General features: G+C 37.5%; 1 protein-coding gene and 1 pseudogene across 2 annotated transcripts; one reads left to right on the forward strand and one right to left on the reverse strand.

Annotated features, from left to right (window-relative positions):
• Positions 1–9,749: 9,749 nt before the first annotated feature.
• On the reverse strand, positions 9,750–12,496 carry LOC126592162 (uncharacterized; annotated as a pseudogene).
• Positions 12,497–15,156: 2,660 nt separating this feature from the next.
• On the forward strand, positions 15,157–22,231 carry LOC126592098 (transcription factor TGA2.3-like). 2 transcript variants are annotated; one of them, XM_050257854.1, is made up of 13 exons: positions 15,157–15,513; positions 15,745–15,920; positions 17,393–17,496; positions 18,043–18,119; positions 18,278–18,421; positions 18,624–18,701; positions 18,789–18,848; positions 18,984–19,061; positions 19,173–19,224; positions 19,811–19,903; positions 20,012–20,082; positions 20,712–20,960; positions 21,639–22,231. In XM_050257854.1, exons 2-13 carry the CDS (start codon positions 15,823–15,825, stop codon positions 21,783–21,785), a joined length of 1,251 nt encoding a protein of 416 aa, XP_050113811.1. In that variant the 5' UTR covers positions 15,157–15,513; positions 15,745–15,822; the 3' UTR covers positions 21,786–22,231. The 2 variants fall into 2 exon arrangements, with proteins under 2 accessions (XP_050113811.1, XP_050113810.1); XM_050257853.1 differs by having other exon boundaries at positions 15,158–15,513; positions 19,811–20,082.
• Positions 22,232–72,089: the final 49,858 nt, after the last annotated feature.

Consider the following 72,089-nt stretch of genomic DNA (forward strand, 5'->3'; position numbering starts at 1 on the left):
TGCAATGGCATATGATCTCTTCTTAGCCAACACCTTTTTTAAGAAGAGAGAAGAACATGTGATCACCTACAAGAGTGGATCGGCAAAAACACAAATAAATTTTCTTCTAATGAGGAAAGGGGATCGTATAACTTGTAAGAATTGCAAAGTTATACCAGGAGAGAGCTTGGCTAATCAACATCGCTTGTTGGTGATGGATGTACATATCAAAAGAGAGAAAAAAGAACAAGACCTAGAAGTGCCCAAGGACTAGATGGTGTAATCTAAAAGGAGAAAAACAAGCCATTTTCAAAGAGAAAGTAATCATCTAATGCGTGTGGGATAGAGAGAGGGAAGCTAGCCAAATGTGGGATTCCATGGCTAGTTGTATCTGAAAAGTAGCAAAAGAGGTATTAGGAGAGTCCAAGGGCTTTGCTCCACACCAAAAGGAATCTTGGTGGTGGAATGAGGAGGTACAAATAAAGGTGAAGGCTAAGAAGAAATGTTGTAAAGCCCTATACAAGGATAAGACCGAAGAAAATGGTGAAAGGTATAGAATAACGAAGCAGAAGGCGAAGAAAGTTGTAAGAGAAGCTAAGCTAGCAACTTATGACGATATGTATAAGCGACTAGATACCAAAGAATGAGAGTTGGATATCTATAAACTAGCTAGAGCAAGGGAAAAGAAGAGAATGGACCTAAACCAAGTGAGGTGCATCAAGGATGAGGATGGAAAAGTTCTTGCTACAGAGAACGTGGTCAAAGAAAGACAGATGGAGAGGTTATTTTCAACATGAAATGAGTACTTCTATGGGGGAGTTGAGTAAATCAGAAGAGTGTAGAAACTACACCTTTAACCGCCGAATTAGGAAGGAAGAAGTGGTTGTAGCTTTGAAAAAGATGAAGCATAGAAAAGCAGTGGGCCTAGATGATATACCAATTGAAGTGTGGAAAGTCTTGGAAGAGATGGGTATAGCATGGATAAATACCTTTTCAATAGGATTTTGAAAATGAAGAAGATGCCAAATGAGTGGCGAAAAAGCACTTTGGTGCCTATCTACAAGAATAAGGGCGATGTACAAAAGTGCATGAACTATAGGGGTATTAAGCTAATGAGTCATACAATGAAGCTTTGGGAAAGAGTCATTGAGCATAAATTGAGGCAAGAGACATGGATTTCGGACAACCAATTCGGGTCCATACCAGGGCGCTCAACCATGGAGGCAATCTATCTCTTACGAAGATTGATGGAAAGATATAGAGATAGAAAAAAGGATTTACACATGGTCTTTATAGATTTGGAAAAAACATATGATAAGGTCCCAAGAGACATTCTTTGGAGGATTTTAGAGAAGAAAGTAGTACAAGTAGCATATATCTAAGCTATAAAGGATATGTATGATGGAGCAAAAACTGTCTTAAGAACTCATGAAGGACAAACCAAAAGCTTCCCCATAACTGTTGGGTTACATCAAGGCTCATCCTTAAGTCCTTGTCTTTTTGCATTGGTAATGGATAAGTTAATGGGACATATTCAAGATGATATTCCTTGATGTATGCTTTTCGCAGACGATATAGTGTTGATAGATGAAACTCAGGAAAGGGTAAATGCGAAGCTTAACCTTTGGAGAGAAGTGTTGGAATATAAAGGTCTTCGCCTAAGCCGATCAAAGACAGAATATATGAAGTGCAAATTCAGTGCAAATGGAGGCTAAAATGAGTTAGGGGTGAGGATCAGAGATCAGGAAGTACCAAAAAGCAATCGATTTCGCTATCTAGGATCTATCTTGCAAAAGAATAGAGAATTAGATGGAGACCTCAACCATAGAATACAAGATGGATGAAGTGGAAGAGTGCATTTGGCATGTTGTGTGACCGTCATATGGCACTGAAGCTCAATGAAATTTTTTATGGGATAACAATAAGGCCGGCGATGTTGTATGGCACGAAATGTTGGGCGGTGAAGCATCAACACGTACATAAAATGGGTGTAGCGGAGATGAGGATGCTTTGTTGGATGTGTAGGCACACAAGAAAGGATAAGATTAGGAATAAGGATATCCAAGGTAAAGTAGGAGTGGTCGATATTGAAGAAAATATGAGAGAAAATCGGTTACGGTGGTTTGGACATGTTCAAAGAAGGCCTGCTGACACTCTGGTTAGAAGATGCGACTACAGGACAGAGGTTTAGGGTCGAAGGGGTAGAGGAAGACCTAGAAAAACTTTGGAAGAGACTCTAATAAAAGAGTTAAAGTGAAGGATAATTTTGTGAAAACATGTTCATTTAAGCAACATCTATAGCATGCAATTAACAATTAAAAGGCGGAATCATGCTTGTATGCACTTAAAACAAAAAATTAACCATGAAATTCAAAGCCTAGTAGATTGGTGAACCAAGACTCAACTCAAAACAAAGTGAGTTGAGATTTATACCTTTGTAGATTCCTCTTTGCATAAGCAAAGGCTAATCACCCAAAGAGAGGGCCTTCATTCCTTGCTTCTTAGATCTATGGATTTGGATGGAAGAATATGTTTCTCCAAGTTCTCAAAATAGAGAACCTCTAAGTCTCCACACCAAGGTTAGATTTAAGTAGAAATGAGTGACCTAGAGGAAGTTGGATTGCTAGCTAATCTTCTCTAGGGTGGCCGGCCTCTTTAGAGAGAAATGAGAGCTTTGTGTTCTCATCCTTTCCCAAAAAGAAACCCTAAATGAATTTTGGCTATAAAGTCATATTTATACCTTAATTCATTGGAGTGGCAAACTTGTAAATAAGTCCAAAACCCACTCCATCTCTAAATGGCTGGCCATAGGGATTCATTGGACTATTTGGGCCTTTGTGAATCATTATTCATTAAGTTGTCATACAACTTAAGTCAATGGACTTGACGTTCGAAGCCCATTGGGCCTTAAGGTCCAAAACTATCCCGAGGTCTTTAACGAACTTATTCGTTTGATTAATTAACATTTTAATTAATCTTTGCCATAAATAATTAAACCATTTAATTATTCTTGCTCATCTCTGTTGTTTCTTCAATCTGTACCTTACACGGTGTACGATCCATTAGGTTCCTTTTTAGCGAGGCAGTGGGCGATTAAAACTCTTTCAAATCGATTGTGAATTGAAACTTACTTTCAATTCTCCCTTTAGTGTTTATACACGTTTAGGGCTTCCACAAACCAAGAGTGACACCTAGCAGCATATCATGGTTACCCAAGCTAATCAGAAGAGGTGGAGAACCTATTCAGTTTAGGATTACAAATGCAATACGGTCTTTCTCTAATACAATACTCTTGACCACATTGTTTGGTTTGATAGTTTATTCATGTCTACTATCCAATGTGATTCGTGTGCTTATATGATTACCTTGAATGTGATTTGGAACGACTTCCTAAATCTCATTCATACTTTGGCCAAAGATTCTTAATCATATCATAGAGTATTCTCCTTCAAACGGTTTGAAGGTTAGAGATCCCTTGTTGCGCATTCACTTGCCTCCATGGCTAAGTGGCTTAACCCCAACGATGCCGTGGACACCCTCGAATGGAGTGACTTTGACACAATCAAAGATCAAGGACTTAACCACAAGACAACTATGATGCCTCAGGTCAAATGACTACTTTGCATTATCTCAACCATGAGTTCTCATGTGACATGAGTATGAGAACTCTTCGTTGATCGTGTTCAGTGGACTCATTCGCTATTGAGCACCTACATGCTTGTCTTGATGTCACACACACCAATGACTCGAGACTAGTCACTCTCCCTGAGAGAAGACATAGCACGTACTGATCTTAACGGACTGTCAATGCCCAATTAGCAATCCTATGATCAGGAACGTTTAGGATATGTATACGAAAGAGAATGGTCTCATTAATCTAACTTGTTTAAATCATATTCTCCTAATTACATATTCCTTGGACTTATCTTTTAAGCATATAACATTTATATGAGACGGCTTAAACAATAATCTTTGCCCTTGATATTAAACTAGATTAGTTTAACATGTGAAATGTCCGTAAAGTATCATCATATGATTGGTTTTAGGGCACATTTCCAACAATCTCCCAATTGCACTAGAGCCAATCAGCTTGGTTATCAGTGATGATACCTCTTATGTAGTCATTTCAAAAATGGCTGAGTAGTAGGCCTAGGCAATGGATATCTATATGTTATCCATATAAGCAACCTTGAGAATAACGACGTCACCATTATACATGATTCTCAATCATGTGGTTCAGTCTCTCATATGAGTTCAGATCTTGATGAGACCTTGATTCCCTGGCTTGAGCTATCGCCCCATTAGTGTCGTAGTATCAGTACACTAGATACACTTTCTGGTTGGAACCGAATAGAGAGTTCATAAATGAACTTTCCCATCCAAACAACATTGTTGTAAGCTTCTATATGGCAATATATTTTGCATTCATAATGGAACACACTAAAGTCATTACTTTTAATGTTTCCATCCAAATATCTCTTTAGTCATAATAAAGAGATATCTGATTATTTCTTTGGGAGTCAAAAGGGTACGTTCCCTTTGAGAAGGGCAACTTGCTAGTCTCACTAGAGTCGTCCTTCTAATTGAAGTTTATTATCGTATGAGAAACTTCCTAGCATTTATTGTCTATTATTAGGGATTGATAAAATCAAATTATATCTTGAAATATATCATTATAGATTTCTATCCCCATGTATTTAGACTATATCTCCCATATACATTCTATCGTTATAGAATGTTTAAAGTCATAACTTTAACGAAGAAGTATTCTTTTCATTTCCAAAATTAATATATCATATATATATTCAAATTTAGGAATTTGATTAACTCCCACTAATCTTTTGTAAACCTAGTAAACAAAAGATTCATTCACATCTTTATGAGAAATCAAACGATTTGATCTTTCTCTCATAAGACGCTTATAGCTCCCACTAGCTTGCTAAGATCCATGATGGATGGATCTCTACAACTTACATGTCTTGTGATTCATAGTTTTAGACATATATATTATCAAGACTATCTTAATAATGGTTTCGAAAACCCATATAATGTCCAAACATTGAATCACCATTTAGTTGTAGCTAGCAATCTTCGAATTAATTGAAACTAAGACTACGTCAAAGATGGTTTCTTCAAAGTCAACCATTCTCTTTTATTGTAGTCACCTTAAGCTACCAATTAGCTTATGAAGGTTTCATTATTTCGGGTCAAATGGTACTTTACCATTTCCTTGAGTATATATCATATATACACTCAATGTAGTCATAAGGATTTTCATTCTTATTTCTTTCGAATTAAGAGGTGCAACTCTATGACATAGTCATAAAGTTCAAACCATTCAACTGAGACGGTTTATAAATCATTCTCGACTACCTTGGAGCTTTTGGTATAGGAACTAGGTTGTTATATTTGTTGATTATTATCTTGTCTCTCAAAGAACCCATTCTTTGAGTTCTATCTCTTGTTCATTGCTCTATCTTAGGCAAATCCTTGTGTAGGATTACAATGAACTACCCAACAAACAACATTTGTTAGTTGGTTTATAGAAGTGATATCCAAATGTTAATTTAAGGATACCCACAAGATAATTCTCAAACAAATATGATGCCTCAGGTCAAAGGACTTAACCACAAGACAACTATGATGCCTCAGGTCAAAGGACTACTTTGCATTATCCCAACCATGAGTTCTCATGTGACATGAGTATGAGAACTCTTCGTTGATCGTGTTTAGTGGACTCATTCGCTATTGAGCACCTACATGCTTGTCTTGATGTCACACACACCAATGACTCGAGACTAGTCACTCTCCCTGAGAGAAGACACAACACGTACTGATCTTAACGGACTGTCAATGCCCAATTAGCAATCCTATGATCAGGAACGTTTAGGATATGTATACGAAAGAGAATGGTCTCATTAATCTAACTTGTTTAAATCATATTCTCCTAATTACATATTCCTTGGACTTATCGTTTAAGCATATAACATTTATATGAGATGGCTTAAACAATAATCTTTGCCCTTGATATTAAACTAGATTAGTTTAACATGTGAAATGTCCGTAAAGTATCATCATATGATTGGTTTTAGGGCACATTTCCAACATAAAGTACTTGGATCTAACGGAGGACATGACACAGAACTGAGTGTAATGGCATTCTAGGATTCATATAGCTGACCTCACTTAATGGGAAAATGTTTTGTTGTTGTTGTTGTTGTTGTTGTAGAGTTAAAGAGTTTGTTGCCCAAAATTTTTTAAGGGAAAAACTCTAAAACTACTATAGACTGTGCAATAATGTTGAAATTAAAAGGTTAACTAAGATTAGGTAGAATAGATCAAGAGATAAACGGGGTCAAATTTAACCATACCTAATTAAGTGTCATTTCAATAATCTCAAGACATCATCACTGCCACACCACCACCAACGCCACCCTGCAAAGGCCACCCCGACCCCAACTGCCATGGTCACCACCAATACCATCACTACCCCAACCATGGCCTTACTACTAGCACCACCAACACCATCTAACAAAAACGAAAAGACATTATGTCTCATGTTATCAAAACACATTGTTTGTAATAACCCTTGCTTTCATCAGTAAACTGTATAGTCTATCATACTAGCGAGGAAAAGCTGTCTAAGCTTATTTAAAAGGCTCAATGATCTAAATTTCAACTAATTGAAATAAGGATTTAGGGTATGCATTTGGGAACTTACATAACAAGAATGCATAAAATCAGATACAAAACATATATATTATATATAATGAGAAAAATCATAACCAACTTAAAAAAATAAAGGATAACCCATGTGCAACCCTTCCATTTTTTGGGAACAAAAGCGATGGACCACTTAATAGTAGATTCCTACATAAAATCTAAGCCCCTGTCATAGAAAAAAACAAAAGGAAAATAAATCACAAGTGTGTGATAGGAGCATATTTATGCGACTTTGTTATATTATTTCTTTGTATTTATTTAGTTAATTTCTATTTATTGTAGTAATTTAAGTTATTTTCGTATTATTGTAGGTCCAGTTGATAAAGATGACAATAAATGGCAAAATGGAGCAATTTGGAGCAGTTTTGGACTTGGATTGGATAACATGTGTGGATAGCATATTGGTTGGACGTTTTTGGTGTTTAAAAAGTGTCAGACATGTGCTAAAATCTGGAGAAATTAAAATTGAAGCTTGGAAGGCAAGGAATTACACAAGAAAGAAGAATTCTAGTGGAACATTATTTTATCTAACCTTATCTTATCTTATCCTATCTTATCTCGGGCTGCAAGGAGGAATCCTAATCATATTCCAACACTTTCTACCTGATTTTTAGAGTCCTAAAATAACTCAAAAATGCCAAAACCCTTTCCTCCTTGGATTCAGCCATTTTCCCCTGTATATATGAAATTCCTCCAGAGATTTAGGGTGCCGTGCCTACCATTCATCCATTAAAGTTGCTGGAATTTCCAGAGTTCTTTCTATCTTTGTTTTAAGTTTTAATGGTTATTTTAGATTGCTTTTTAGTTATGATGAACATGTGTAGCTAAGTTTCTTTTTAGCTAGATGTGAATTCAAAGCCATGATCATATGTTTTATATAAATTGATTACATCTAGTTATTGTTTCATAAAATATGAATGCGATTTACTTATTTGCTTTATAGAAAAGTTATTCTTGTATGTTTATTAAGAGTGCACACTTAGTTTGCATGCAGGGATTTGAGGCTAGAATATAAGAGAATTTTACTTAATTGTTATGAACTTATATTTGCAAGTAGTAAAAGTCACTAGTCATGATTGAGTTAAGTAAATTCCTGGCAGGAGTATCATGCTTTTCATAGTTACGAATGTTTTGTCAATGCTTATGATTTTCACATAACTTAATGATCTTTGAGATGTATCTCTATCATGTTTTTCATAGTTAAGGAACTTGAGAAGAATAATTTAATTGCGTCGCTGAGTCCAATTCAATGAACTTAGGAAAATCTAAGAATTAATTAGTGATGTTCACAGTTAATTTGGGGCATTGTCATTCATGGTTTATAGGAAGAATAATTAGAAATCAATTTGTATGCACATGTTTCATGTGTGGAAAAGAATCCTTTAGCTATCATTTCATCCATATTTCATTCACAACTTAATTTACTTGTTGCCCGTTACTTTTGTTTTAATCAAATTCGTCCAAAATTCCCCCAATCATTGTTTTGTAGTTAGTTTAACTTAGTTTTCAGTTTTACAAGTTTAATTTGTGTTGATTAGCATCCCTTCTAATCCCCGGAATAGAATGATCCCTACTTACTCGTACTACGATTGCATAATTTATAGGGTTTAATTTGTGTGTTAGTTTTCTCCCACATCAGTGCGGAATCAGGTAAAGTAGAATTTTAGTAATACTTAACGTATGTGGGAAAAAGGGAATATGAAGAAGGGTGATGGAGAGAGGAAGAAATAAGAAGAATGAATGAACACAAATTCTTGAAAGTGAAACCAACTTAAAATATGTTTTGGTTTTTAGTTTTTCATTTTTTTGGTTTTTAGTTTTTAAGCATCAACACATACAAAAAAAAATGAATGTAGTGAGATGAGACGAGAAATAACAAGATTAAGAACGAGAATCTCTGAGCTAAAGTAGGAGCGGTAACAAGTAAATCGGTTAAGGTGGTTTGGACATGTGAAACGAAGACTTGTAGGAAATACGATTATGAGACAAAGGCTCAAGGCAAAAGGAGTAGAGGAAAACCTAGGAAGACTTGGAAATAGATTTTATGAAAATACATGGAGTACTTGAAGCTAACGGAAGACTTGGCACAAAATCAAGCACGGTGGCGTTCTAGAATTTATTCAGCCGACCCCACTTAGTGGGATAAGGATTTGTTGTTTTGTTGTAGTTTTCATTTTGTGTTCCTTTCCTTGAACATTTCTTCTACATCGATCCCACCATCTTTCATCCACTCTTCTTCATCCCTCATTTCCCCTATGTATTTTCCCTTTATCACTAACACAAAAATTAACAGCCAAAAAATAAAAACGAAATGATTATCAAACAGAAAAAACAATTAAACTGAAAGCAGTGCAGGCGCATGCACACAGAGATATATTTATGAACTGAAAGCAGACAATGAAACAAACCTGCAAGTAATGCAGGTACTTAAATTAATTGCACTGAAACATTGTGCTTACTACAATTTTTTTGCCATCATTTTCCCTTAAATGGAAAGCCAAGATCCTGAAGACTTAATTTCCCTCGAAAGACATCCAAAAGTTGAGGCGCACTTTCTTGATATCTAGTCACAAACTTAGTTATAAAGTAACTATCAAGGCTAATCAACAATGATGATATGGGAAACTTTTTATTCAGCAAGCCCTTCACAAATAGGACTTTAACGAACACCTTGGAATGATCCTCTGCTCTAGATTAAGAGTTAGAACCTCAGGAAATCTGGCTAGATATGTAGGCCGCCAACCCATCTTGTTTACAAGGAAATCCATTTTAGTTGTTATATTCTTTTCTGACAAATACAAAAAAGTGGGTCTCTTTCTAAAAGCCGACAAGATCTCTTCTTCAGTCCAGCCACACCTCTTATAAACCTCTAGTTTGTGTGCCCATGTCGATTTGGCCATTTTTGCAATCACGTGGAGTCTATTGACAAATGATAATGTCTTAGGCTTGAATCCCATGCTGACAATCTTCTCAACATCTTTGTTAAAGTCATCAGGTTTTTGGCACACAACTCCGGGGTGACAGCTCAGTAATACAGAGATATAGGGTTATGGCACTTCAAGTGCTCTCAGGACTGAGAGATTTTGAGCAATATTACTTTGAACCCTAACATCCAAAACTCCCCACGCGCGTGCTTATAAGGTTTACAACTTTTTCATCATTGAGGAGTTCTGTTTTGAAGAGATTAAAACCAGGGAGTAGAGCATTCTCCAAGCTGGCAGTCAAGAAAATAGGGTTCCTACAGATGGTGCAAGCGATCCTTGTGCCTGATAGGCCTAGAGAACGCAGAAACTCAAGTTTCGGCAAAACTATCTTCTCAGAGTCGGCTAAAAACAGCCTTGGGTCTTTATTAACAAGTTTGGAAATATCAGAATTAGTGAATCCATGGTCTCTAAGAAGAAGGACAGAATCCGGTCTGTGGTTTCAAAGTTTACTTTCTTAGACAATGTGAGAGCATTTTCCGAGGAAAATCCACATGAATTAAGGAGATACGACACGGTCAAAGAGCCTTTGTGTTCTTGAGCTTTATCTAATCCAGAGTCTAACGACGGTTTTGATGATAAAGATGTGCTAAAATGTGTTGCACTATGAGGAAAAACAACAAAAACACGAATGGGTAATTGAGAATTCACACATCTCTGCAATTTAAGATGAGGAATTCAGGATTTTACAGTAGAAATCAATCAATCATAACCGCAGGAAGCAATGAAAAGCAAAAGTTGTGGTGGGAATTGAAGCTTATTGGAGAGCAACATTAGACAAAATTTGATGGTTCTAAAGATTTAGCTGTAACTTTATTCATTCTTCAATACTCCTATTACTACAACTTCATTAGGGTTTTTGCTCCGGAAAGAGCCGGACAGGAAGATGGAGGAGCGCAAGTGACATTACCCAACAAAAAAAGAAAAAAATCGGTTTAACTGTTAATCTACGTGTCAATTAAAGGGAAGATCGTCAATTAATGTGTTCACATTTGCCACATTATCACTTAACCGCTAATTTGATGGATTGATTATCGAAGTCTAGCATTGCAACAATTTCATAAGTTGAAGTATGATATTGCAATGTTCTAAAGATGATGTATGAGTTTGTTATGTAATTTAAAGTTAAGATGATAAAATGTGATTTGCTCTAAATATTAATGTAAATGTGATTTATTCAAAATGTTTAAATCAACAACAACAGTAAAAAAAAATAGCCGTAATGTATTCTAATAGAGAAGCCAAATCTGATGTAACATGACATGAAATGACATATTTTCCTTTGCTGCCAAATTACAATAGCTTCAATTTTTTTACTTAACTATTAAATATTTATTTATTTATTTAAGCATTGTCTTTTTATTTCTTTTCATTGCCAATGCAATGTTTAAATGTTTTTATAATTTTTAATTCATCTTTTTATTACTAATGCAAAGAAAATAATTATGAATTTTTATTTTATGTTAAAATTTAACATATTAGATGGAGAGTAAAACTTTAACAAATATCTAAGGGTCACATAAACTGTCAAATTTAAGTTAAACTTACTTTTTAAACCCATATTAGTTTTAATCAAACTATTAATATCTCTTTAAACCCAAATTTACTACCTAAACTACCATCACAAATCCAATTCAACATGAAAATTGTATTTGCACCTATTTGAAAATTAACAAATCAAAATCAAAGCATTCTCTCCTTGTACGTTCTCTCATTTTCCAACAGTTGCTTTTGATTCCTTTATAGTGTTACTCTCGGTAAATTTCAGGTTGCTTTGTGCCAATTATATAGATTCACACTATTTCCATTACGAAATAACTACAAACAATCAAATAATTCATTTATGGGGAAACGTATATTTGACATCTGATGGTACGGAGTAATCTGCAGTACCATGAAACAAAATAATAGAAGCTAAGAGAGAAGCATCATTTCAAACATTCTAGTATTGCCTGTAGTTTATATTGTGAAAGGGAATTTTTTTTTTTTTGAACGAAAGTGCAATTTTGAAAATTATAAGATTAGGGCCAACAGATGCAAATCTGACTAAAACTATAAAGAGTAAAATACAATTATGACTAAAACTATGAAATTATAAGATATTATGTAGGGCCAGCATTTTAGGAGACCAAGAAGTCTATACCCTAGAAAGATTTAATGATATATACCTTGGCGGTGGAATTGGTCTCTGCTTAAAATCAGAAAACTCAGAAGTCAACTAAATACATGAAAAGCAATTCGAAGGAAGATAGAAAATCTAGTTAAGAGCAACTCTATTTGGTGAGAAAACTTCTTGTTCATTTGCATTGGATAGTCATTTTTTGTGTAAGAATCATGAACATAAACATGAAAACTATAATGCTAATCAAATTTTTAGTAACATTATTTGTATTGGGGTGCTGCCATTTTTTGTTAGGGTTTTGATTAATGGGTGTGAGTTTATTGATAAATCTTATTTTTATTGTTAATTGTATCTTGTACTTGATGATAATTATGCAATAGGATAATATTGATATTTCATATTTAAAATTTAAATTGGGTATAGAAAGATGTTATATGGGTTTAAATAAAATTTGTTTTAAAATTTTAATATCCCCTTTGAAGATGATTTAAAAGATACAAATTTTGACTTTTGCTCCCAAACCCAAAAGGGTACAGAGGTCATTGCACACTGTCAAGCAAGGTTCTCAGATCTTCTAAACGGGCGGCGTGGGAATTCAAGGCCGCTACACATGTTACTTGACATTTTTTTAATAATAGTCAGATGTACCCCTGAAGTTACCCAAAACTACAAAAAGACCATCCCCTGCCATTTGTAGCATATTTCTCTGCATCTCGAATAATGGCAGTCTCGTAATATAATGGACACAGAGGACCGCGCTCTACTTGGCACAGAGCTGAATATCTGGATGATTGGATCTCTATTGTAATGCTGTACAGGAAAATTAAGGAAAATAATTTTTTTTCTAAATCTCAGTAGTTCCAAGTATTTTATCCATATTAGTGCTTTAGTCCCTAGACGGCTATTCCTCTTGGCCCTCACTGTCTTTATTTAATCTTGCAGAGAACAAAAGAAAGACGTTGTAGTTGACTTGCTTGTGGTTAGTGGTCATCCATTCACATTTACAATTTCATCCTCCTTACACTAAAACTATAAATTCTATAAAGATTAAATTATAGCAATGGTCTTTCAACTTTAACCTAATTAGAGCAATATTCCTTTAACTAAAAATCTATTACCATTGGTCCCTCAACTTATCAAAACGTGGAACTTTGGTCCCTTTCATTAACTCCATTAGAACTACGGGTGGGCATTTGGAACCAAAAATTGAAACCAAAACACGAATCGAATCGGACCGCACCGAACGGTTTGGTTTTACGGTTTTGAAATGGTTGCGGTTTCGAAACCGAACCGTAACAAAGAAAACGGTTTGGTTTCGGTTTTGGGTTTTCAAAACCGCACTGCATCGAAATCAAAATCGGTTTGGTTTTAGTTTTAACTTTTAATTAGTTCAACTTCAACTACACTATTCAAGTCACCATATTCATCTATCTTTCTTTGTCTCTCAAAACTCATCTTCATCTTTCTCTCAAAACTCATCTTCATCTCTTAAAGTGTCAATTTAAGTTCTAAATTATTAATTTCTTTAGGCAATGCCTTGTGTGCTTGCCTAAATGTAACAAAAACCACGAATGTATCATGATAATTGGAGTTCAACAAATTTGGTATTTATTAGAAGAAAAGCCTCTGATCATTGATGAAGCCAAATAACTGTATAAAAAAAACTTGCAACAAAATTCCAGAGTCACGATAGAGGTACTCTCATAGGATTTTTGTTCATTAGAAGCATGGCTTGAGTTATGTAATTGAATTAGCAAAGTCACAGATAGAGACCACTTCTCAGGAATTAGCAGAGTCACAGATAGAGACCAGGAATTAGCAATTTTTCTGCAGTTTTTTTTCCGCAGTTTATGGCTGCAGTTTTGCTGCAATGTTGTTGCTGTTTTTGCTACATTCTTGTTACTGCTTTTGCTGCATGTTCATTAATTAATATATGAGGAAAATAAAACTGTATTATGCGTAAATATGTGTATATTTTAAATTGTACATTTTTTTCTCAAAAACCAAACCGAAACCGTTTGAAATCACACCGCACCGAACCAAATGGTTTGGTTTCATTTCAGTTTTGCCTTCAAAACCGCATTGAACCGCATCGCAAAAGGTTTTGGTTTCGGTTGCGGTTTCACTCGAAACCGCACCGAACCGCATTGTACCCACCCTTAATTAGAACTTCTTTCAAAATGAGTTACGTGTCATGCACGTGAGGCTACATCAAGGGAAAAAAATATGAAAAATTGTATCAACAGTCCCTCAACTTTAATTCAATTGGAGAAATGGTCCCTTAACTTTAACCCAATTGGAGCAATTGTCTTTCAACTTTAGCTCAATTGTTGCAATGGTTCTTCCAACATAACTCATTTTAACAGAATTGTGATGGAGTTGATGAAAATGGTCATAGCTACACGTTTTGATGAGTTGAATGACCAATGATAATGAACTTTTAGTTGAGGGACCATTGCTCTAATTTGATTAAAATTGAAGGACCATTGTTTTAATTTACTCTTCTATAAAATTTAGTGAGTAATTGATCTTAGAGTGCCAGCAATTCCTATATATATAAGGATATGTAGAAACTCAATTAGTTAAGAACATTCGTTCTTGAATATAACTATACATATTTGAATTTAAGATATCTACCCTTTACCTATAAGTGAGACTTGTTTAGTTCAATTAGCATCATGACAATACCAAATTATTGTTGACTTATTGTGATATAGCCCAACCTCATCCCAGTATCATTAGTAAAAAAGAAAAAGTAATGCTAAGGAGATCAAAATTTTAACCAAATTTACAAACCAAATGATGTGTTGTCAATAAGAATTAAGCATGTTAATCAATGCTTAAGTAATAATCAAATAATTAACAGCCTAATCATTTGATTTATAAAATTAATTTAAAAATTTTAATCTCACTAACATTATCAAAAAAGAAAATAAGTTTTACTCCCTTTCCATTCGAAAAAAGGAAAACTAATGAAAATGGCTTAAAAACTTTGAGTTTTAATGATAAGGACAAAATAAAGGGTAAAGTGAATAGTACCAGGATTGACTTTTTAGTATAAAAATGTGATTTTTCATTAAAATGAACAGTACCGGGTGCTTTTCGTTAAAGTTCCTTTCGAAAAAAACAAAAGTGTATTTTATGGTTAAGAATGTGAAATTAAAGGAAATGGGGGCAGTATTATATTCATTAAAACAAAAAAGGAAAATTCTCATATTAACTTAAAATAAGGGGAAATTCTTATAAATTAACATAAAATTGGGGGAAAAAAGAGCCTCCCAAAGCAGTAAAATAAAGACAAATAAAGGAAAGAAGGAAACTCATAAAATAAAAATGGAGGTGAGCTCTGGAGAGAAGATTGGTATGATCAGGACGTCATCCTTCTTATTCTCTCTCTCTCTCAACCTCTTGAAGAAAATAAACAAAGTTAAAAATTCAAGGTGGGCCTCTTGGTTGAAGTTTCCAGCCTTTTGATGGCCTATATAAATAAAGAATAATAATATTATTATTAGGATCAAAAGGTCAAGGGGACTTGGTATTTATCCTCACAAAGCTTGACAGGGTTAGGGTTTTGTTTTCTGCTTCCAATTTCAGCTTCTGGGTTTTGCTTAATTTCTGGAAATTCACTGCCTTTGAGCTCTGATTCTTCATCTTCTTTGCTGGACTTCAAACTTTAGGGTTTGTTTGTTTATACAGTTTTTACTATTGGTAAGTAAGCTATCTTATGCTACTGCTTCTGGTTTTTGTGAACTTTCATTTCTTCAGTCGGTAGGTGGCTTTTGATTGGATTTTGGTTTCTATTTTGTGTATATGTATTTAGAGCGAAACTCTTTCTGGTAAATTGCGTAGCTAGGACTTTGAATTTTGAATTTTGGTTTGAAAAGTTTGTGTGTTTTGAATTTTAGGAGTTTCTGAATATTGGGTTTTTGGTTATTTCAGTGGAGGGGTTGTTGAAGCTGGGTTTCTTTGGTTTTGGGATTGGTGGCGCCGCGGCGGCAGTGATGATGATGTTGATCCATGGGCAGTAGAAGAGTGAAAGTTGGTGCAAATGATGGTAGTAAAGTTGTGACCGATATGCCGAGCTTTGTTCCTCCAGTACCCACTCCCAATCCCACGTCAGTATTCGCTTACAGTTCTAATTTTTTACATTTTTATTGTATTATATTGTTCTTATCTTTTAAGTTTAATTGGCAGTAGTATAGCTCTTTGATTTTTTAATATGATTCCTTGGGCGTTCAGTTAGTTTAGAAGCTGTGGTCCGGCAGCGGCCTCTGTGCTGCTAGAACATGAATATAATTTTTACGTGGTCGAATTGTTGGTGCCATATGCTGCTGATATTAAAATCTCATGCTTTGTCCGGTGGATGGACAGTATCCGCAAAAGGAACATAAATTAGAACTTAAAATCCCACAGTCTAACAGGTGGAATGGAATAACCACCACTTAAAATGACTAGGTCCTTGTCTACTACTCTTTTATATTGTAACCCAAACAGCATATAAATGTTAGGGGTGGTTTGGGAGTGAGATGCTTAAAAAAAAAGCACCAATGAAAAAAAGCTGTGAGAGTTTTAGGTGTTTGGTAAAATGAATAAAAAAAGGCTTATTTTGGAAGCTGCTGTGAAAATAAGCTGAAATCAAAGGAAAAAGCTGAAGCTGCTATTTGCAGCTTTGGAAAACTGGTTTTTTTTCAAAGCACACGGAGCTACAGTGCTCCTTTAATGAAAAGGCCCACTATCAGACTGTTTGTTTTTTCCAAAAGCACTTTTACAAAAAAGTTTACCAAACACTCTGCTGATTTATTTCACAGCCGCTTATTCTCACAGCACAGCCGGTTATTCTCACAACAGTTTTTTTTCAAAGCACATCAATACCAAACCAGCCCTTAGTATCTGAAGTTTATTCTTACCATATGCTTAAAGTTAAATAGAGTGCTAAGTTACAAGTAACCATTGGAAATTTATCAGATTAATGCATCAACAGCTCAAGTTTGTGTAAACAGTATTGGGATTTAATATGGCATAACGTCTTTCCACGGTATAAACAATGTTTGCCAATGATTTGAGGAAAGGGAGTTATAGCTGTTGTTTTTTCAGTTTTTGTATGACTGAAATGATAACAAAAAATAGAGCCAACGAACAGGACAGAAGAAAATTGCAACTGGACACTATTGTTCTGTTATGGAGGAATTGTTATGCGACTGTTCATTGAAACAAACAGAGTAGCTGTATTATTGTTGTATCTAGTATTAATTATTAAAGTCTGTTCCATTTAGCTTATTTTCATACAAGAATATGATAATAGTGATCCTAAAATTAAGAAACAGGACATATGCTACTTGAGATGTTTCCATGACCTTTAATTTGGTAACCATTTCTTCATCTGTTTACATCATGATTGAAGAAGCTTCTTAACATGTTTACGTTTGACTCTTTTTTTCCCCGGGGGGGGGGGGTGTAATTGAATTATGATTTCTGATGGTACCTTTTTGGCCTTATCATTCTGGCCAATGTATATGGATTTAGTTCCTTTTTTGTTGATTGCATTTGTCATTTTGGTAGTCATGATTCTGATGATTTGTGCTCTCAGTGGCACAGAGGGGAGCTCCATTCGTTCATCTCAAATTTCAGACTTTGGAACTCTTGAGCAAACTCTTGGATTTCGCATAGAGGATGCCGTTGACATCGGGAGAAGTATGTAACAAATATCTTGGTGTTTATCAGAAGCAAAATTCAATACTAGCAATTTGCCTATTCTTGTTTCTTTAGGTTGTTATTATGCCAGTTCTTTGAATTTTAACGTGGTTGAACATATAAATTGTCTTCTGATTTTCATACTCGGTAAATGAGCTTATGAATAAGGTTTTCTTAGTGTTCTAGTCAGCTTCCATGTTTAGTTTCCTAGTGCCTGGTTGTAGGTGTTTACTTGAATGACCTGTCAGCTGAGATATACTCCTACGTTCTTGGAAGCTACTGTTCTAGTCCTGTTGTTCAATTCTTACCTTAAAACAGATCCTATTCATCATTGGCTTTCTGAAGTGTGACTTCAGAAGCACAAGTAATTTTTGGCAGTTTTGGAGTATGATGAAGACAAAGTGATTCTGATTCTGTTTTTTAAGTAAAAGGGGGCATATGTAATATGTATATACGCACGTACTATCAGATAATATTTACTTTTGTTGTTTTATGGTATCTCTTTGATTTTGACTTGTAATCACTTGATTATTGTTGATTTTTTAGGTCCAATGTTTAGTCAAAACAAGTTAAATCGCCAGGCAGTGGGAAGTAGTGTTGCCCAATTTGGTGCTTTAAACAAGGTAATTTTGTATCTTCTCCTTCCCCCTCATAAAAGAACAAGAAAAATGAAAAATGAAAATGAAAACAGGATAAAAAAGATTGAACTTACAAGCATTCTGGAATTCAGTAGCTTGCATCTTTGGAAATAAACCTTTTTGTTTCTTTTGTGGGATCTCAGCTTATGCCACTGCAAAAAGAGCCACAGCCAAATTTGCTCTCTGTATCACGTAGCAATCACGAGAACTGGGGGGAGTCCAATATGGCAGATGGAAGCCCCAGGACTGATACTTCAACAGATGACACAGAAGATAAAAATCAGAAGGTAACATCTCCTGCTTCCACTTTTGCTACTTATTTTTTCATTCCTGTATCCAAGATTCAAAGTGATATATCCTTCATTTTGCCATACAAAATTATTTTGCAGCTGAGAATATTCGTTCTTCATTTGATTTTGGCTGCTTTTTTGTATTTTTGTATTTTTGTATTTTTTTTATGGTGGAATTAAATTCAGTGTTCTTGTGCAGATTGAAAGGAATCAAATGACTGCTCTTCTAGCTTCTGATTCCAGTGACAGATCAAAAGAAAAATCTGGGGATCAAAAGGTTTGGTAGCTTCAACTAAATATACTATTAAATTATCATCTTCCATGATTATTGGATTACCTTTTACCATGCAACCATTCTCTACAGACATTACGAAGACTAGCTCAAAATCGTGAAGCTGCCAGGAAAAGCAGATTACGGAAAAAAGTAGGTCACTATTCAAGTATTTGTTAGGAGTTTATTATTTTCCCCTTTATTCGTTGTTAGTGTTCCCTATCTAGTAAGAGTCATGCTTACTGTTCTGTGTGGGGAAGTAATAATATGTTGTGTTTCTTCTCTCAGGCATATGTACAACAACTTGAGAGTAGTCGGCTGAAATTAACTCAGCTCGAGCAAGAGCTTCAGCGTGCCCGTCAGCAGGTTGGGTTTTGTTGTCTGTATATACTTGCATCTAATATATCATATATTTTTCATTCCTGAAATGGAAGGGCATGGGTGTCCTGTATCATATTAATGGCTTTATTTTTACAGGGAATATTCATTTCAAGCTCTGGAGATCAATCGCATTCAATGAGTGGAAATGGTATTTGAACCTCTTAATCTCATGTTTTCACTGGTTAATTTTTCCTGGACTTGAAATTTTGAAATTGATCACAGAGGTGTATTTCAGCGTGCCTTAATATGCATATGTATGTTAAAGAAATTTAGTAAAGATGGGGTTAGGTCTTCTCTGCATTAACATTGTGATGTAGTAAGTCGAATATTTTGGGTGGATACTTCTACAGCTTCTTTGCTTTTGATTGTTCTATAATTTTGGTATCCAGTATTTTGCAATTGGTTCTGAGCATGTCGTGAACATTTAAATTATGGGTCTGTTTTTCATGTTAATAACGGTGTAGTTGCTAGCACGTTGGATGATGTTGCTTATGTTGTGTGATCATAAGGCAATATTCTATTCCTAGACAGTTTGGAAACATAAGATTTTCATGCTGTTAGATTATGATCTGGACCACACATTTAGGCAAGAATCACCTTTATCAGTGTTCCAGGTTGACAATCTGGCAAGATGGCATTACGTTGCTGAACTGTCTGGCATGAGAACATATGTTTTCCCACTCAACTGATATTTGATGGTAAAATGTTGTTTTATTTGTATTTGTATTTCATAGGTGCTTTGGCATTTGATGTGGAATATGCAAGGTGGCTAGAAGAGCACAACAGGCAAATAAATGAGTTGAGGGCTGCCGTTAATTCACATGCGGGTGACACTGAACTTCGTACTGTTATTGACAACGTCATTGCGCACTACAATGACATTTTTAGACTAAAGGGAACTGCAGCAAAAGCTGATGTTTTCCACATCTTATCAGGAATGTGGAAGACACCAGCTGAAAGGTGTTTCATGTGGATTGGCGGCTTCCGCTCATCTGAGCTCCTTAAGGTGAAAATTTGTGCTCACTACTCTGTTGATATTTGATATGGTGATAATCCCCCTATCAACATTTATCTTCCGAAGCTTACAAAATCTATATATAAAAAAAAAAAATTAGACCATTTTAGTTTCTGCACAATTCCATCTCCTAGTGTATAATAAGTTATTTTTAACATTTTGTTCCCTTGTTTTCTCCCAATGTGTTAACCTATTGACATGAAACTATTGTTTATGACATTTTGAGTTGGGGCTATCAGCTTGACATCATGTTTTGATATGACGGAAATGAGGCAATGTTGGATCTATGGCTTCAATTCTACATCTACTAGTTTATGAATCACCCACACCAAACATAGCCGTGTCATATATGCTCACAAAATCATGTACATGGAAACAAGTATTTCTATGGCACAATTGCTATTAATGGAAATTCTTAGTGCCCAACTTTGAAATTAATGAGTCAGCACAATTGATGTTTCTTTTTTCTGTTAAGAAAGTAATTAATGAGCTGTCAAAATTCATTTCATATATACATGGACATAATACATACACGTAGACATAATACATTTATTCTGTCCTATCTTCTCTAATTGATTTAGATCTCTGCGTCCCGTTAATCTGTTTTGACATTGGTGCAGCTTCTGGTGAGTCAATTGGAACCCTTAACGGAGCAGCAATTGGTAGGTATTTATAACCTGCAGCAATCATCCCAGCAGGCTGAAGATGCTCTGTCACAAGGGATGGAGGCATTGCAGCAATCCCTGTCTGAGACCTTGGCAAGTGGCTCACCTGCGCCATCAGGATCATCTGGGAATGTAGCAAACTATATGGGTCAAATGGCCATGGCCATGGGAAAGCTAGGAACTCTTGATGGGTTCCTCCGCCAGGTGAATTTCCTTAATAGTTAATTCCACTAGCTTGCTTTTCCAGTGTGAGGACAATTAATTGCTTCAATTACAAATAGTTAAAAATAAAAACTGAATCACGAATAGGCTGGTATTGCTGAGTGACATATCTGGAGAAATGATATCGCATTGGTGTTGGAACCTGTACGTTGAATGGAACCACATTGCTTTTTGTATTATACTAAAAAGATAAGCTGGTATTCTACATGTCTATTCTTCATTTTGTTTTGTTGGTCCTAAATTTCACCCATACAATATATAGTCCTTATTGATTGTTTTCAAATACGAAATGAACTGTTGTCCCTTGAGACGAAAAAAACTCGGTTCTCCTTTTAAATGCAATTATACCATCTTTGTCTTACAAGAAGTTTGTTGCACGGAAGGCATGTTTAACGAGATTTGTTCACAAACTTGGTGATTTGGCCTAAGATAGGTTGCGATGTCTGTCTCAAAGGACTTCTTTTTAGTCTTGCGTAAAACATCTGAAACGTTACTCGTTATTTTTGTTTCTTTATGTACATGCATCTAGGGGTCACCCGGGCTATATGCTAAAATAACCTTGTCCTTCTATGAATGTAATTAATACCTTATTTTTGTAGTTTGTCAGTGGTCAGTATTTCTGCGCCTTATTTTTTTCGTTCTCGTTTTGCCAATTACCAGGCTGATAATCTTCGGCAACAAACATTGCAACAAATGCATCGTATACTGACAACTCGTCAATCAGCTCGTGCACTCCTTGCAATAAATGATTATTTTTCACGTCTTCGAGCCCTCAGTTCTCTATGGCTTGCCAGGCCTAGGGAGTGATAGGCATTAGACTCCTTTATCTGAAGTTCATCAGTAAGGTTGGCTAGTCTCGGAACTCAAATTAGCACCATGAACGGAGGGCCATATGATTAGATGATAGATGGACTTCAGCCATCTGGGCATCGATATCCTTTACAAACCTGGTTAAGGTGCGTGGAAGTTAAATTATTGTTCATAGTGTCCATCAAAGTTATCGGTGGTTGTCACATATGTTTGTGTAGATGTAGTATTCTGTCCAAAACTGTAGTATGAATAATCTGGAAATGGTAGTTATGTAATAGAAGTGAGGGAATAGAATAGTGCTATTGTTGTAGGTTACCGATTGTCAATTTGTATACCAAAAATCAGTGACGTCAGAGTGAAAAGGATTTGCATTTTCTTTAGCTTTGACATGTACATATGTTGTCTCTCAATATTATTGGCTATATTATTTCCCTGGTCTGCCATTCTGGGTTTTATGTGTAACATTCACTGCGCGTGTGAATTTGTCCAAATTTACTAAATTATGTCCTTGGCAGTTGGCGATTTGTGATGTTTTGCGCCTTAGGTAGTTCGTGTGTTTGTAGGATGGAGCCGGAATCGTTGAATGAATTAGCTGCTGTGTTGTGAAACTTGTTGGATTATGATGCCCTATGAATGGCAAGAATCGAGTTTTGAATTACAAGAGTGATTTTTGCATACCCTTTTTTACTTTTGCACTCACCTTAATTTAGCTGTAAAAAGAAGAGTATATGTCAATTGGAGAATGCTTTTGGCCCTTTAGGGCATAGCTGCCTATCGTATACTTATGACACGGCAAAAGCAGCGATGGATGGTGGAAATGTTTGCTTTGTTATAGGTTCCGACGACTGTGCGCTCAGAAGCAGCGATGTGGAGTGGCTTTTGAAGATGTATTTTTTCTTTCTTGTAATAACATTTCCCTATTCCTTTTCGAGGAGGCCAGGAGGTTCTATCTCCTTCGACATCCAAAGTCGTACCAAGAGCGCCAAACTGCGAGAGCCATCCATGATCCATATTCTACGCTGCAGCTTGTTACAAAACAAAACCAAACCAAAAAACTGTCAACTGTAAGAATGAAGAAGAAATGAGAGGGAAAAAGTTCAACGGAGAGAGAGACAGAGAGAGAGAGAATCTTGGGAGGGAAAACTTTTCATTTCACAACTTGATTAATACAAGGCTTTTTCTTAGAGTATAAATACTCACAGTGTTACTACCTTACGATATAATACAACCAATCTCCTAATGACACCTATCACTCAATACAAGGTTAACAGTATACTTCAACTATGTTTTCCTAACATTCCCGCTCAAGCTTATGTTGGGAATTCCCTTACATAAGATTGGAACAATGATCACTAAACAAAGAAGAACATAGCCCTTTCGTGAAGATATTTGCATACTAATGCTCAGAAACAACAAATTGCAAAGTAATTGTGCCTTGTTGAACTCGTTCTCGCACAAAATGACAATCGATCTCAATGTGTTTGGCTTTAGAGTGTAAAACTAGATTTGTTGCAACAACCATTGCTAAGATGTTATCATAGTGAAGGATAGGTGCAAGAGAACAAGAAATATGGAGGTCCTTGAGTAGTTGTAGCCAAACCACTTCTGTGGTTGTGGTAGCCATTGCCCTATATTCATCTTCAGTAGAAGATTGACTGATAGTGTGTTGTTTTTTAGAACTCCATGAAATTGGATTGTGTCCAAGAAAGATGACAAAACCAGTTGTAGACCTCTTATCATTGGGGTCTCCAGCCCAATTGACATCTGTATAGGCTCTCAGATCCAAAGAACCAGGTCTAAAATAGAGACCCCAACCTATAGTGCACTTGAGATACCTGAGAATCCACTTGATTGCTCCAAAATGTGATTCCAAAGGAGCTTGCATAAACTGGCAAACTTGATTAACAGAGTAGGCAATATCAGGCCGAGTGAAAGTTAAGTATTGTAAGGCACCAACAATACTTCTATAGGTTTTTGGGTCCACATAAGGAGGACTACTATGATTCAGCAATTTGTGATTGTGGTGACAAGGGGTGACACAAGGATTACATTTGAGCATGGATGTTTTGTGCAGTAAGTCTTTCACATGCTTTGATTGATGAACAAAAAGACCCTGGGATTGGTACTCAATTTCCAAACCAAGGAAATAACATAGAAGCTCCAAGTCTTTCATATCAAATTCTGTAGTTAACTGTTGAATCTAGTCCGAAAATCGAAAAAAGGGGGCCGAAAACCTAACCGAGACTGAAAAAAAACAGAATCGAACCGAATCTAGTTGGTTCAGTTTCGGTTTTTAAGATTCAGAAATCGAACATGACCAAACCAAACCGATATAGGAAAATCATATATAAATTATCAACTTGGTGGCTTGAGGATTCGAACTCCTCCTCTCCAGGTTGGGGATAGCTGCTTTAAGCTAACTTGACCGTAGACTTTGTGTTGCTATAATTGTACAAGTATATTATTTATAGGTGTTCTAATCTTTAATGCTTTATAAACCCTCTAAAGCTTACAAACCCTAACCATCCCATTTCACCTTTTTAGTTTTCTTATACCCTCTTTCTCTCATTTTCTCTGTGTTCTTCCTCTCTGGTCTCTGCTTCCTCAGTCTCTCTCTCATTCCTCTCTTCCTCCAAATCACTCTTTCTCCACTATCCAGTCTTTTCCTATCCTCCTCGTGGATTCCTTCTTTCAAACCATGATTTTCCCTTGCCCTTTTCGAATCGGCACGCTTCCAAATTGGAAGATTCTAATCCGGATTTTCCGATCTCTCACAGGTAATTTTTGAATCAAAACGGATATGATTTATATTGTGATTTTGCTGAATTAAAATGAATTTTTCTTTTAATTATTTTGTTGGGGTTTGGCATATTGTTCATATTTTGGGGTTTTCCATATTGACATCTGATTGGTTTATGCTGCACCTGTTTTGCTTTTCTTGATTGTGCATGCCTCCTTATCTAAATGGTAGATCTTGAAGCTGCAGGGTCCATTAGAATCTGAAAATTTATGTATCCAAAATTGCAATGATGCAGATTAGAGCAATGCAAGAATGTTCAGAGAAAAGAAGAATCTAAAAATGCAGAGAAATCCCATCTTTTTATCTTGATGTAAATTCCAAGGTTCCCAAATCAGAAATCCCAAACTTTTATAAAATCCAAACCAATGATGTATATGACAATGACCTCTGTAAACGGTGTCGTCGTCTGCATCGAAGTCCTCGGCTTTGCTCTTGATGTTGAACCATTTTTTTACCAATGTCTTGGGCCATGAAAGCTTCAAAAATTAGCTCAAAAAGTCAGCAATCTCATAACACATGGTAAGGTATTATATGAGTTATGCTACAGAATTTCAGACTTTGACTTATTTGAATTTTGAAGGGGTTTATCTGAAATTCGTATTCCCTAGGGAAAGACTTGGTTTATCATAATTTTTGCTATTGAAGAGGAGAGGGAAAAAAAAAAAAAACCAAACCGAAAAAAAATTGAACCGAACTGAACCGAAATTTCAGTTTGGTTTCAATTTTGGCAAAAAACCGAACCATTAAACTAAACCCAACCCTAGTTGAATCACAAATTGAACACCAATATCACTATCACCAATAAGGATGATATCATCCACATAGAGTAACAACACAACAATAGATTTCCCATCATGTGTAATGAACAAGGAGGAATCTGCATAAGAAGCCTTGAACCCCAAAGTGAATAAGAACTTAGTAAACCTGTCATTCCAAGCCCTAGGGGCTTGTTTCAAACCATAAAGAGACTTTTGAAGTTTACACACAAACTCTGGATGAGCTTTATCAATGAATCCTTATGGTTGACTCATGTACACTTCTTCGTCCAAAAAACCATGCAAAAATGCATTTTTAACATCCAGTTGTTTAAACTTGCAACCATGAGTAGCAGCCAAGCACAATATCAATCAAACTATAATAGGTTTGACAACTGGACTAAAGATTTCATAGTAATCCAAACCTGCATCTTGAGAGAACCCTTTTGCTACAAGTTTGGCCTTATACTTGGCTACAGAACCATCAGGATGTCTTTAGACCTTAACCCACTAGATTTTTATTTGGTGGAAGGGGAATAAGAGTCCAAGTTTGTTGTTGAATAAGGGTTGCCATTTCTTCGTTCATAGCCTGTTGCCATTCACTAGATTTAGAAGCAACACTAAAAGATTAAGGTTCTGTGATACTATCACTCTTAACTTGAGCTTTAAAAGCTGTCTTCTTCTTAAAAATCCCAGACTTGGAACATGTTTGCATAAGATGTGAATTATGAGATGCAATAGGCATAAGTTGTAGATCATTAGCTTGAGAAATGACAGTAGATTGATGTAGTTCAATATCTATTGGAGACACAAAAGCTGGTCTTGAAGAAGTAGTTGTACTTGTGGAAGAAGGGACAAGGTCACCATTGAGCAAGGACTGAGATTGAATAATTAGAGAGGCTACAGTGGAATTATGCTCAAAGACTTGAGGAAGAGGGATAGTTAAAACTAGAAGAGTGAAAGTGTTGTGATGAACTATAGGATAAGCAATATGTGACTGAGAGACTTGATGGTTATTGTGAGGTTTGACACCAGGAAAACTGTCTTTATCAAATAAGACATGTCTGGATACTATTAACTTGTGACTATGAAGAGAATAACAAATGTAACCTTTGTACTGAGATGTATGCCCCAAGATAATGCATTCAATTGTTTTTGGTTCAAGTTTGTTAGACCTATAAGGTTTCATAGATGGGTAGCAGGCACACCCAAACACCTTCAAGTGGTCTAACTTTGGTGAAGAGTTATATAAAGCCTCAAATGGTGATTGCATGCCTAAGACAGAAGCGGGCATCCTATTGATTAAGTAGGTAGCAGTGGCACAACTGTGATACCAAAAAATAAAAGGCAAAGAGGCTTGTTGAAGGAGGGTGAGAGCAGGTTCAACTACATGTCTGTTTTTCCTTTCAGCTAGGCCATTTTGAGCTAGTGTATCTTTGATGGATAATGCCTTTGGTTGGAAAACAATTCTGAAACAAATTACTAATGTACTCTCCACCACCATCACTTTGTAAGATTTTAATATGAGCATTGAATTGATTCACAACAAAAGCATGAAACTACACAACTACTCCAAACACAGCAGCTTTATTCATTAATGGGAAAATCCAAGTATAATGAGTACATTCATCAATGAAAGACACATAATACCTATACCCTTCTATTGACATAGTAGGAGAGGGACCCCACACATAAGTATGTATGACTTCAAAAGGTATTACAGACATTGAAGCGTGAAAAGGAAAAGGTAGATGAGTAAACTTGCCTTATAAGCAAGGTTTACATATGTGGAAAGATGAGTTACAATTGAAAGGAATGGATGACTTACTAAGTGCTATTTGTACAATGGAATTAGTTGGATGACCCAACCTAGAATGCCACAAAGTAGATGACACTTTTTGACCTATATAAGCTGCTGAAGTATGTTGTGAAGATTTGAGCATAGGAAGAGGGTACACGACATTATTACTTAGTCCTTGAAAGAGAGGTTTATGGGTGACCTTGTCCTGTACACATAGAGAAAACTCATCAATAATACATCTGCAATTATTATCTTTGCATAATTGATGCATAGACAATAAATGTTGAGACAACTGAGGAACATGCAGAACTGAATTAAGTTTGAAAGTATGAAAGGGAGTGTGAAGATTCAAACTGCAATATGTGCAATATCCAAACCTTCATTATTAGCACCAGTGACTTTCTCTCCAGAGGAATAAGGAGTATCCATTTGAAGATTTGACATATCCGATGTCATATGATTAGTAGCCCTGGAATCTAAGAGCCATAACTCTTGTTGTTGTGATGAAGGCGATGTAGAAGATCTCACATTCATAGCAAGATGTGACTGAGGGTGGGACACTCCACCACCTTAATATGGTACTTGAGATTGAAACTGCATATGAGAGTAATATTGGAGTGGAGAGCCAAAGTGAGATGCTAAGGGAGCCATTGAGGGTTGAGAACTGGGACAACCTTGTGAAGATGGAGAATAACCATGTGGTTGATGAAATGGAACAGGAGAAGAACCATTTCTACCAAAACAGGTGGCAGCAGTGTGACCAACCCTATGGCATATCTGACATCCATTCTGAAAACAAGTAAGTGCTGAATGCCCTTTCCTATAACATATTTGACAAACTTGTAGTGGTTGAAAAGCCTGAGGAGAAGACCCTTGTGACCCAGAAGGTGACCATTAGGTTGAGAAAATTGTGCATATTGATTTCCACCATAGGAATTTTGGGGAGAGAATTAAGATTGATAGCCAGAGAAAAACTTATTGCCTTTACCTTACCCTTGAAATTATTCCCCCTGAAGTTGTGATAGGAGCATATTTATGCGACTTTGTTATCTTATTTCTTTGCATTTTCTTCATTAATTTCCATTTATTTTGGTAATTTATGTTATTTTCGTATTATTGTAGGTCCAGTTGGTAAAGATGACAATAAATAGCTAAATGGAGTAATTTAGAGTAGTTTGGACTTGGATTGGATAACATGCGTGAATATCATATGGGCTGAACGTTTTTGGTGTTTAAATGGTGTTAGACATGTGCTAAAATCTGGAGAAATTAAAGTTGAGGCTTGGAAGACAAGGAATTACACAAGAAAAAGGAATCCTAGTTGGAGAGGAATACTATCTTATCCAACCTTATCTTATCTTATCTAATCTTACCTTATCTTATCTTCATCTGGAAGGAGGAATCCTTATCACATTCCAACACTTCCTATCTGATTCCAGGAGTCTTAAAATAATTCAAACAACTTAATCATTTTCCTCATGGGATTCAGCTGTGCCTTTACCCTATATATACATTATTGCCGCAAATTAGAGGGGAGGGGAGTGTGCCGTAACCTGCAATCATCCATTGAAGTCGCTGGAGTTTTCTGAGTTCTTTCTCTCTTTATTTTAAGTTTCAATGTTTATTTTAGATTATTTTTCAGTTATGATGAACATGTGTAACTAAGTTTCTTTTTAGCTTAGAAGTGAATTCGAAGCCATGATCATATGTTTTATATAAATTGATTACATCCAGTTATTGTTTCATAAAACATGAATGCGATTTACTTATATGCTTTATAGAGAACTTATTCTTGTATGTTTATTAAGGGTGCACACTTAGTATGCATGCAGGGATTTGATGCTAGAATATAAGGGAATTTCACCTAATCGTTATGAACTTATATTTGCAAGCAGTAAAAGTCACTAGTCATGATTGAGTTAAGTAAATTCCTGGCAGGAGTTTCATGCTTTTCATAGTTACGAATGCTTTGTCAATGCTTATGATTTTGACATAACTTAATGATCTTTGAGATGTATCTCTATCATGCTTTTCATAGTTAGGGAACTCAAGAAGAAAAATTTGGTTGTGTCACTGAGTCCAATTCAATGAACTTAGGAAAATCTGAGAGTTAATTAGTGATGTTCACAGTTAATTTGGGGCATTGTCATTCATGGTTTATAGAAAGAATAACTGGAAATCAATTTGTATGCATATGTTTCATGTGTGGAGAAGAATCATTTAGCTATCATTTCATCCATATTTTATTCACAACTTAATTTACTTGCTGCCCTTTACTTTTGTTTTAATTGAATTCGTCCAAAATCCCCCAGTCTTGTTTTGTAGTTAGTTTAACTTAGTTTTCAGTTTTATAAGTTTAATTTGTGTTGATTAGCATCCCTTCTAATTCCCAGAATAGAACGATCCTTACTTACTCATACTACGATTGCATAATTTATAGGGTTTAATTTGTGTGTTAATTTCTACCACATCAAGTTGTTGTAGGTTCCAGAGCCTTGTTGGGATACGAAAGCAAATGGCCCTGGAGAAAATATCTGTGGCATCTGAGATGGAAAAGGCATTGGTTACAGTGGTGGAAATGACTGAATAGAAGAACCAGGTGCAAAATATCCAAGATTGGAACCTTAATTCTTTTAAAGAAACAAGATTTTCTCGCCCACGAATGACAACTTTAATAGTGTTGTATTAAGGTGGAAGTCCCTTAAGGGCAACAATTACAACATCTTCATCAAATATAACAACACCAACAGTTGCCAATTGATCCCTATCATCTTTGATCCGCTTAAGATATTCATCAATAGATTCAGGTCCTTTCTTAATATTTTGCAAATCAATCTTCATTTGCACAATACTAGTTCTAGTTAAATTGGCAAACCATTCACGAAGATTAGTCCAAATTTCCTTAGAAGTCTGACAACCAATCACACAAGAAAGTGCAACAATAGACAAAGTTGCAGTGCGAAGTGTCATCAAAGCTTTGCCATGTATTGTCTAGATTTTATAAGCACTAGACACCACATGTATATAATCAGTAATCTCTCATTCAGAGTCAGACTCAGTAAACTTTGGTGGACAGGGAATGGAACCTTCAACAAATCCACGAATTCCATTGCCATCATGTAATATTCCATTTGGAAATTCCAAGTAACATAATTCGAGTCATCAAGTTTGGCAGTAACAATATTGCCAACACTAGGAATCAAAGAGGAAATAGGCGATTGTGTAAGAGCTAATTGAGCAGTGGTAACCATGATGATTAAGCTGAAAATTGCTTCGGTGCTAAGTAATTCTCAAATTCAGCAAGTAGATGTCTAAATCACAACTCCAAAATGACAAGCAAGACTAAGCCCAAGATCGAATAACAATCCATATGAAAATCCCCAAAAATTAGGATTTATACACAATCATAGATCACAAGAAGATAAACACAACAAATCTGCAGTAACAGAGAAGGAAAGATATCACCTCTATGGGTGAACTTATTCTTGTATGTTTATTAGGGTGCACACTTAGTTTGCATGCAGGGATTTAATGCTAGAATATAAGGGAATTTCACTTAATCGTTATGAACTTATATTTGCTAGTAGTAAAAGTCACTAGTCATGATTGAGTTAAGTAAAGCTTTTCATAGTTACGAATTCTTTGTTAATGCTTATGATTTTCACATAACTTAATGATCTTTGAGATGTATCTCTATCAAGCTTTTCATAGTTAGGGAACTCAACAAGAATAATTTGGTTGCGTCGCTGAGTCCAATTCAATGAACATAGGAAAATCTAAGTGTTAATTAGTGCTGTTCACAATTAATTTGGGGCATTGTCATTCATGGTTTATAGACAGAATACCTGCAAATCAATTTGTATGCATATGTTTCATGCGTGGAGAAGAATCCTTTAGCTATCATTTCATCCATATTTCATTCACAACTTAATTTACTTGCTGCCCTTTACTTTTGTTTTAATTGAATTCGTCTAAAATCCCCCCAGTCTTGTTTTGTAGTTAGTTTAACTTAATTTTCAGTTTTATAAGTTTAATTTGTGTTGATTAGCATCTCTTCTAATCCCCGGAATAGAAAAATCCCTACTTACTCATACTACGATTGCATAATTTATAGGGTTTAATTTGTGTGTTAGTTTCTACCACATCAAATTTTGGTGCCGTTGCCAGGGATTAGCAAAATTGCTAGTCTTCCCCTTTGTTTCTATTTGTGTATTTTCTTGTGTTTTTGATTTTGAACTGAAGTCTGGTTTGTTGCATTACATTCCCAAATACCATGGGCTGTCCACGGAAGATCCGAACAAGCATCTTAAGGAATTTGAAGTAGTATGTTCTAGTATGGCACCAATTAATTTGGATAGAAATATTTTGAAGATGAAAGCCTTTCCATTCTCCCTTTTGGAAAAGGCTAAAGATTGGCTCTTTGAATTAGAACCTGGAACCGTCACCTCTTGGGAAAGCATGAAGAAAGCATTCTTAGAGAAATTCTTCCCAACTTCAAGAGTCATTCTTTTGAGGAAGAGAATTAGTGGAATTTAACAAGGCCCAGGATAATCCTTTCCAGCGTATTATGAGCATTTCAAGACTTTAGTTGCATCTTGTCCACAACATCAAATGAAGGAAGAGCTTTTAATTCAATATTTCTACGAAGGACTAATTCCACTTGAGAGACAAATGCTTAATGCTTTAGTAGGAGGTGCTTTGGTTGACAAAACACCAGTTGCTGCAAAGATCTTAATAGCGAATCGAGCCTTGAATGCACAACAATATGAAGAAGCTGGAGGAAGAGAACATACATGGCAAAATCAAGTTAATGAGACAAGTGCTATTTCAGAACTTCAATCTTAAATGGCTAATCTCTCTACTCTTATATCACAGGTTGTTGAAGGATCCAAAGTGCAAGGTGCAGCTGCTTGTGGCATGTGCTCTATGCAAGGACACCCTACTGATCAATGTCCTCAATTAATAGAGAATGAGGAATGGGAAAGTGCCAATACCATCGGTTATGAAGGCCAAAATCAACCAAGGATGACCCGTTTTCCAGCACCTACAATCCGGGCTAGAGAGACCATCCAAATATGAGGTGGAGGGAACCTTAACAAACTCAACAACAAGGTGCATATAGACAGCCACCTCCTGGGCTCTATCAAAGGCCATTTGCACCACCATAGCCTTCCCCACAATCTTCCCAACCAAATTCAGGTTCGTCAATGGATTATGATGAAATTCTTCAAGCACTAACTGCTTTGACTCAGGGTTTACAAAATCAAGTCAAAGAGATGGGCGAAGTGAAGAATCAAATTGGGTAGATGGCAGAATTCATGGGACAATTTAGAGAACAAGGCAAACTTCCTAGTTCAACCATTGTCAATCTAAATGGAGGTTTTGAAACTGCTAATAACCTTGAGAAGTGGTAAAAAGATTGGAACCAATCCAAAAATGTCCAAACAAAGCCAAAAAGAAGACGAACAACTGCTGCCCGAAGAAGAAGAGGTGGACAAAGCCACTGCAAGAGAAGAACAATCCTTACTGCAACCTTCTAAGGCTCCTATGCCACCCAATTTAGGTAAGGTTGGTTCGAATTCAATTCCTTCTAACCCTATTCCACCAAATGTGCCTTTCCCTCGCAGGTTTATGCAATCTAAGAAAGAAGAGAATGAAAAAGACATCTTAGAAACCTTCAGGAAGGTACAAGTCAATATTCCACTTCTTGATGCAATAAAGCCAGTTCCAAAGTATGCTAAATTTTTGAAAGAGCTTTGTACAACAAGGAGACAGATCTAGGAAATGGAAGTGGTACGGGTAAGTGAAAATGTCTCTGCAGTTTTGCAAAGAAAACTGCCACCTAAATGCAAAGATCCAGGTAGTTTCACAATCCCTTGTGTTATTGGTAATACCAAGTTTGAACATGCTATGTTAGATTTAGGTGCTTCCATTAATGTCATGCCTTACTTTATCTATGCATCTATGAATCTAGGAGAGCTTAAAAACGATGGTGTTATTATTCAATTAGCTGATCGTTCTAATGTATATCCGAAAAGAGTTTTGGAAGATGTGTTGGTGTTGGTTAATCACTCGATCTTTCCAGCATATTTTTATGTGCTTGAGATGGAAGATTCAGCCCATTCTACACCATTGCCAATCTTACTTGGAAGACCTTTCATGAAAACAGCCCGAACCAAGATAGATGTGTTCAAGGGGACGTTAACAATGGAGTTTGATGGCGATGTCATTGACTTTAATATTTTTGAAGCTATAAGATATCCTATTGATGATCATTCTTGTTTTTCTATTGATGTATTTGATTCTTTGGCACAGGAATATCTTGAACTCTTAAATAGGGATGCCCTTGAAAAAACAATTGCTGAAGGAATTGGACTCAAAACCAATATGGCTGAGCCTAATCATGCAACAACTGTCTATATGGTGGCTACCCTTGAGTCTTTACCACAACATATTGGTCAGCCTCTAATCCAAATTCCAATTCCCGTTTCTACTAATAAGTTGTTACCTTCAGTGATTCAGGCACCCCCTCTTGAGCTTAAACCATTACCGAATCATTTAAAGTATGTTCTTGGGAGACAAAGAGACTTTGCCAGTCATAGTCTTTTCAACACTCACAACATTAGAAGAGGAGAAACTGGTTAGGGTATTGAAAGAGTACAAAATAGACATTGGATGGACTTTGGCCGACATTAGGGGAATAAGTCCTACAACCTGCATACATCGCATACTTCTAGAGGAGGGGGCTAAACCAACTTGAGAGGCTCAATGTCGACTCAACCCTCCAATGATGGAAGTTGTGAAGAAGAAGATCATTAAGCTTCTTGATTGTGGAGTCATTTATCCAATTTCGGATAGTCGTTGGGTTTCACCGGTTCAAGTAGTACCAAAGAAATCTAGAGTCAGTGGTAAAGAATGCAAAGAATGAACTTGTGCCCACTCGTATTTAAACAGGTTGGAGAGTTTGTATTGACTATAGGAAGCTCAACGCTACCACAAGGAAATACCACTTTCCTCTACCATTCATTGATCAAATGCTTGAAAGGTTAGCTGGTCATTCTTTTTATTGCTTTCTTGATGGTTATTCGGGATATAATAAGATTGTTATAGCTCCAGATGATCAAGAAAAGACTACTTTTACTTGTCTATTTGGTACTTTTACTTATCGTCGAATGTCATTTGGTTTATGTAATGCACCAGCCACTTTTCAAAGATACATGGTAAGTATTTTTTCTAATTTTGTAGAGAAGATTATTGAAGTTTTCATGGATGCTTTTAGTGTCTTTGGTGACTCTTTTGATGATTGTCTAACTAATCTCACTCTGATATTGAAACGTTGCATCGAAACTAACCTTGTTTTAAATTGGGAAAATGTCACTTCATGGTAAAACAAGGCATAGTTTTAGGTCATATAGTTTCAGAAAAGGGAATTGAAGTGGAAAAATCTAAAATAGATCTTGTACGCTACTTTTCCTTTCCCACTTCGGTGAGAGAGGTTCATTCTTTCCATGGACATGCAAGATTCTATAGACGTTTTATCAAAGATTTCTCAAAGATTTCAACACCCTTGTGCTGACTTCTACAAAAAGGTGTGTCGTTTGTGTTTGATGAAGAATGTCAGAAGGCATTCAATCACCTTAAAAAGATGCTAACTTCGGCACCTATCATTGTTCCAGCAGATTGGAGTCATCCTTTTGAGCTTATGTGCGATGCTTCAGATTATGCCTTAGGGGCTGTTTTGGGACAAAGAAAGGACAAGGAGCCACATGTCATCTACTACGCTTCTCGAACCTTGAATGATGCTCAATTGAATTACTCCACCACTTAAAAAGAACTCCTTGCTGTTGTGTTTGCTTTAGATAAGTTTTGTTCTTATTTACTTGGAACTAAAGTTATAATTTACTTTGACCACGCAACTTTGAAGTACTTACGAAGAAAGAAGCCAAGCCAAGGCTTATTCGCTGGATGCTTCTTCTCTAGGAAGGCATTTACCAACTCAGCTATTTCCTTTTGTGATCTACCAACTAATGCAAGCCATTTTTCAAAGCAATCAAGCAGGTGCAGAGAGACAAGTGGGAAGACGAGTAGAGAAAGCATTACAGGACTTAAAGAAGTACTAACACCACCTCCATTACTATCCATGCTGGGACGATGCGGGAACAACTACCTATATTCTACAATTCTGAAGCTTTCATCAATGAGGAAACCAGATACTCGAAGATTGAAAACTAATCTTGGTGCTAGTTGTTGCAACTCGAAAGCTTAGACTTTACTTTAGGCACATGCGGTCATTGTCATAACCCAGTATTCTTTACGATCATTCTTGCACGGTGTGGACCTTTCTCATCAGAAATGATCTTGACGTGAGCAGTCCTGAGTAGCTCATTTCCCTATTGACGATATAAAGGCAGAGGATTTTATGAACTTTTGTGATTGGAGAAAGTCATATTAGAAGTCCTGCATGGAAGACATGAAGAAAAATATTCAGAAGGAAGTTTGAAGGAGAAAAGAAATTAAAAAAATAGGGGGCAGTACACTACCCTACGATAGAGGCCCCAGCCTCCACCCTTTTTATCTTACTATGGGCCCAAGATTGCAAGAGCCCAACAACACATGCTGAACCCCATGACCTATTCTCCTTTCTTTTCTATCATGCAGTCCGCACTTGTCTAGCCTAAAAGGTTTCATGGCCTAATCCACCAGCGCGAGGGAGGGATGGATCCGATTCGCCATGCGCCTCCCTCATTCTCCTGCATAGGCCTGTGCCCAGGAACCCAATCCAATGGACAACCTAGCCTGCGCTAACCTCCCCCTGTCGCTTAGTGCCCCAGTGCACCTATCTCTTCAGTCTGAGCCTAGCCAAGCTTCTAGCCCCCCGTCAGCTAGCCGCACCATTACAACAGTTGCCCTGAGTTGTCTACCCTACCCAGCAGCCCATGGCTGCCTTGTCACCATCCTCGACCCCTGCTGAGCCACTTTATTGAGCCTTAAGGCTAAAAAAAAAATGAAGAAGAAAGAAAATTAAATGTTTCTTACCTTGGTACGATGTGGAGAAGGAAAACAACGACAACAATTAACTCTTCGCAAGGGCAAGCAAAGAAGAAAACTAGGGGAATGGTTTACAATATCCTCTAGCCTTTTCTCTATTATTGGATAAAAATTGTTTTGCAAATTTATTTAACCCCCTTACTTGAGGCATGCTTAAATAGTTTTTGGTGGCAATTAGTTTCCCTTTCTTAGAAAACTCTATTTCCATGTCAAAGTGGAAGATCTACATCCAATTAGGAAACAACTTTGTGCTCATGTATGCAGCTTGGAATTTCTACACCTACTGTCATTTTCCGCTTAAAGCCCAGCAGGTGAGGGGTCATTTGTGGAGCTAAAAATAATCCAAAAAATCCAGAAGACAACACGTGGACTTTTTCTCAAGAAAGACAAAATTTCCCTCATTAAATGGACAGGGCTCTCAAATACTCTCATGTGAAGTTTAACAACCCTGAAGGTCCAAACAACTGACTACGATTGCTCAAGGCTCCACTGCTTGTGGCATGGAAAAGTCAAGGGCATTAAGGATAGGATTAATTACTAAATCCTATCTTCAATACATTGCCAATTGAAGATGAACTCCATTAAATACTCATTTTCAGAGATACTAACTTATGCATCCAAAATCCATTGGCCAAATCCTCATACCTTATGGGCGCATGACACTTTGGTCTTTGATTAAAGGTGTCAATTGTTTTGTAGGTACATATTTGTCAAGATTGAAGTCAACAGATTTTTGCTGCCATGACAACGACATACTTAAACTGATACCATATGAGCAATTCAGCTTTTATACCAAAATTGTTATTACTTATATAGATATACATATACACATAAACAATGGTTACTTGATGTGAAATTTAACTAACTAGCACTCAAATTAAACCCTATTATTGACAATTGTAGTAAAGATGTAAGTAGGGATCGTTCTAGGTTGGGGATTAGGAGGGATGCTAATCTACTCAAATTTAACTCAAAAACACTTAACTAGGCTTGAAAACACTAAACTAGACTCTTATGAACTCAAAATGAATTAAAAAGACTCAAAACAACACAAAACAATCACATAGACTCAAACTAGACACTAGAGGGTTAATTGGACGAAAATTGATTTTAACTTGAGTCAAAACACTTAAAAACACTTAAAAACATTTAAAAACACTTAAAAACACAAATTGGACTGATTCTAACTAACTTGACACAACAAAGTAAAGGGGATTGGGTTTTTGACGAATTTAAAGTAAAACTAAATAGATTTCAGACTCTAAATAACTTTGGACGAAATTTGTGATTTAATGGGTGAATGGCTAGGTAGAGGGTTCTCTCCACACATGACACACTTGCATACAAATCGATTTCCAGTTACTTTTCCAATAAACCATGAACCTCAACGCCCCAGATTAACCGTGAACAACACTAATTAATCCTCATATTTTCCTCAAGTCATTGAATTGGATGGACAACGCATCGGCAACCAAATTATTCTTCAATAATTCCCTACACGAACAGCATAATAGAGATACAATCAAAGATCATTAAGCTTTGTGAAAATTATAAGCATTGACAAGGCATTCATAACTATGAAAAGCATGATACTCTTGCCAGGAATTCACTTAACACGATTGTGATTAGCAACCTCCACTACTTGTGAATATAAGTTCATAACCATTAGGTGAAATTCCCTTATATTCTAGCATCAAATCCCTGCATGGAAACTAAGTGTGCACCCTTAATCAACAAACAAGAATAAGTTATGAATCAAATAGTTAAGTAAATTGCATTCATGATTCGTGAAATCACAACTGGAAGTAATCAATTCATATTGCAAATATGTTCATGGCTTTGAATTTCCCCCTAGCTAAAACGAGTTTAGCTCCTCATGTTTGCAATTAAACAAAGACAATTAAATTTAAACATTGAAACAACGGATAGAATACACCTAGAAACTCTCCAATAATCCAACGTCTTGAATGGCAAGCACGGCTTGAGGGGTCTCCTTTCTTATCTCCTTGTAGAGCTGCAGCACAATGGGATGAATGTGTATGAGTGATGTATGGGACGAATTTGTGATGGAAGGTGGGTAATTTCTGAGTGCTGTGGCACTTTATATTTATAGGGAGAATGTAAGGCACAACTAGGGTGAGTGGGAGGAGAATTAAGACTCTAAATCATCAAGGAATAAGTATACTTCTAATCAGATTCCAGGGAGGAAAAGAATTAATGTGTTTAGATGGATTAGGACTCCTAAATTTAGATGGGAAGGATTTAGAATAGGATAAGGACTTCTTTTGTAGCTGGAGATAAGGTAGGATAAGATTAGGATGGGATAAGATAAGATAAGGTTAGTTTGGATAAGATAAGGTTGGATAAGGTTTTGGATAATGTTCATTGTTTTTAGTTGAATCCTTATCTTCTTTGTCTTGAATTCATTTTCTTCATCTTTTCAGCACATTCCTAGCCTTTTGAACTTCAAAAACGTCCATCCACCTTGCTCCATGCATGTGCTATCCATTCTTGGCCCAAAACTGTTCCAAATTGCACTTTCTTGCCAAGTTTGTCATTTGGACCCAAGTTTGTCATTTGGACCTACAAACACACGAAAATAGCTTAAAACACTATAATAAACATAAACTAACTATGAAAGTGCAAGAAAACAAGCTAATTAAGTCGCATAAATATGCTCCTATCAAATTCCCCCACACTTAGCTTTTGCTAGTCCTCGAGCAAAACAAAACGAACAAAACATAACCTAGACCTTCCAACGTTTGCCTCAAGGATTTCCAATGAAACATGACATGCTAAAAATCACTACTCCCATAGATTTTAGCTATCCTTATGTTGGAAATATGCCCTGAAAGTCAATCTTTGGAAGAAACCTTTCAGGACAAATGAATTGATGTATGGATGATTCTTATACATCAAATGGCAAAGACACGAATTAGGACTATCTCAATAAACGATATATTTCCTAAATAGTGTATCCATGGACAGTGGATCGATTGAAGAAGTAATCTAATGATGTTAGACTACAGAGACCTTCTTCACATAACCAAATGTCCAAAAAGGTTCCTGGTCGTTGGATTGTCGGAGGGATACTGTCAATGCGTAGACCGGTACATACTGTGTCTGCTTCAATTGGAAGGATGGAAAGTCTCATCCCATTCGTGTTGTGACACTAAGACAAGTATGTAGGTGCTCATTAGGGGAATGAGTTCACTGAACACAATCGAACGAGAGTACTTGCATGGAGGTCTACTCACATGTCAAGCAAGTAACTCTAATGGTTGGAAAGATGTAAGTAATCCTTAGACCTGAGGCATCGTCGTTGTCTTGTGGTTAAGTACTTAATCTTTGATTATGTCAAAGTCTCCCCATTCGAGGGTGTCCACGACATAATTGGGGTTAAGCCACTTAGTCATAAAGGCAAGTGTATGCGCAACAAGGAATCTCTAATCCTCGATAAGAGAGGAAGAATACTCTAAGATATGATTCGGGAATCTTCGGCCGAAGTATCGAGCGTAATAAAGGAAAGCGTTCCTATACGACTCATTTGAATCATATAAGAAGGAATAATCACATTAGGGGTTTGACATAATATATCCATACCCTAATGATGTGATTGAGAGTATTGTATTAGAGAAGGATCGAATTACATTGTAATTCCAACTGAATAGGTTCTCCGAATAAACTTCTACATTAGCTTGGGTAGCTATGACATATGGTTAGATGTCACTCATAGCTTGTGAGTTCTTCTAGATGATTAAATGTAGTCATCAAAGAAGAAAGGTGAATTGAAATGAAGTTTCAATTCACTAAGTGATTGAATTAAATTGGATTGGTGCCAATCACCTCACTGCCTTGCTAATTAGAACCTAAAAGATTGTTCACCAATACACTATTGTAGTGAGTAACTAATGGATGATGGAAATAATTAATTGGATTAATTAATTGTTGTGATTAATTTAGAAAGTCTAAAAAAATCATAAAAGCGATAAAGATCGTTTTGGTCTTAAGAAACGTTCGGGTTTAATTGGGCCCATTGGGCCTAAACCCATTGGGCTTTTATTCAAGCATTGGATGACTTGAAATAATAAAAGCCCAAAGCCCTAACAAACAACAAAGAGGCCTGCCACTTTAAGGTGGAAAGGGTGAGATATTTAGTCAAGTGTTGACTAAGTTTTCTTTTGTCTATATAAGGAACTTTATAAGATATTGTTCATTAGGGTTTTTGTGTGGTTAAAACAACAAAGAGGCAAAAGAATATCTCTCTAAAAATCACTACAAAGGCCGGCCACCAAAGAGGGTGATTTAGCTAACAATCTTTCACCCTTTTGGTTATTCCTTCATCCTTCTCACTACACTAGTGGGTGAGGATCTTTAGAGGTTTCCTACTTTGGGAACTTGAAGAGAACCTAGGAGCACTCATTGTAACAAAGTGGAGGAGGCAAGGAAGGAAGCTAGGCTTAAGGAGTTCAAGGAACAAAGGGCTTGGAGGTGGTCCATCCTTGGTCTCAAGTCTAGATCAAGAGGTATAAGACTAAACCTTCACTTTGTTCTTTTTCTCTAAAATTTTATTTGATGCATTATATATAAACCTATGAACCTTGAAGGGGATTTGCATGACTATAGCTTTGATAATATGTTATAAATGCTTCCGCTGCTTTCGTATATCAAAATTGTTTTGGATATGCATGATAGTCATTTAGAAATCCCATACATGAATCTCATAGTTTTCCCTTCACCTTACCCTCGAGCACATACTTAATTACAGTCACCACTCACTAGTTCGCATTTAATCAATTAAAACAACATTTTGAATGTAGTAACATGCCTTAGAGAATTCCCTCAATTCCTTACCGATATACTCTCTATTTCACACAGGTTTTCTGACTACACTCCCTATACTAGGTATATGTGAGAAGATTGATGTAAACATGTAGACTAGCACTCACATATGTTATAATCAAAGAAGGCATTTTCTGGAGTTATTAATGCATGTATATATATGATCTCATGAATCGAATGCCACTACTTAGAAGCAAGAACCAGGGATACCATATGCTCATACCAATCCCAAACTCCACAGATTGAAACACATAACAACCAAGATAGAAGTCAAAAGGTTGTAACGGGACTAAGGTATTCGCTAACAAAGAAAGGTAAGTATAGACAAACGTTCTTAAAGCAATAGTAAGCAAAGCAATGAAATCAACTTAGAATTCACTCTTGAATGCAGCAAATAACTTGAAACACCAAGGGGATTTTGTACAACTTAGGGTCATATTCTAACTTTTTGGACCCTTTTTTCAACAACCAATACTTGTGAGTTCATTCTCACTTATTTTGAACTCTTTTCCTTTCTTTTTGTTTTTTTTTCTTTTTTTTTCTTTCTTTCTTTTGTTGGAAATAACCTTCCCCCACACTTGTTTTTTGCATAATGTTGATCAAAATGAATTCCCTCTAAGTCATGCTCCACTATACTTTAAGAACAAGGGTATGGATAGTCCTATTCTAAGCTAGGTAGGGATAATGTGGCTAACAACGAAAATAGGCTAAATAAGGCTCAAAGGGGTTAAACCTACAAAACAAATGCATGGGATGAAGGCTTTTTGGCTCTGGTGGTGACTACTAAACAACTTCATCTTGTTATATGTTATGCACTCAATTTTAAGCTTTGAATGAAACGGGCATGAGTTCTAGTATTTGGAACTATAATGATGAAAAACGTATTCTAAGTAGCAACCAAGCAAAGAATAATGAGATCATGCAACGACTTTAGAAAACAAGAAATCACATATTAATAACTCTCCATATAAAGTATAGGCTCAAGTCTCTCAGGGTTGTAACGTTAGTTTGAGTTCCTTCCTTCAAGCACGTTACAAAACTGATTTTTTTCTTTTGTGATTACATGTGAATTCGAATGACAACTACAACCAAGTGTAAACCAAAGAGCATATCAAACTTTCATCCATGTTTGTAACTTTCTTTAACAGTCATGCAATTAAAAAACAAATCCTCATCATTGTGTTGGAAAGTACCCTAAGACACAAACACACAAAAACGACTCTTTTTCAGTTTTTCAAAACTTTTTCTAATTTTGTTTTTTCTAATTTTCGTATTTTTGTTTCAAGACACACTAAAACACTTCAAAACACACTAAAAACACTTAAAAATAGTGAGAAACAACTCTAGTGGTGCTAGGTGGTAAAATCCCACGAAAATCATGCAAAAACAGCTTGTTTACCCCCCCACACTTAAACCAAACATTGTTCTCAATGTTTCAAACATAGACTAACACGCAAACAAACAAACAAACAACACAACTAACAATCATGACAAGCATGGCAAAGTAAATGCAATAAAGAGTAGAGTTTAAGAACGTTATGGAGTCGGAGCTTCCTTGGTCTTCTTTATTTGAACTCATGGGTTGCCTCCCAAGAAGCGCTTGCTTTAACATCTTCCAACCGGACGATACCTTCTTTTAAGTTTCATTGGAGCCCACGGCCTGGAAGGGTACATCCTTCACGGCATGCTCCTCAAAATACTCATGCATTGGATCTATGAATGGCAGGGGATAATGATCATTCTTGATTGTGGCATTTTTCTTCTTTAAGTCAACGTGAACTCTCCCACCACCTTGAATTCAATTAGGTACCTGCACCAAAGGAGGTAACAACCTATTATTTGAAATGGGAATTGGAATTGGAATAGGTTGCTCAACAATGTGCTACGATGAAGTGGCAGCACAGTCAACAGATGCCAAGGGGTGCTCTCGGCCAGATTTGATGGTTTGAGGGTTGGGGCGTGTTCCTTATGCTTTACTCTAATTCCCTCTTCGGTGGTGGTTCGAAATTCATCATTCTTAATTGGTGCTGAACTTTCCTGCCCTATATTTTTAATTACATCAATGGCAAAACAAGGACAAACATCATTAGGATTCTTAATAGATTCATAAACTTTAAAGTTGATCATATAGTTAAGGTTCCCTTGGCCACGTCAATCTTAGTGTGGGCTATTTTCATGAAAGGTCGTACAAGTAGGATTGGCAATGGTGGAGAGTGGCATAAGTCCTCCATATCAAGCACATCAAAATGTGTAGAAAAAATCAAGTGATCTACCTGCACTTAAACATCTTCCAACACTCATTTTGGGTATGCATTAGATCGATCAGCTAATTGAATAATAACACCATCATTTTTAAGCTCTCCTAGATTCATAGATGCATAAACAGAATATGGCATGACATTAATTGATGCACCTAAATCTAGCATAGCATGTTCAAACCTTGTATTACCAATTACACAAGGGATAGTGAAACTACCTGGATCTTTGCATTTAGGTGGCAGCTTTCTTTGCAACATTGCAGAGACATTCTCACTTACATGTACCACCTCCTTCTCTGAAATACATTTCTTTGTTGTACAAAGCTTCTTAAAAAACTTAGCGTACTTCGGGATTTGCTTTATAGCATCAAGGAGCGGGATATTGACGTGCACCTTCCTAAACGTCTCCAAAATGTCTTTTTCATCATTTTCATTGCTGGCTTGCATAAATCTGCTAGGAAAAGGCACATTTGGTGGAATAACGTTAGAAGGAATTGAATTTGAACTTACCTTGGTTGTTTTGGACAGCATAGAGGGCTTAGGAGGCTGCGGCAAGGGTTGTTCTACCCTTGCCGTGGGTTTATCCAATGTTTCCTCTTCTTGCTGCAATTTTTCATCCTCCTCTTGCCTAGATTTTGACATTTTGGGACTGGTTCCAACCTCCTTGCCACTTCTCAATGTGATAGCGTTGGCGGTTTCAAATCTTTCCTTCAGATTCACAACGGTTAAACTATGAAGTTTGCCTTGTTCTCTAAACTGCCCAAGGAACTCTGAAATCTGCCCTATTTGCTTCTTCATGTCACTCATCTCATTGTCTTGGTTTGATATTCGATTATTTTGATTTTGTAATCCCTGTGATATAGAAGTTAGTAATTGAATAGCTTGATCATTATCCATGGACATACTTGAATTCGATTGGAATTGTTGTGGGGGAGGTTGTGGTGGCTGCATAGGTCTTGAATAGAACTCCTTAAATTGCTGCCAATATCCATCTTGTTGAAATTGTTGAGGTTCCCTCCATATAAAATTTGAATAATCTTTCCAATCTGAATTGTAAGTGTTGGAAAACAGGTTGTTCCTTGATTGATTATGGCCTTGATAACCCCAAGCACCTCCATTCTCAGTTGATTGAGGATGTTGATGAGTTTGATATCCTTGCCTATATGACACGCCGCATGTAGGGACACTTTTCATTGTCGTCCTTTCGATATACTGCGACAACTGAGAAGTAAGATTTGCTATTTGAGCTTGAATATTAGCTATTGCCATGTCTTGCTTCTATAGTACCTAAAATCAAAGAAATAAAACTAAATCAAATATCAAAAGTAAAAAAAAAAAAAAAACCAGGGTGATTAGCAATTTTACTAATCCCCGGCAACGGTGCCAAAATTTGATGTGAAATTTAACTAACTAGCACTCAAATTAAACCCTCTTATTGACAATTGTAGTAAAGATGTAAGTAGAGATTGTTCTAGGCTGGGCATTAGGATGGATGCTAATCTACTCAAATTTAACTAAAAAACACTTAACTAGGCTTGAAAACACTAAACTAGACTCTTATGAACTCAAAACAAACTAAAAAGACTCAAAACAGCACAAAACAATCAAAGATACTCAAACTAGACACTAGAGGGTGAATTGGACGAAAATTGATTTTAACTTGACTCAAAACACTTAAAAACACTTAAAAACACAAATTGGACATATTCTAACTAACTTGACACAACAAAGTAAAGGGGATTGGGTTTTTGACGAATTTAAAGTAAAACTAAACAGATTTAAGACTCTAAATAACTTTGGACGAAATTGTGATTTAATGGGTGAATGGCTAGCTAAAGGGTTCTTCTCCACACATGACCAATAAACCATGAACCTCAATGCCCCAGATTAACCGTGAACAGCTCTAATTAACCTTCAAATTTTCCTTAAGTCATTGAATTGGATGGACAATGCATCGGCAACCAAATTATTCTTCAATAGTTCCCTACACGAACAACATAATAGAGATACAATCAAAGATCATTAAGCTTTGTGAAAATCATAAGCATTGACAAGGCATTCGTAACTATGAAAAACATGATACTCCTGCTAGGAATTCACTTAACACGATTGTGACTAGCAACCTCCACTACTTGTGAATATAAGTTCATAACTATTAGGTGAAAGTCCCTTATATTCTAGCATCAACTCCCTGCATGCAAACTAAGTGTGCACCTTTAATCAACAAGCAAGAATAAGTTCTGAATGAAACAGTTAAGTAAATTGCATTCACGATTCATGAAATCATAAATGGAAGTAATCACTACATATTGTAAATATGTTCATGGCTTTGATAGAGAAGAACAAATAAGGTAGGTACAACTAGCTAATAGATAGGCTTGAGGTTTTCATCTTCTTGCAAAGCACAAGCTTTTAAGTGTTCAAGAATCAAATAGAAGGTGGAGGCTCTTCAAATACTGCAAAAATACCACTCTTTCGTTTGGTCATCACGTTTTTTACCAACATGTGCAAACCTTAATTAGTTAATAACATATACATATATACACACATATACTATAAAAGCAACCCCATCATGTAATAATAATATAATACTTTACATTATACACACACACACACACATACATATTCTCACAAAATCAAAGGGATCATGGAGATGAAGTCCCCGAGAACTATCAAGGAGATATAAAGCTTGACAAGGAGAGCATTAATAACATATACATATATACACACATATACTATAAAAGCAACCCCATCATGTAATAATAATATAATACTTTACATTACACACACACACATACATATTCTCACAAAATCAAAGGGATCATGGAGATGAAGTCCCCGAGAACTATCAAGGAGATATAAAGCTTGACAAGGAGAGCATTAATTGTCAGCCGATTCCTTTCACGATCCATGGACAAATGCTGACTTTTCTTTATCGCGATAATGAAAAGAAAAGGCTTACTCTGAAAAAACAAGTGCGAAGAAGCCTCCATGAAGCTAAAAGAGTATATGTCCAATCCACCATTACTGTCCAAACCGGTCGATAGAGAAGATTTGTACTTATATCTGGCAGTGTCCGATTGTACGATTAGTACGACTTTGATTCGAGAAGACTCAGGGGAGCATAAGCCATTGTATTATGTGCCTAAAAGCTCTTCTTGAACTAGAGACCTGATACACTGATGCGAAAATTAACTTAACACACAAATTTAACCCTCTTTTGACAATTGTAGTATGAGTATAAGTAGGGATTGTTCTGGACCGGGGATTAGGAGGGCTTGCTAATAACCTCTAAACTGACTCAAAAACATAAAACTAAACTTAAAAACACTTAACAAGACTCACAAGGCTTAAAGCAAACTTAAAATACTCAAAACAACTTAAAACAACCAAATAAACTTAAACTAGACACTAGGAATGACTTTTGACGAAAATTGACTCTTACTTGAATCAATACACTTAAAAACACAAACTAAAACAGATTTGAAACACTTTGAAACAAGAAACTAAAAGGGGGGTTTTGATTTGGATGAAGTTGAAACAAACAAACAAGTATGAAAAACAAGACAGATTGTAAAACGAATTTAAGAAATAAGATGATGGATGGGATAGCTAGAGGCTTTTTCTCCACACATGACATGTATGCAAACAACTTGATTTCTAGTTACTACTTCATTGAATTATGAACGACAATGCCCCAAATTAACTGTGACATCACTAGTTAACCCTCAGCTTTTCCTTGTTTTATTGGATTGGATGACATCATTCGACAACCCAAAACATTCTTCAAAAGTTCCCTACATGACATCATAATAGAGATACAATCAAAGATCATTACTTTTAATGAAAATCATAAGCATTGACAAAGCACTTGCAACTATGACATCATGTCACTCATGCTAGAATTAAACTTAACGCGATCGTTTATAAGCGACCTCCACTTCTTATGAATATAAGTTTGTAACGATTATGTGAAACTTTCTTATATTCTAGCATCGGATTTATGCATGCCAATTAAGTGTTGACCCTTAATCAACAAATACAAATAAGTTATCTATCAAATAGTTAAGCCAATTGCATTCACGATTCAAGAGTTCATAACTGGAATTTATCAAATTATATTGCACACATAATCATGGCTTTGAAATCACCCTTAGCCAAGAGGGGTTTAGCCACTCATATTTACAACAAAACGAAAGGAAATGAATTTAAACATTAGAAACAAAAGAAAGAAAACACCTAAACGCTCCAACGATCCAAGTTGGACATCAATCACGTCCAAGCACTTTCCTTCCATTCCTTTGCTACGACACAAGGTGTTGGTGAGTGTTTGAAGGTTTGTTTGTATGGAGGAATGGATGTGTTAATGAATGGATGTGTTTGGATGAAGGTTGTATTGAAATGGGGATGAATGATCAAGCAAAAACTAAACTATATGGCTGCCACACACACTTCCTTTTATAGAGGAAGTGCATGGCAAGGAGGGGAAAAATGGTGGTGTGTGCAATGATTCAAGGGTGAAAATGAAGTAATGATGCAAAGCATGGGGGGTAAAATGGAGTGGTGTTGCAGCAATGAGTGCATGGAGTGATGTTGAAATGATTCAAAGGTGAAAGTGAAGTGATGATGCAAAGCATGGGGGGTAAAATGGAGTGGTTTTGCAGCTATGAATGCAAATGGGGAACATGAATGACTGTGCACATGGTAGAGAAAGGAAAGGGAGGTGGAATGGTGCAGAAATGAGTCAAAGGTGCAGCAAGACTCATGATGCACGGCATGGGATTCCAAATATGGTGGATGGTGCATCAATGAGTGCATGTAGTGGAGGTAAAAGTTGTATGAAATCTGATGGGTGAAGGGGACAAGAAATGTGCAGCAATTGAGTGCAATGATTCAATGTTTTGATGCAAGAAATCAGAAATAATGAAGGAGACAAGGGTGGTGCACGACATGGGTGGTAAAATGGAGTGATTTATGGCAGAAAATAAGAAAGGAATGACTCCCTTGCACGGCAAGGAAGAGAAATGGTGAAGGATGGTATGGCTTGGACTTTTAGGGCAGGTTAAGGATTTGTAGAATATGTAATGAAATGTCCTAAAGTATTTAGGAACCCTTCGTGTGACTAAATCTTTGGTAATTTAGGATTAGGAAAGGTAACGACAAGATAAGGCAAGTTTGACTAGTCTTTCATCCTTCTTAATGGTTTCCTTGTCTTCCTTGGTCCTCAATTTATTTTCTTCCTTTCCTTGGCACATTCCTAGCTTCTCTAGATCTTTAATTTCATCCAACCACTTTGCTCCATGCATGTGATATCCATTCCATGCCTAAAACTGCTCCAAAAGGCACCAAAATGCACTTCTTTGCCTTTTTAACCCTTTGTACCTACAACCACACGAAAATGGCTTGAAATACTAAATCAACTAATAAATAACAACATAAATGCACAAGAACAAGCTAACTAAGTCGCATAAATATGCTCCTATCATACAGCAAAATGAAAAAACTCATCCTAGCATTGGTTACGACAATTAGAAAACTCTGGTGTATTTCCAATCACTCCGAGTGGTGTATCCTACACAATGCCATACATACCAATTGAGTTATTGAACTGGGGCAACATGAAATCATCTATCACCCCAAAACATTGATTAAAGATTAAGTCCTCGTGAACTTTGTGGCGGAGTTCACTCTAACAAATCAAGACGTCTGTTCCTTTATAGATTTGCAAAATACACCCGGAATCCTCATATGTGGAAACTCTATGTGGATGGATCTTTAAACATAAACTCAAGGCCTTGCTGACGTCGGATAGATTAATACTCGACCAAGCCTTGAAGTTTGGGTTCAAGGCCAACAATAACGAGGCAGAATACGAGGGACTTATTACCAGACTACGGAGCACAACAGAATTACAAATCAATGAGCTATCAGTCTATTACGACTCTAGGATGACAATAATTTACGTCAAAGGTAATTACGCCGTTTATCATCTGACGATGGGACTTTACCTTACCAAGGCCAAGACACTACTTAAAGCTTTGACAAGTACGAGATTCAACAAATCCTTAGAAGCGAGAATGGACATGATGATGCCCTACCAAATATTGCGTCAGCCGTCGACTATGCACTCCGGTGAATGATCTCGTTTGAGTACCTTGTTGTCCCAAGCATTCACTAGCCCAAACCAAAGGTTATAGCCACTATCGACAATAGGAAAATTAGATGGGTAAGATCGTCGACTACATCTAGGACGGGAAGTTGCTTGAAAACCGTTGCTTAGCCAGGAAATTGGTCCAAAGGCCTCAAGATACACAGTCATCTGTGGGAGACTTTATCGACAATCCTACTTTGGATCCTACATGTTATGTGTCACCCCGAAGACGGGCCTACAAATTTTGAAAGCCTTCAACTGTAGTGTATGCAGGAACTATGCTATCAGAAGATCACTTGCACAGAAGGCGTTGATAGTCAGATATTATTGGCCCACCATGCAACATGATGCTATGGATTATGCTCAAACTTGCAACAAATGTTAAAGGCATGCCCCTATAAACCATCGACATGCTGAAGAACTTAGTATTCTAACAAGGGCATGGTTTTTCATGCAATAGGGCATCAATCTCTTTGGACCATTGAAGAAAGCCCAGGGAAAAAAGGAATGCTTGATAATAACCAACATATTACTATCTAGGATCACTAGGGCAGTGGTGAAGTCTTTTGTTCAGAAGAACATTATAGGTCATTTTGGTATTCCCCATACTATACTTACAGATAACAGGTTATAATTCACCAGTTATGAAGTTACATATTGATATAAGGAACTTGGCTTCTGCCACCTCACCTTCACCCCGTGTTACCCACAAGGCAATGGGCAGGCAGAAGCTTTGAACAAAAACATCTTGTAATGCTTGAAGAAAATGTTGAAAAAGAAAAGCAATTGGCTATAAGAATTGCCGGAGTCAGCAAACCGGACGACCACTCGAAAAGCAACTGAAGAAACCCCTTTCTTTATAACTTATGAAACAGAAGTCGTCATCCTAATCCAAGTTACTGCGATGCCCAACCTATACATAGAAGAACAGACTACCTAGAAAATGGCAAAATTCTGAAGTCTGATATCGACTTTGCTGATGAACACTCATAATTCAATCAAGTTCTACTTGCAGCCTATTAACAATAGATCAGGTTCTATTACAAAATTCCAGGAGAAGGCAAGATCGAAGTAAACTGCGAAGGTCTTTACAAAGTCATCAGAGTGGGAAGCATCAGAACTTACAATTTGGAGCACATGGATGGAACTCCGATCATAAAACGATGGAACATCGTGAAGCTTAGATGATAGTATGCCTGAACGCCGCTGTCTATACGTAGACTAGTCCCGAGAGAACTCATCTCCTTATTGCCTCACCATGGGCTACTAGTCAAAGATGATACCAAATGACAATGTTTTACATTTTATCTTTTTTGAACTATGCCAACGATTTGATTCCCATTCCCCGGGATATGTAGGCAATTGTCAACACCCATTTTTCTTCAATAAAAGAGTTTGTAGAGATACTCGCATTTGCTACATGGTTATTCATTCTCTTCTTTTCTAGTGCATGAAATACCTTAAAATTCCTTGAATAACACACAACTTTTGAAACTCCATGTAATTGTAAGTCTAAAACTTCAAAGTGATAGTGTCAAAGGAGTCTCATTAAGCCTATTTTGTAGTGTTCAATTAGTAGGTTAGGAGCCTTAAGCCGTATTAAGTGCGGTTATGATTGGGTGGCTACGAGCACAGGGACATGGCTCCCTAACCTGGAAGTCTAATGCACCATCTGGCTTTCATAAAGATTTTACAACCAAAGGGATGTGGATTATAACATTCAAACCTAGCCTCTACACCATTTGAGTGAATGATCGAAATGGTGATTCGAGAATCATCTGAGTGGTGGCTATGACCCTGAGTACGATTACTTCTATCTCGTACCAGTGTACTATGCCAAGTACATTCTGCAACACCATATGTTAAGCAGGTCCGAATGAGACATGTAGACTTAGAAATCCTCAAGAGGAATTCCTTTCCCACAAGGCTTCGAGACTCTGAAATGCCTTCGCCAAGCTAGTTAAGTGTAGTCTGATCAGAAACGCTTAGGTCATACACATAAGGTATGACAAAATGATTCCAAAAGCGTTTCTAACCCACATGCAAGTGACCAAGTCCTTAATGAACTTTTGTTGAAGATTCACTGAGGATGTACACACAATTCGAACTTGGGAGGAAGCCTCTTTCTTAGACCTGGAATGGGGAGCAAAAAAAGCAGCACATCGCTCAGAAGAATAAAGGCTCATCAAAGTCAGAGATCCAGAAGATATTATGGGTAAAGTTTTATCACTTTCTCATCCTTAATCTGACCAATGCATTATAACAAGTATGACATAAAAAGGTTTTCATGTGCCTAGACTAGTGTTAGAATAAGGTGGCTTTCTGATGATCGCAGTGGGAATCCTTATGAAAAACACGTTTATGAGGTAATATTTTTCTGAATCAATGTTATTTAGGGGAGCTTAGAGCTCTACCCTGGGCCTATTCATTCGTTTGTGTTTTACTTTATTACTTATTACTCTAGAGAAAGATTTACTTTGGAAAGATTTGTCGGATTACCAAATTATTCTCTGATCAGGAAGCAATGGATGAAAAGTTTTAAATACTTTATTCTAACACGATTAATGACTTGAATAAAGATAATTTTTCATAAGATGTGCAAGTACATGTTTTATTATCAAAGTCCCATGAATAGGGAAAAAATAGTACAATTCTTTGGGGGAGACAACCCCTTACCCCTATCATGCAAATTTTCCTAAGGATATTATGAAGCTAATTTGGCCAGGATCATCAACCCTGATAAGGGTCAATTTGTCGACAGAAGCTCTGCTTCGACGAAAAGAAAAGATGGCTTCAACGAAGATGAACCCACTAAAGAATCTCAACACCCTCGTGAAGTCGAAACTGCATCGTAAGATTGCGAAGGGATAAATGTATGGAACGCATTAAAGAAAACAGGGTTGATTATTGAAAGGTTATGACTTATCTGTATTTCACTTAACTTTGTTTGATAAGGATATTCTTTATTACAACTCCTAATCATCGACTGCTCAAAGTGGAAATTGAGCTTGGGAACTAAGGCATGAAGGTCCATGGCAAAGCTTGAGTCTCAGAAGAGAGGATTTGGAAAAGCAAAGCCAAGGCTAGGCTATTTAAAGATAGGTTGCTAGAAAATCTCACCATTGAATTCGAAGAGTCTTGCCTAGAGATTTGTGTCCTCAAATGTTGAAGTTGCTCGATGATACAAAAAGTTGCCCTTTGTTAAATGTGCACCAGCAACATGACATCCTTAATCATTGCTGCCCATTCTCCATGATATTCGGGCCGCACAATTGAATCCAAAGTGTCAAAAGTTCATAAGGAGCGAAGCCAAGGTGCCACACGTCTAAAGAAATAAAACGGTACATATTTCGACTTACTCTGAAAGACATGGTCTCTAGGTAATTATCCATCCTCAAGGGGAACAAATCCTTTCAAATACATAGTTAGGGGCACTTGTGGGACCTTGATTTTTCGCGGTCAGAGTAAGGCGGATCAGAATACACATAAATCAAAAGTCCGTTCATGGACTCAACAACCTTTGATGCAAAGTTGACTAAACGGAGCAGTGATGCTAGCATCATCCTGTTCTGGAATCAATGGGCAAAGCCCGACGACTTTGCTAAGATTGACCATGCTTGTTCAGCAAGATACGGAAACTTAATCTAGCAAGGAATCAAGGATTGGCATGCGTTACATGTAATCACACTCCTAAAATGATGCAACATCTACTTCCTAGATATATTCTCCTAGTTTAATGAGGATTTAACTATCCTAAAAGGTCTTTTCCTGCACTTGTATAAATACATCCTTTTACGGTTCATCTATGGTAACATAATCTTTCCACACTTATTCTCTTACCCACTAGTTGAGTCTTAATATTGCTTACTAACTTGACTGTCAGAGAACTTTTAACCTGCACACCCTCCCGGTGTTTGGCTTACCTAAAGTTTTCATCAAACATACATCTGTGAAACTCAAAGTTTTTCATGCTAAATTTAAACCAAACATGTCTCTACACCTCGAATGTTATACCTTTTTACTATGGATGTTTTTTACCTATAATACTGACCACATTCTTGTTGCCTCATTTGCAGCAATATGTTGAATCATAATAAACTTGACTTTACTGCTCTAGTAGTATCTGGAAGGAACTACTTAAAGTGGGTTCAAGACGCGAAGCTCTACCTTACTGCAAAAAGTCTTAGAGTTACCATTGAAGTTGAGACGAATAACTCGGTTGGGAAAGCTGACAAAGCCACTGCAATGATCTTCATCTTAAGACATATGCATGATACACTGCGGCCCAAGTACGTTGCTAAGGAGGATCCATGAGCCTTATAGCTAGCTCTGGATGAACGATATAATCATAAAAAAGATATCTTCTTGCCTAAAGCAAGATACAACTGGCATCATTTACGCTTCCAAGACTTTAGTCTATGAATGAATACAGATATGAAGTTTGTCGAACTGATCACTTCTCAAGTTTTGTAAGTGGACTTGAATGAACAGGATCTCCTAGAGAAGGCCTATTACACCTTCCATGCCATCAATGTTGTCATGCAACAACAATCAATATGGGGCAAGTTTAACAAGTTTTTGGATTTGATCTATATTTTACTACTTGCTGAAAAGCAAAACCATCTATTGATGAATAATCATCAAGTTACACCTACTGACTCGAGTGTTGTGCCCAAAGCCCACACCAACACATCTTGAGGCCCATAAGGATGCACAAAGCATCATGGCAGTAAGAAGGGTCCCAACCTTCCACCACGGGCCTAGGATCGACAGAGTAGAAGCCAACCCAAATGAAGAAGTTTGGCCCCGAAGTGTGATTCCTTGGCTCTCAAGGCTTCCAACTTCACGAATAAGGGCAAAGCTCCCACCACCATGGAAGCAATGAGGTTCAAATGACCATTCATCTCGAGTTTACTAAGCTCCCGCTCATATTGTTGCTAAATATCATTCACGTCGTAAAGCCATTGAGATAAACTTTGTTTAAGTGGACAATTCAGAAGATACCACTTTGGTGATTTCTAATTTTCAAGACGCATCTGTAACGATTGAAGATTAGAACTTTTAGACATGGGCCAAAGTGTGGCCGACTTCTCTAGTGGCCGAATCCCCTTTAATTTTCTTTTGTTTAAGTTTTTCGAACAATTTTCTATGTAATTGGATATTTGTGTGTTTTGTTTTAAATGTTTGGATAATTACTTTATGTATATTATTTCTCGAATAATCAATTGAATGAATGGGATTCTAAATGTAAATTTGAACAGTTATTTAAAGTTACATAATTGTTGAAATTTACATTCCAATGTTACATTATAATGTTAAACTTACACAAAATGACGTTGTTATTTATAAAAAGAAAATCTACACTCAAATTTACGCAGTGGGCATCCTAATGCACTATATAGGTAGGTTGTTATACTTAAATGTGATTGCATTACACTAACAAGGTTCAATTTAGTACCATTATCTTTTTTTTTTCAATATTACTTACGAGCATATAATTAATTTATTACATTGGTGAAATGGATAAACTCCTTAACTGATGAGGAATTCATTACTCGGCATGTATGGCTATGGAGAATATCCAATAGTGAACTTTTGGTTATGGGTATGAAATAACTTTTGAGCATGAATATGACACATCCATCACCGAATTGAACTGTCGCCATCCTTACTTGCAGGCCATTTTAACGAGTTATTCTTAATCTAGAGTTTTGATCACTAAAACACAAGAAAGACACAATAATAAAGATCAAAACAGTGAAATTTTAAGTGATTTGTAGCTCAAATAGTTAAAAAAAATTACCATGTATTAAAGCCTACTGGTCTTGTGTTTAAGTCACTCATCCCTTAAAATCGCTTCTATAAAATAAAATAAGAAACAGAGAAGTGCAGAGTTAAAGAAGAAAAAAAAAATTCTAAGACTATGTTTTGAGTTGACCCCTTCAAGAAAGTTCTAAAACTTGTCATTAGAGTGATTGTATATGTCATTAGAGTGATTGTATATTCTTTTTACATTTACACACTTCTACAATAATTATTATGAATTTTATTAATTTTGCACTCAAATAAAAAACACTATTCACGAGGGTTTGGAGGGTTTTAAAAATATAAACGATGATGTAACCGTGGTCTGGTGCGACAATTAACTTAACACACAAATTAAACCCTCTTTTGACAATTGTAGTATATATGTAAGTAGGGATCGTTCTTAAACCGGGGATTAAGAGGGATTGCTAAACACTCTAAACTGACTCAAATAGATAAAACTATGCTTTAAAACACTTAACTAGACTCAAAAGACTCAAAACAAGTTCACAAGACTCAAAATAAGCTAAAAACACTCAAAACTACCTAAAAACACAATCTGGGCAGTTTCTGACTCTAAACATAATTTTGGATGAATTTTGGTTTTATGTTGACTCAAAACACTTGAAAACACAATCTAAAACATATTCTTACTAGTTAGACACTCTAAAGTAAAGGGGGGTTTGGTTTTGACAAATTTGAAAACAAAACAAGTAAATTAAAGAACTAATGAAATCTGCACGAATTTGGGTAAAACTATGGATGATAGGCTAGCTAAGAGGTTCTTCTCCACACATGACACACTTGCAAACAAAACGATTTCCAGTTGCTTTTCAATAAACCATGAATTCTCAACGCCCCAAATTAACTGTGAATTGCACTAATTAACCCTTTACTCATACTCACAAAGCAAAGATAAACAAATTTAGTCATTGAAAACAAAAGAGAGAAAACACCTAAACACTCCAGCGATCCAAACTGAATAGCAAGCACGTCTACGAACTTCCCTCCTTCCTCTTTGTTACTGCACAAGGTTTAGGGTCAGGTTTTGGGGGTTATGAATGGTGTAGAAGGATGGGGTTAAGGTTAGGATAGGTGTATGGTGCGGCAAGGGGTGTTTTAGGTCAGAAACTGTGGAGAATGGTGAGGGATGGCTGCGGCAGAAAGGGAAGAATGGTTTCTAGCTTGAATTGTGAATATGGGAGGTGGTGTTGCGGCAAAGAATGAAATATGAGTATATATAGCCACATAAAACCGTAGAGAAATCAGGTTAGGACTTGGAGTTAGCAGAAAATAAGGATTAGGGCCCAAACAATCAGAATCCAAAGGGGAAAAGGTATAGAAGGTGTGGCAGATATGGATATGGCTTCTAGAAAGCCTTGCAAGGCAAGTAAACGGATTCTAGAAGGGTTTAGGTGCGGCATAGATTTTTAAGTGTTCTAGAACCTTCATTTCATGTCCTCAAATGCTTTAGGAAACCTTCAATGTTGCTGGAACTTAGGCCTTTTAGGTTTAGGAAAGATCAAACAAAAATAGGAAACTTAGGCTTAACTTTCCTACTTCAAGTAGGAATCCTTGTTTGAGTGGGAATCTTCATTCTTCTATGAATCCATCTTCAACTAGGAATCTTACATTGATTAGGAATCCTTCGTTGGTTAGGAATCCTTCTTCAATTAGGACTCCTTCGTTGATTAGGAATCCTTCTTCAATTAGGACTCCTCACATCTTCAAATCTTCAATTTCGTCAATTCCTTTCACTCCAAGCATGTGATATCCAATCCAAGCTCAATTTTGCTCCAAAAGACTCCAAAATACACTTATTTGCATACTTTGCCCTTAAAACCTGAAAACACATGAAAGTGGCTTAAAAGACTAACTTAACTAAGAAAACACAACGTAAATGCACAAGAACAAGCTGACTAAATCGCATAAATATGCTCCTATCAAATTCCCCTACACTTAACTTTTGCTAGTCCTTAAGTAAAACAAAACAAACAAAACAAAACAAAGTAAACAAAACAAACTCCAATCCTTCCAACATTTGCCTCAGGGATTTCCAATGCACATGACATGTTAAAAATCATCATTCCCACAGATGTTAGTCATCTTCACACTTAAGCACATACTTAATCACAGCCACCACGTACTAGTTCACATTTAACCAATTAAAACGATATTTTGAATGTAGCAACATGCCTTAGAGAATTTGCTCAATTCCTTACTAGATATGCACCCAATTTTCACACATATTTTCTGACTACACACCCTACACTAGTTATATGTGAGAAGATTAATGTAAACATGAAAGACTAGTACTCACATATGTTATAACAAAGAAAGCAATTTCTGGAGTTAGTAAGCATGTTTAGATATGATCTCATCTATTACTTAGATGTGAGAACCAATGACACCATATGCTCATACCAAATTCAAACTCCACAACTTGAAACACACAACACTCAAGATTGAAGTCAAGGGTTGTAACGGGGCTCAGAGGTATTGGCTAACAAAGAAAGGTTAAAGATAAACAAAGGTTCTTAAAGCAATAGCAAGCAAAGTAATGAAATCGACACTTGGGATTCACTTTAGAATGCAAAAATCAACTTTTAAACACAAAGGGAAGATTCATGCAACACTTAGGGCTGAATTCAACTTTTTGGACCATTTCTTCAAAAAACAACACTTTAGAGCTCTTTTTCAACTCTTTTTCATACTTTTCACACTTTTTTTTCTTTCTTTTCTTCACAAATTTTTTTCTTTTTCTTTTCTACCCCTGCCTTATTAAAGACTTTGGCGCGCACACACACAAGAATCACTTCCCCCACACTTGTTTTCTGCAATACATTGATCAAAAGGAATTCATTTTGAGTCATGCTTTACTATACTTCAAGAACAAGGGTATGGATGGTCCTAATCTAGGCTAGGTGAGGATAGTGTGGGTTAACAAAAAACATAGGCTACACAAGGCTCAACGGGCCTAAACTTAAACACATAATGAAATAGGGGTCACGGCAATTTAGCTTTGGTGGTCACTACACAACTTCATCTTGAATATGTGTTATGCAAATCAATAACATGCTTTGAATGAAATGGGCATGAGTTCTAGCATTTGGAACTAAATGATGAGACGCCTTCTAAGTAGCAGCCAAGCAAAGAATAATGAGATCAGGCAACGACTTTAGAAAACAATGATGCACAGATTATCAACTCTCCAAATAAACGTTTAAGCTCAAGTCTCACAAGGTTGTAGCGTTAATTTGAGTTCCTTCCTTCAAGCATGTTACAAAAACTGATTTTTTTCCTTTATGATTGCATGTGAATTCACAAATTATAAACAACCAAGCATACACCAAAAAGTAAATCAAACTTTCATCCATGTTTATAACTCTCTTTAACAATCATGCAATTAAAAACCAAATCTTCATCATTGTGTTGGAAGGTACCCTAAGACACAAACAAACACACAAAAACAACTCTTTTTGGGTTTTTCAAAACAATTTTTCAAATTTTTATGAGATTTTCGGATTTTTATGTCAAAACACACTAAAATGCACCAAAACAGCTTAAAAACACTTAAAAACAGCAAGGAACAACTTTGGAAGTTATGGGTGATAAAATCCCATGAATTTGCATCGAAAGCACTTATTTACCCCCCCCCCCCCACACTTAAATCAAACATTGTCCTCAATGTTTCAAGCATAGACTCACATAAAGCTAAGTAAACAAACAACCAACTAACTAAGCAACTAAACATGGCATAATATAAACAACAAAAAGAAGGGTTTAGGAACACAAATCTGGAAGTGGAGTGATTCATAGGTCTTCCTTTGTTAAATGCATGGGTTGCCTCCCAAGAAGCGCTTGCTTTAACGTCTTGCAGCCGGACGAAGAACACATTCACTCCCTATTGGAGCCCACGGCATGCAGGGAGAAGTCATCCACGGCATGCTCCTCAAAGTTCTCATAATAGGGCTTCAAACGGTGCCTATTCACTTTGAAATCGTGTCCCGTTTTCAAGCTTTGGATTTGGACTGCACCATGAACAAAAACATTAGTAATAACAAACGGTCCAATCCACTTAGAACGTAACTTACCGGGAAACAAACGTAAACGGGAATTGAACAATAACACTTTCTGCCCTATGGAAAATGTTTTGCCACGAAGCATTTTGTCATGGAAAGCCTTGGTCTTCTCTTTGTAAATGCGGGCATTCTCATATGCCTCATTCCTTATCTCATCAAGTTCATGTAATTGGAGTTTCCTATGACTTCCTGCTGCACCTAGGTCCATGTTGAAGTTCTTGACTGCCCAATGAGCTTTGTGCTCCAATTCTACGGGGAGATGGCATGGCTTGCCATAGATGAGCCAAAATGGAAACATCCCAATGGGTGTTTTGTACGCCGTACGATATGCCCACAGTGCATCATCTAAGCGTAAGCTCCAATCCTTCCTTGTTGGCCCAACAGTCTTCTCTAGAATCTGTTTGATCTCTCGATTCGAAACCTCAGCTTGGCCATTTGTTTAAGGATGGTAAGGTGTAGAAACCTTATGGTTGACATTGTACTTCCTTAATAATGCCTCAATGGTCTGATTGCAAAAGTGAGACCCTCCATCACTTATGATTACTCGTGGCATGCCAAACCTTGCAAATATGTTAGTTCTAATAAAATCTGCAACCACTTTAGAATCATTAGTCCGGGTGGCTTTTGCTTCCACCCACTTTGACACATAATCAACCGCAAGCAAAATATACATGAAACCATACGATGAAGGAAAGGGACCTATAAAATCAATACCCCAAACATAAAAAATTTCAATATTAAGGATGGAAACCTGCGGCATTTGATCCCTTGCACTTATATTTCCTGTTCTTTGGCATTTATCACATGTTAAGCAAAAAGTTCTAGCATCCTTAAAGATACTAGGCCAACAAAATCCACATTGTAACACCTTAAGTGCTGTTCTTTGTGTGCCAAAGTGACCACCACATGCATATGTATGGCAAAAGCTTAAAATGGAATGAAACTCAGAATCATGCACACATCGACGAATAACCTAATCCGGGCAATATTTCCACAAATATGGATCATCCCACACATAAAACCGTGCATTATTTCTGAGCTTATCACGTCGGTGTCTAGTGAGAGTGCTTGGAATTCATTTAGACACCAAAAAGTTGACCACATCAGCATACCAAGGTTCACTTACCTTAATGGACATCAATTGTTCATCAGGAAACGTTTCAGCAATGGGTAAGGACTCCTCATTATGCATCATACGGCTTAGGTGGTCAACCACCACGTTTTCACTTCCCTTTTTGTCTCGAATCTCAATGTCAAACTCTTGAAGAAGCAATATCCATCGAATTAGCCTTGGCTTGGCTTCCTTCTTGGAGAGCAAATACTTTAGAGCTGCATGATCAGTGAAAACAATTACTTTAGTACCAATTAAATATGATCGAAATTTATCTAAAGCAAAGACAACATCAAGAAGTTCTTTTTTCGTTGTGGAATAGTTTAATTAGGCATCATTCAACATCCATGAGGCATAGTAGATGACATGCGGCCTCTTATCCTTCCTTTGTCCTAAAACAGCCCTTAAAGCATAATCGGATGCGTCACACATGAGCTCAAAAGGAAGGCTCCAATCCGGTGGAACAATAATGGGAGCTGTGGTCAGCAACTCCTTGAGTTGTTTGAAGGATGCCATGCACTTCTTATTGAAGTCAAACGCCACATCTTTTTTAAGGAGACGACAAAGAGGTTGGGAAACCTTTGAGAAATCTTTGATGAATCTTCGATAGAAACCTTCATGTCCAAGAAAAGAACGAACCTCTTTAATCGAAGTAGGAGAGGGTAAGTGACGTACAAGATCTATCTTTGATTTATCAACCTTAATTCCTTTTTCAGAGATGATCACCAAAAATGCTGAAATCATCCATAAAAACTTCAATAATTTTCTCAACATAATCGGAAAATATGCTCATCATGCATCTTTAAAATGTGGCAGGTGCATTACATAAACCAAATGGCATGCGACGATAAGCAAGTTTACCAAAGGGGCATGTGAAAGTGGTTTTTTCTTGGTCCTCGGGTGCTATGACAATTTGATTATAACCAGAATAACCATCAAGAAAACAATAGAAAGCATAACCCGCTAACCTTTTAAGCATTTGATTAATGAATGGCAAAGGGAAGTGATCCTTCCTAGTAGTGGCGTTGAGCTTCCTATAATCGATACACACCCTCCAACCTATTTGGATTCGAGTAGGCACAAGCTCATTTTTAGCATTTGTCACCACAGTTACTCCGGATTTCTTTAGAACACATTGAACGGGTGAAACCCAACGACTAGCGAAAATAGGATAGATCACTCCACAATCTAAAACCTTGATTATTTCTTTCTTCACAACTTCCATCATCGAAGGGTTGAGTCGGCATTGAGCCTCTCAAGATGTTTTAGACCCCTCCTCCAAAAGTATGCGATGCATGCAAGTGGTGGGATTGATTCCTTTTATGTCGGCTAATGTCCACCCAATTGCTGTTTTGTACTCCCTTAGCACCCTTAGCAACTTGTCCTCCTCTTGTGCCGTGAGTGTGCTTGAGATGATGACGGGCAACGTCTCATCATTGCCCAAGAAAACGTACTTTAAATGGCTTGGCAATGGCTTAAGTTCAAGTGTAGGTGGCTGCACAACTGAAAGAAGTAACTTATTAGTCGAAATTGAAATGGAAATTGGGTCAAAAAACTTACCAGATTGTAGTGGCAATGATTTGAGGGCAGCCACCATCTCAATCACATCTTCATTAGGGTGTACGGCAAGGGAAAAATCATTCATGCCGTGGGGGTGCATGGTTACTGCTTCATTGTTTTGAATGTCCATTCCTCGTGCAATGATCAATTCAAGTGCATTGTCATTCAATTGTTCAAAATGGTCCTGCACCAAAGAATCAAATACATCAATAGAAAAACATGAGTGATCCTCACTAGGATACTTGATAGAATCAGAAAGATTGAAATTGATAACTTCCCTATCAAATTCCATCGTCAAAGTTCCATTAAACACATCAATCTTAGTACAGGCAGTTTTCATGAATGGCCGTCCAAGGAGGATGGGCAATGTAGGGGAATGGTCCGACTCGTCCATTTCAAGCACGTAGAAATCCGCCGGAAAGATTAAGTGATTGACCTGCACTAAAACATCTTCCAAAACTCCCTTTGGATAGGCATTAGATCGATCGGCCAATTGTATAATCACACCATCATTTTTCAATTCGCCTAAGTGCATAGATGCATAGATTGAATAAGGCATGACATTTATAGATGCACCTAAGTCTAACATGGCAGATTCAAAACGAGTATTACCAATTACACAAGGAATGGTAAAACTACCCAGATCCTTGCATTTAGTGGGCAGTTTACGTTGTAAAATAGCTGAGACATTTTCACTTACCTTGACAACCTCCTTGCTCGAAATTCTCTTCCTAGTTGTGCAAAGTTCTTTTAAAAACTTGGTGTACCTTGGAACTTGCTTAATTGCATCCAAAAGTGGTATATTGACTTGAACTTTTCTAAACGTTTCCAAAATATCCTTTTCAGCCTCCTCCTTCTTTGATTGCATAAACCTACGAGGAAAGGGTACATTTGGAGGAACAACGTTAGAATTAATCAAAATTGGAACTTTCTTACCTTTGTTGGCCGAATTGGATGGTTTAAGAGCATTTGGGGCATGCGGCAAAGGTGTTTCCACCCTTGCCGTGGGGGTGCTTTGCTCCTCCTTTTCAATTATCAATTCTTCAACCTCGTTGGAACGTGATTTGGAAGGTTAGGGATCAGATCCAACTTGTTTTCCACTTCACCAACTCATGGCTTTGGTAGATTCGAATCCTCTCTTCGGGTTGACAACAGTTGAACTAGGCAACTTACCTTGCTCTCTGAATTGTCCTACAAACTCCGTAATCTGCCCAATTTGCTTCTCCATCTGGTCCACCCTTTTGTCTTGGTTTTGCATTGCTTTGGCTTGATTTTCTTACCCCTGAGACAAATTGGTGAGTAACTTAAGAAGTGTGTCATTATCTAAAGATATACCTGAAGTGTTTTGGGCAGGTTGTTGTGGGGCTTATGTTGGTGCATATTGCTTGGTATAGAAGCCCGGAGGTTGCTGCCTAAAGCCTTATTGTTGTTGGGGTTGTTAGGGCTCCCTTCACTTGAAATTTGGATGGTCTCTCCAACCTGGATTATACGTATTAGAGTATGGATCATTCCTTGGCTGGTTTTGGCTTTGAAATCCAATTGCATTGACCCTTTCCCATCCACCATTCTCAATCAATTGAGGACACTTTTCAGAGGCATGTCCTTGGATAGAGCACACGCCACATACACTTGGTCCTTGCAGCCTCATTCCTTTGGCCATCTGAGACACAATGGAAGTAAGATTAGCTAATTGCGATTGAATGTCAGATGTGGAACTTACCTCATTCACTTGTTGTCGTGGGGTGTCCCTTTGCCCAATGCCTTCATATTGTTGTGCATTCAATGCACGGTTTGCAATTAGTGTCTTGGCAGCCATGGGTGTTTTGTCCACCAAAGCTCCTCTCGCTAAGGCATCTAGCATTTGGCGCTCGATTGGTAGAAGCCTTTCGTAAAAGTATTGAAGAAGAAGCTCCTCCTTCATTTGGTGCTGTGGACATGAAGCAACAAGGGTTTTAAAACGTTCATAATAAGTTGGAAATGATTCACCTTGGTTTTGCTGAATGCCACTAATCCTTTTGCGTAGAAGAATGACTCGAGAAGTTGGGAAAAACTTCTCCAAAAACGCCCGTTTCATACTCTCCCATGATGTGACAGTTCCGGGAGCTAGTTCATACAACCAATCTTTAGCCTTGTCCAAAAAAGAAAAGAGAAAGGCCTTCATCTTCAAAATGCTCCCATTAACATTCACGGGAGTCATACTCGAACAAACAACCTTAAACTCTTTCAAGTGTTTATTAGGATCTTTTATGGATAGCCCATGGAACTTAAGAATGTGATGCAACAAACTTGATTTCAATTTGAACTCGTCCATCTTCCCTTGGGCAGCCATGGTGTATTGGATGCATAGGGAAACGGCATTGTCCAATCCCGAAGCGGAAAGCTCCTTGATTGTTCGATTGTCCGCTGCCATATTAGGATCTTCCTCTATAACCTGTGTCGTGGGCTCCTCTTCTTCTTCAAGTGGATGTTCTTCAAACTCAAGTTCAGGAATAGGTGGGTTATGATCTTGATGATTCCTATTCCTTCTCAAAGTCCTCTCAAAATCATCGTCAAAGTCCAAGATATGCTCACGAACCGGATGAAAACTCAAAGTCATAAACTAGTACCTAAAACAAGAAAACAAACAAGGTCAGTAACTAACATAAAAACACATGAAAATAAACAAAAAGAAATAACAAGGGATTAGAAAGTTGCTAATACCCGGCAACGGCGCCAAAATTTGGTGCGAAAATTAACTTAACACACAAATTAAACCCTCTTTTGACAATTGTAGTATATATGTAAGAAGGGATCGTTCTTAAACCGGGGATTATGAGGGATTGCTAAACACTCTAAACTAACTCAAATAGATAAAACTATGCTTTAAAACACTTAACTAGACTCAAAAGACTGAAAACAAGTTCACAAGACTCCAAATAAGCTAAAAACACTCAAAACTGCCTAAAAACACAATCTGGACAGTTTCTGACTCTAAACACAATTTTGGACGAATTTTGGTTTTATGTTGACTTAAAACACTTAAAACACAATCTAAAACATATTCTTACTAGTTAGACACTCTAAAGTAAAGGGGGGTTTGGTTTTGACGAATTTGAAAACAAAACAAGTAAATTAAAAAACTAATGAAATCTGCACGAATTTGGGTAAAATTATGGATGATAGGCTAGAGAAGAGGTTCTTCTCCACACATGACACACTTGCAAACAAAACGATTTCCAGTTGCTTTTCAATAAACCATGAATTCTCAACGCCTCAGATTAACCGTGAATTGCACTAATTAACCCTCAGAGTTTCCTAATTTTATTGAATTGGATGATTGCATACAAAAACCCAAAGCATTCCCCACAAGTTCCTTACATGAATTGCATAATAGAGATACAAGCAAAGATCATTAAGTTCTATGAAAATCATAAGCATTGACAAGGCACTTGTAACTATGAATTGCATGAAACTTATGCCAAGAATTTACTTAACGCAATTGTGACTAACAACCTTCACTACTTGTGAACATAAGTTTATAACGATAGGTGAAACTCCCTTATATCCTAGCATCAGATTTATGCATGAAAATTAAGCGTGCACTCTCAACCAACACACACAAATCAGTTTTAATTCAAATGGATAAGTAAATTGAATTCACAACTTATGAATCACAACTGAAAGTAATCAAATCATATGGGAAGCATGACCATGGTTTCGAATTCCTCCCTAGCTAAGAGGGTTTTAGTTCCTCATACTCACAAAGCAAAGATAAACAAATTTAGACATTGAAAACAAAAGAAAGAAAACACCTAGACACTCCAGCAATCCAAACTGAATAGCAAGCATGTCTACGAACTTCCCTCCTTCCTCTTTGTTGTGGCACAAGGTTTAGGGTCAGGTTTTGGGGGTTATGAATGGTGTAGAAGGATGGGGTTAAGGCTAGGATAGGTGTATGGTGCGGCAAGGGGTGTTTTAGGTCAGAAACTATGGAGAATGGTGAGGGATGGTTGCGGCAGAGAGGGAAGAATGGTTTCTGGTGTGAATTGTGAAAATGGGAGGTGGTGTTGCGGCAAAGAATGAAATATGAGTATATATAGGCACATAAAACCCTAGAGAAATTAGGTTAGGACTTGGACTTAGCATAAAATAAGAATTAGGGCCCAAACAATCAGAATCCAAAGGGGAAAAGGTATAGGAGGTGCGGCAGATATGGATATGGCTTCTAGAAAGCCTTGCAAGGCAAGGAAACGGATTCTAGAAGGGTTTAGGTGCGGCATAGATTTTTAAGTGTTCTAGAACCTTCATTTTATGTCCTCAAATGCTTTAGGAAACCTTCAATGTTGCTGGAACTTAGGCCTTTTAGGTTTAGGAAAGATCAAACCAAAATAGGAAACTTGGGCTTAACTTTCTTACTTCAAGTAGGAATCCTTGTTTGAGTGGGAATCTTCATTCTTCTAGGAATCCATCTTCAACTAGGAATCTTACGCTGATTAGGAATTCTTCGTTGGTTAGGAACCCTTCTTCAATTATGACTCCTTCGTTGATTAGGAATCCTTCTTCAATTAGGACTCCTCACATCTTCAAATCTTCAATTTCGTCCATTCATTTCGCTCCAAGCATGTGATATCCAATCCAAGCTCAATTTTGCTCCAAAAGGCTCCAAAGTACACTTCTTTGCATACTTTGCCCTTAAAACCTGAAAATACATGAAAGTGGCTTAAAAGACTAACTTAGCTAAGAAAACACAACGTAAATGCACAAGAACAAGCTAACTAAATCGCATAAATATGCTCCTATCATGGTCTATGTGGATGCAAATTTCTTCCTCCTCGATCTTGGACGATTTTGCACCTACAAAACAATTAACACCTTAGGTTAAGGCCAAGAGCCTCACGTGCCCACGATGAATGGGGGGGGGCTTTGGCCGAAGAACCTCCGATGCCAAAGTTAGAATTTAGAGAGAAAGAGTGTTTAGAGAATTTTGGGATTTTTGCCAAAGTGTTGGGATCTTCTTTTTGGTGAGAATGAGAGTATATTTATAGGGATAGGAGGTGGCTAGGGTTTTTTGGGTTTAATTTAGGTTTAAGATGATTTTGGGAGTTATGTGATTAATTGACTAATTAATTTGGCAAAATAAAATTATTACCAAATGAATTAGCTAATTAATGGGATGAAATGGGCAAATATCAAGAGATAAACAAAACATGGCCAATTCCTTTTCTAACAATAGGTGGCCGGCCCTTCACTTGTTTTTGGGGTTGAATGGATGTTTTAATTGACAATTAAGGAATTGATTAGGAATTAATCCCTTAATTAGTCAATTATTATGATTTTAAAGGAAGATTTTAGGAAATATGGTAGGTATATATTATTTAGCTAATTGATTAGCTAAATAATGAAATAGAAAATACTAGGTTTTGGGAAATACCTTATAGAAAGGATTTGATGAAAGAGGTTTTTAATTGTTACCTTTTTTGGGCACTTTTGACTTGATTGAAAGATGATTGCCCGCTGCTTGCGCGTAGGAATCCTGGTATGCCTCAAGGGTATTTTTGTTCTCTTTTGTCCAAAAGTCCACGTGTCGCCTAGTGAATATTTTTGGCTCCACAAATGCCCCCACACCTGTTGGGCTGCTTGTAGGAAAGAGCAACAGGTGTAGAGATTTTCTTGCTTTAGGAAACTTAAGACTGCTTCCTATTTTGATGTTGATTATCTCTTTAATAGGAAATTAGATCCTTCTAGGAAAAGGAAATAAATTTCTCTCAAAGCCTATTTAAGTCCACCTTAAGTGGGTTATTAAATCAACTTTGGAGAGCGATTTATTCTACCCTACAAGAGAGAGATGGCTTAGAGGATATTTGTTCCCCCTCCTCTAGCAATCTTCTACATCTTGCCCGTGCAAAGGACCGTCTTTCGTTGCTTTCTTCGTCTTCTTCGTGCCGCACCAATGTAAGAAAAATTTAATTTTTCTTGCCTTATTCTTGGATAGTGCTATTGCGGGGTAGCCGTCGGGGTGGTCCGGTCACGTCGGCTGGCAGGGGCCAGGAGCTGGCTCGGCATGAGCTGAGGAGATGTCGTGGTAGGGACCACTGCTTGGGCAGCTTGGCTTGGCCTGAGCCAAGGGCAGCTTGTGCAGCTGGGGTCGATGATTGTGGCGCTAGGGCACAGTGTTAGGTGAGCCGCATAGCTCATGTCCTTTGGGCTCTTGGACCTGACTCGGGCCAGGCTGGCGATTGAGAGAAATAAGGAGATTGCGGGTCTTATGGGCTGCTGGAATGTTGGGCATGCAGGCCTTCTGCCTGCTGGAATGCTGGGTTGAGCTCCCCTGCTGAGTACCATGAATGTCGTTGGCTGCTTAGTCTTCTTTGCTGAAAGAAAGGTGGGCTGCTCCAGAAAGATGAGGTAAAGAGGATTAAGGCGGATGCATTGGCTCGTCTGATCGCTGTCGTGGAGCTTACTATGAATGAAGATGGAAAGAAGAGATCTTCCCCGCCTGCTCATGAGATGCCTAGTTAAGAAAAAACTGAAGACTTCTTCTGCTGCTCATGAGGGTCCGCTTGCTATCGAGAGGTATGTGATTGACATGACTTCTTCTAATGGGAAGAAAAATAAGGCTGCTAGATTTGAGCATGTGGCGTCTTCCATGTTGAGAATGGCTAGTACAATTGTGGATAAGATTGCTCAGCGTAAAGGTTTTATCATGCCCCCAGTGCTGAAGTCTGTACCAGGACGTTCTTTGGGAGCCAAGTCCGGTTCACCTTTGTAGAGACTTGCTATTATGAAGAGTGGTAAGGTGGACTCTGCTGCTAAAGTGGCGCCAAAGCCTGCTCCCTTTGCTGCTGAGATTGATTCGCCACAGATTCAAGATCTTAAGCTTGCAATTTCTGAGCTTCGTTTCACTGCTTATGCTAAGAAGGGAGTGGATGAGCTGCAGCGCGTCTGTGTTAGTCTGCTTAAGAAGAATGAGCAGCTGAAGGGTGAGAATGATGGGTTTGAGGTTTTAAGACCTTCTCTATTACTCCGGAAGACTTGCTTGCTTTTACTTTTAAGGCTTCCATTGGTGAAGTAGTTGGAGAAGTTAGTGCCCAGACTGGGGCAGCCAGGGGTGAAGCGTCGGATAATGCCGCTGCTAAGAGCGTTACGGCTGTTGAAGGTGTGGCGACCGAGTAGTCGTGGGATGTCCAAGCTGCTGTAGTGTAGTATTTTAGGCAGCCTTTAGGATTTTCTTTGTTTTTCCTTGTAGCTTTTGTTTTGCTTGAACTCCTTCGGCCTTTGCTAGTTGTTTATAAACATGTTTTCCTTCGTTTTTCTTCATCTTCACTTCTTTTGTTCATGCCCTAACCTTTAGACTTGATAGACCAGTGGCAGGCATGCTACTTTTTTATAAGCAGACAAACTCGCGTAGCCTATGCAGCCGTAGGTGTTGGTTTAGAACTTTGCAAAGTTGTTAGCCATAGGGTTGGCAGCCGGATGCCTTACTTACAGAAGCAGACAAGTCCGCGTAACCACTAAGCTGTTAACCTTGACTTTCTTCAATTCCGTAGGTTGCGTAGCAAGTATCACAACACTTTAGGACTTGGTGTAGGTTGTTCCGCGCTTGGCAGAGGTGAAGCTTATCAACTACGTAGCATGTCGGCAGTGGATAAAACTTCGTATATGTGCGCTAGCTTGTTTAACCTTTCACAAGAATGTGCGGTTGTATAAGTCTAGTGCGGCTTCACTGCTCGAAGGGCAAGCCGTAGGCAGTCTTCCGGAATCCGTAGGCTACCTTAGTGCACTCGGTAGCAGCTTTAGGATTCCAGGGCAGCCGTCCATTGGATGTACTGCGTAATGTGCCCTCTCCGTCTCTAGGGCCCGGTTCCCCACGGATTAGGCCAAGAGACCCAAAATCCTTCAGTTAGCTAAGCCTTGAAAAAGACCATTGCGGCTACTTCTAGGAATCCCGGCGCAAGCCATCGTGCATCTAGTTATACTAGGGCAGCCAGGCTCATCCACGTCTGGATATTCGGAGTGTAAAGTTTATCCTCCCGTCTTGGAGAGCTGACCCATATGGGTGTCGGAGAATTGGTTTACCCTCTCGCACTGGAGAGCATGGTTGGTCCCTCGGGGGGCGCAATTCCTGCGATGAGTCCCTAAGAAGGGCGCAGTCTTCTTTTGAAGTGCAGGAGTGATTAGTTGTTGTAAGCATGCAACCAAGCCAAGTTGTGATTACTTCTAAATTCCTCATTGAAAAACGAGTGAAACGAACGAGAACTTTAGCTGTAAGGTAGGAACTGCATAACAACTGGATAGTCCTCAGCTTGTGAGGTGGTGCCCGTCGAGCTTATTGAGTCTTCGGGTTTTGATGTAGCGGGAGGTCACACATGGTACTTCTTCAGATTGTAGGCCATCCATTTCTTTTCAATCTTTTTGCCGCTTCATGGTGGTGAGGGTGTAATTACTCTTGCCCCCTACTCTGCTGATCTTGTACGGACCTTCCCAGATGGGATCCATCTTTTTGGAGCCTTCTCTGCCGGCAGTGATGAAGGCTTTTCTGCGTCGTCGACATGCAAATGCCAGAAGTCTCCATCGGGCGGAGTAGGCGCAGCTAGAGTGTGCTCGGCTACTTCTGAGGCATCGTTGGGCCGCTCTGTTGCGTCACCTAGGCTCGGCGTGAAGACGCAGTAGGGAGCTGTGGAGATGGGGCCATGTCATACGCAACAGGAGATGCTCAACTGCCGGTATTGGGCCACTCTAGAGTTGAATCATTGAGCAAGGGTCGGCTAGGGCCGTGTGATGCGCAGCAAGAAATGGTACTCAACTGCCGGTACATGTTGCTCCTATGTAGAATCTTTTAGGGTGACGAGGACAAAACTTGCTTTCGAGTGTGTCCTTTTAGTGTTGCGTTTGTCAGAAAACTTTACATCTGCCAGGGTCTACGCCTTTATCGTCGCGCGTCTGGATTGGGCAGAATAGTACGTCATTAGGATGATTGCATGCGTTTGAAAGTAAAACTTGTGCTTCTGGGTTGCAACAACTATCGCCAAAGTTAGCTTTTGAATTTTTAATAACATCGAGGAGAGCTTTTGAACTGTAGAATACAGGTAACTGTGGAATACAGGTAGTCGGCCCCCATCTCTTCTCGCATGATGGTAGAGCTTATTGCTACTTTAGATACCGTCAAACATGTGAATAAGTCATCCGCTGCTTCTAGGGAGGTGATGTTGGGTACTTCTTCAAGTCCTTGAATGTGCATTGGCGAGCCTCATCCCAAAGTGCATACTTCTCTGCCAAAGCAAAAGAGTCTGCCAGAGTTAGATCTTCTTTCATGATCAATTTTCCGAATAGCTGGTGGTCTGCTGGAAGTCCTTTTTGGAAGGCTGCTCTAACTATCGAGTCGTTGCATCCGACTATTTTTGCCTTCTCTACTTTGAACCTCCTCACATAGTCGCGAAGTGACTCATTTGGGTTCTTCTTGACGTTGAACAAATGATCAGATTTCTTTTTGATCGAGCGATAGGATGAATATTCTTTGGTGAAAACCAAAGAAAGTTCGTAGAAATTCCGGATGGATTGTGGCGGCAGGGTGTAGAACCAATCTTGCGCCTCGCCTTGTAGAGTGGTGGCGAATATCTTGCACATAAGCTCATCGTTGTTTCGATAAAGGATCATTGCGCTTCGGTAGCGCTTTAAGTGTCTCTCCGGGTCTTCATCCCCTTTGAAAGATGTGAAATGTGGCATGCTGAACTCTCGTGGAGGCTCTGCCTGCTCGATCTCGTCCGTGAAGGGTGACCTGCTTATGTTGGTCATGTTCCGTCGTAGTGCCTCGTCGGTGACCTCGTTACGTTGGAAATCATGCAATCGCTTGGTCAAGAGTCTTTCTACTTCTTCCTGAATTTGCCTTTGTTGGGGTAGCGGAGCTCTCGGCTGCCCCCAGCCATGACTTGCTGGTCTAGGCTGCTCTTCCATGTGTTTGGCTCGTCTACGCCGCAGATGCAGTGCATGTGGTGCGTTTCTAGCAGGCGAGCGAGTTCTTCGCAGGCTGCTGCTTGAACTTGAGCTGGATTGAGTGACTGCTTCTTTCCGTCCGTCGTGCTGCCTACTCTGATGTGAGGTGGATGATGCTC

This window comes from Malus sylvestris, chromosome 12, assembly GCF_916048215.2.
Source record: "Malus sylvestris chromosome 12, drMalSylv7.2, whole genome shotgun sequence".
Taxonomy (NCBI): Eukaryota; Viridiplantae; Streptophyta; class Magnoliopsida; order Rosales; family Rosaceae; genus Malus; species Malus sylvestris.

Coding starts and splice junctions, on each gene's coding strand:
- LOC126592098 (XM_050257853.1), top strand. CDS start 15,823: ATGGGCAGTAGAAGAGTGAAAGTTGGTGCAAATGATGGTAGTAAAGTT. Junction 18,120..18,277: donor AATTTGGTGCTTTAAACAAG/GTAATTTTGTAT, acceptor GTGGGATCTCAG/CTTATGCCACTGCAAAAAGA. Junction 19,225..19,810: donor GCATTCAATGAGTGGAAATG/GTATTTGAACCT, acceptor TGTATTTCATAG/GTGCTTTGGCATTTGATGTG.